Source organism: Saccostrea echinata, unplaced genomic scaffold, assembly GCF_033153115.1.
Source record: "Saccostrea echinata isolate AGI-Se365-2 ecotype Australia unplaced genomic scaffold, CSIRO_AGI_Sech_v1 ptg000028l, whole genome shotgun sequence".
Taxonomy (NCBI): domain Eukaryota; kingdom Metazoa; phylum Mollusca; class Bivalvia; order Ostreida; family Ostreidae; genus Saccostrea; species Saccostrea echinata.
Genome location: NW_026889777.1, coordinates 7,210,932 through 7,283,020, shown reverse-complemented (window position 1 = coordinate 7,283,020; position 72,089 = coordinate 7,210,932). Strand labels below are relative to the sequence as shown.

General features: G+C 32.0%; 2 protein-coding genes across 2 annotated transcripts; both read right to left on the bottom strand.

Moving 5' to 3' along the window:
• Positions 1-4,528: 4,528 nt before the first annotated feature.
• LOC133193966 (integrin alpha-2-like) lies at positions 4,529-27,679 on the bottom strand. The gene is made up of 17 exons (XM_061329877.1): positions 27,498-27,679; positions 26,911-27,038; positions 25,872-25,963; positions 24,455-24,706; positions 24,264-24,300; positions 20,740-20,820; positions 20,140-20,225; positions 19,020-19,073; positions 18,611-18,781; positions 18,189-18,294; positions 16,937-17,128; positions 15,122-15,322; positions 13,462-13,652; positions 11,965-12,117; positions 8,004-8,452; positions 7,316-7,481; positions 4,529-4,687 (listed from the first exon to the last, which is right to left on the bottom strand). The coding sequence occupies exons 1-17, from the start codon at positions 27,647-27,649 to the stop codon at positions 4,529-4,531; spliced, it is 2,670 nt and encodes an 889-aa protein (XP_061185861.1). The 5' UTR covers positions 27,650-27,679.
• Positions 27,680-38,589: 10,910 nt separating this feature from the next.
• On the bottom strand, positions 38,590-70,638 carry LOC133193965 (integrin alpha-8-like). The gene is made up of 23 exons (XM_061329876.1): positions 70,487-70,638; positions 70,162-70,283; positions 68,915-69,006; positions 56,752-57,003; positions 55,537-55,573; positions 53,689-53,769; positions 51,546-51,631; positions 50,921-50,974; positions 50,540-50,710; positions 49,529-49,634; positions 47,687-47,878; positions 46,824-47,021; positions 44,993-45,180; positions 44,586-44,738; positions 43,898-44,358; positions 43,229-43,394; positions 42,721-42,867; positions 42,295-42,417; positions 41,982-42,083; positions 41,219-41,344; positions 40,715-40,919; positions 40,556-40,601; positions 38,590-39,035 (listed from the first exon to the last, which is right to left on the bottom strand). Exons 1-23 carry the CDS (start codon positions 70,636-70,638, stop codon positions 38,801-38,803), a joined length of 3,495 nt encoding a protein of 1,164 aa, XP_061185860.1. The 3' UTR covers positions 38,590-38,800.
• Between the last annotated feature and the right edge of the window lie 1,451 nt (positions 70,639-72,089).

Sequence of the window (72,089 nt, the reverse complement as noted above, 5' to 3'; positions counted from 1 at the left end):
ACAATTTTTATTAACGCGCTATAGGAAATAGGAAAAAATTAAAAATTTAAAAAAAGATAAGCAAAATAGCAATGCTACTGATATTGAACATCCCCTATATTCAAATTTTCAAAACAACTAAACCAGGTAGTAATACTTAGAGGTATATATATACAGTACTCGCATCGTTATTCTTTACAGGATACACGATACGATAGGATACACGCACGATACGATAGGATAAACGCACGATACGATAGGATACACGCACGATAGGACAGGATAAATGCAAAACACGATAAACGCAAATCACAATAAACGCAAAACACGATAAACGCAAAATACGATAAGCGCAAAACACGATAGACCTGATAAACGATCTTCACGATAGGATAAACGCAAAACCTGATAGGATTGTTTCAAAATGCGAAAAGTTTTTTGACAAGACGAAAAGTTTTCTTTTTGATATACTATAGTATGATAATTTTAATTACTTACAAAGCCGCAAATCGAAATGATAAAACATTTTAAATTAATCATGATAAAACATTTGAAGTAATTATGCTTTGTAAAAGATATGGTGTTTTTTGTCAATAAAATTGATCGTCATCAAATTCAAACTGTAATTATTTTTAAGATTAATACCACTCTATGATGGAAATTAGGCGATTTTTTGTGTAATTATACAAATGTCGAAATTCCTTCGAATCGTTAAATTTGAATTTTGAGTCCGTAGACAAGCGAAGTTTTAAACCCAAGTGCAATAAATTCACGAAACGCTATAAATATATTCATTATTTTAACAAATAAAACCTTATGAAAATCATAACAAACATTGATTATTTTTACGGAAAAACATGTAAAAAAAAAAATGAAATATTTGGATTCAATATCTTTTGCTAGAAGTCTGCAAAGTATCCAAAATCGCCTTTAATAGTTTGTATTTAATAATTCAAATCTTACACACACAAAATACTAGTCATAATTTAGGGGGGGGGGGTTGTAAAATTATTGTTATAAGTATTTTAAGGTTAATGCTTTCTCCTCCAAGTTTTTACGAATTTGATTTATATTTTATATAAATTAATTAATTTTTTTACGTTTTAAAATTGCTGAAATTGCTAGTTGCATTGAGACAGACCGTGCACTGGACTTTGAATAATTAATCTCTCCTATATATGTCACACATATCCCGTGCACATAGAAATTATTTACGTATTCCAAGTACATTCCAAGTACATACATTGTATATGTATATATGAGGAAGGGGACCTGCGAAAAAAATCGAATTTGATAAAATTAATAAACGTCACTAGATCTTTCATCATCTATTATCCGAAAAAAATATCGCATTTCCATTCTTTTGTATTTATTTTGGTATTTTTATAGGCCTGTAAGATTAAGCTAGAAGACTTTGTAATAATTGTTACAAAACCTATCTTATATAGGACGACATCGGCAAAATTAGACAATTAAAACTTTGTAAATTATGAAAGTCTTAACCCCATTTGAGGCACAGTGTCAGCGGGGAAGGGGGGTCCATACCCCCCCCCCCCCCAAAAAAAAATCCAACTCAAAAAACCAAAAAAAAAAAAAAAAAACCTAAAAAAATAAAATTAAATTAAAAAAATATATATTGACTTCTTTGATATACTCACGTATTATATGCAATCGATAAACACGAATAAAATTAAATACAAGGTATTTACCAGTCTTGTGTATCACCGCAGAACCGGGCGATTTTTTTTTCATGCATCTTTGAGACGCCTTTACATGTAAGAACGACAGACAGCAAAGAAAACCCTAAGATGCAGAAGTACCGCAAGCGCATTTTTTTTATTTGATCACACCAATCATGTTTATGACTGTAAACCTATAAAAATTACATAAAAATATACAAATGAACTAAATCAACGGAGTTTGGAGGACAAACCTCGTATATATTTCATTTTATTCAATTATTCAATTTTTAATCTGTAACGGAAGTGTACATTTACCAATTTTCTTAGTATAAAATCTTTAATTGTTAATTAAGTGTTGTTCATAAAAATTATGAACAATATCCAGAAAATAAGTAGATGTATTTCATTGAAACCAGTTAGGGTTCAAGGTAAATACTTGACACCAGGTGAGAGCTAGAGTTCAGGTATGTCTATGTTGAATACACACGGGCAGGTCATGTAGGGAAAAGCGCGGGGGGGGGGATCTTGACTTGACAAGAAGACAGTGTACTGATTAGGCAGGTAGGTGTCAGTTCTCTTGTCACGGGAGCGCTTCCACCTGTCACTAAGTTATGGTATATATTACTTCATCTCCGCGCCGAAGTAGGTAAGATGAATAATAAAAATTTGTGTGGTTTTGTTTATTTATTTATTTATTGTTTACATCTTCTAAATGCAGTAGTCAAATATGAATGGCAAACATCTATATTATACTTATCAGAAAAAAAATAATAATACAAAGGAACAACAAAACTTGCGCGCATAGACAAAATTTATGCTTCCGTTATAGATAAAAAGGATAGCCTTAATAAAGAAACTGATATTTTTTTTATTCATAATTTATTGTTTGCACAAATACTTAATGTTTAATGTTTCTATAATTATCAAAACAAAGTTAATAAAGGTCTCGCTTTTGTGACTCTGACTGTGTAAAGGGATTATAATATTTCTATCTTTGACAAAAATATTTCTAACATATCGACAAATTAAAAAAAAAAAAAATAACGAATGACTCAAATAGTAGATCGATTATTTCATGTACAAAAATAGAATTTGACTTTCGATTTATGCTCTCTGCTTGGTGACGGTACTTGACGTTCATTTATTTATTTATTTATTTATTTATTTATTTATTTATTTTCTTTCTTTAAAAAATATACCAGAGTTAGAGTATTAATTTCTCTTTTTGTTCAACAGTTAGATTAATCCTAATTAAATTAACAAAACGAAAGATGAACTCGAGATATCTCGGGTGTTTCTTTTCAAGGTAAAGATAAAAAGCGAGGGTTTCCGAATGCACACGATAAACGCAAAACACGATACACGATTGAACCTGATAAACGATCTTCACGATAAACGCAAAACCTGATAAACGGAAAACACGATAGAAAACGCAAAACCTGATAAACGGAAAACACGATACGATAGGATACGATAGGATACACGCACGATACGACAGGATACACGCACGATACGATAGGATAAACGCACGATAGGACACGATAGAATTGTAAAGAATAACGATGCGGGTACTGTATATATATATATATATATATATATATATATATATATATATATATATATATATATATATATATATATATGCGATATTTTGTATTACACAAGTAGGGAAATTGTTAGGAAAAACTTACATTAATTGTATTATACAGGTTTTGTTCCACGTCATAATTAATACTAAGTAATATGAAACTGTCAGACATAAAAGCTCCTACATCGCATGTCAATCTGTTACACGCTCCAGCTTTACCACAATCCTGAAAACATAGTAAACAAGATTTGTTTGTGAAACACTGATGCCCCCGTAAAGCAGCTCAAAGGCAAGGTCAAAGTTTTCAAATGAAGGTCAAACTCCAAGAGCAGAGTTCAAAAATGTTGATATCCAAAGAAAGATCTTTTCGCAAGGAATTCACATGTGAAATATGATAGCCCAACTGCAAGTATCTACCATTCAGAATATGTGGACAATGTTCAAATTAATCAAAAAGGCCATACTCTTTAGTCAATGTCATGAGAACAAAAATAATGGTACAAACCGAAAGGTCCTGTTACAAGGAAAACATAAGTGAAATTTGAAAGCACAAGCAACAACCGGTCAACAGTAATAGGCAAGGTTTATTTTTTTCAAATGTAGGCCAAAATCCAAGGTCAAAGTCATGATGTCAAAAATGTTTGTACCCAGAAAGAAATCTTGTCACACGGAATACACATGAAAGCTCTGGCACCCACCGTACAAACGTCATGACTTAGGCTAAAGTTTTCAAAAGTAGGTCAATGTTGAAAGGTAAAAAAATATTGGACCCTAAGAAAGGACCTGACAATGAACATAGACTACGGTCAAGCAGTTTCAAAGTTTTGGGCAAGGTTAACGCTTGGTCAATTGCATGGTGCAAAAAAAGGAAACTACAAAATCAAGGCCAAAACGTCATATATGATGGCACCTAAAAAGGATCTTGTCACAAGAAATATTCATGTGACATATTAAAGCCCAAGCACCAACTATTCAAACGTTATGGGCAGGTTAAAGTTTTTGAGGAAAAACTAACAGATTAAGAGACAGACAGACGGACGGACGAAAACTATATTCTTCCGAATCTTCGATAAAAACATTATTAAGTTCTGGTTGAATTGAATTATAATTCCTTTGTTAATTTAAAAATCATCTTTTTTTAGTGCACAGTCGTCAAATTTACAAGACCTTAAGTAATTTTTTAAAATGGATGCAGGGTTTAAGAAATTTCTGTAGGTTGATTTTCAGGGGGGGGGGATGCATTTTTTTAGTCATAAAATTAAATGAACAGGTTTAAGAATTAAGTGCTCACAAAATTGTTGGCCGAATTAGAGTTTCCTGTTTCATCCACAAAAATGATAAACGCTCTGTAGGTTAGAGTTGTCTCACCCTCTGGTACTAAAACTTGATCCCGGCACTGTATCAGAGTGTAGTTAGTCGCAGAGGAAACATTCAAATGCTACAGATAGAAAGCAATGAATACATATAATGCATCAACATAACAAATCCAATCGCTATTTGCCATGTAATCTAAAAAACTCGACTACTTTATATCCGATAAGTTTAAAATAAATTTCAAAGTCACAGGAATTGAAAAGAATTTCCATTTAAACGTCAGTTCAGTAAAGTGACTGTTTCTTCACCAAGCGCCCGGAACTAGAAGTAGTGAAAGTCACGATCTTTCGGATGAGAGCTAAGAAACGAGGCCCCAAGTAACAATAGGCGTTTGCACCATAAAGAATCCTCACTGCTCAATGGCCGTGAGTACCGAGTATAGGTCTAAATTTGAAGCCCTCAATCTGTATATGGTAACGTCTCTATATGAGTTAAAAATTTTCGAATGGGACGTTAAACGACATACAGTCACCTTCTCCAATCATGAATAATCTATGCAGTTGACTTGTTTTTAACTGAAGAATGCCTGAGTTTTTCATCCTCTAAATGTGCTTTAGCCATATCAAAAGCCCTGGCTCTTTTGATTTTCGTTTTGTTTAAATGATACTCAACTATATTTATCGACTAGTCAAGCCAAGATTAGGGCAAAATCTATATAATTGATTATTTATTTTCATATACGAGGGTGGTTTAATAAATAATGCAACAAGCAGTATATCACAGTAAATGTAGATCTATTTATTTTTACTTTTTTCAGAGTCGAAATGTTCAATGAAAGAGCTCATAATCAAAGAAAACTCCATGATTTTTCCTATTGTCCTCGCAAAGAAATTCACTTTTAAAGTATGCATGGTCACTACCCTGAGCTGAAAACTGTTTAAAATGATCTATGCCAAGAAGATGATAATGAGAGGGTATGTAATAAATGTGCATCTTTACATAAATCTCCGAAGAACTCATATTAAAGATGTGGTTTTAATATGTGGAAAGAATTGTCTTTAACGCTGTATAGTTTTCAGATTGATTCAGAAATTCAAAAGTAGAAAAAGGAGAGTTAAAGTATAAATGTCAAGCTGGTCGATTGAAATTTGTAGGGACACCAAAAGTTATCGATGGTATGTGCAACATGATATCTGAAAATGTCAGATTTACAGCCGAAGACATTGCTAGAACACTAAGCATTTTATCGTCATAACATTTTATAGAATTCTGACATCGGAAATGAATATGATAATATTTCTATTAGACAGGTGCCTTATTTTCTTAAAATCGCACAAAAGAAAATGTGCCAACAGTCTATTTAAAACGAATATTTTAACAAAATAGAAAATTTGTTAAATTTGCATGATGGATTACGAAACATGGGTGCACTTTTTATAGCCAAAATGTAAGATCAATAATAAAATGTGGAAACAAAGAAAAAGCTGTTGTTCTTATTATTGTAAAGAGAAACAAAGGCTCCAAGCATATTTTATTAGTTTCCATTTTTTAAGAGGTCCAGTAAAACAAGAACATACACCCAAAGGAAGGACCATCAACGGTAACTTTTATGTTCAAATTGCACTGGGGAAAGCTAAACAGATTTCCTACAAAGGAAGTCTAAATACCGCCCCAGGGTAATTTTCATGCACCTGGCAACGCTGCTGCAAAGAAGCAAAGAGAAATAAATGAAATTTTGAAGGAAAGAAAGATTACAGAGCTTTACCATCCCCCATATTCGCTAGATCTCAGCCATTGTGAGATCTTTTTATTCCATAAATGCATGAAAACAGTCAAAGGAAGATTGTAAAATATTAGATATGCCATAGAAAGTGTTAATCATCAGTGTCTTTGAGGCATCCCTTAAGATGGGTATGCTGAGATATTTTGGTCATGGATACAAAGAATAAAGACATGTATAATGAATAACAGGGAATGCTTTAAGTGATGGAAAATGTTTAAAATATGTATTACGTACTTTTCTTACTTTCAGTTGACCTACTGCATTATTTATTGAACGACCCTCGTACACTTGACAATAAGGTTTCACTGTTAAATATGAGACTGTAAATTCTAACACTGCCTTTTTCAGCCAGCCACAAAAAATAAGTTATGGAGTCATTAGTTGGAAGGGATCCGAATTAATGCATAACATGATAAGAAATAATAAAACGAATGGCCGAGATTTTTGACCTTGTATACTCGAGACCTTTGACCTTGAACGTTCAACATGTTACTTCAAAGCTATTGTAAATGTCTTCCACCATAATAGTAAATATGTAAACTCGTGTGTTTGCGGATGAAAAAGGCAAAGAGACCTGTATATATACACATTTGTCGATCATTAAGGTTAACAAGCATATTATCTAGACGTCATTAAAAATGAGCAATATAATTGATATAGACAGAAAATAACTATCTAAAGCGAAATAAAATGCTCATCTTAATTTAAAACAGTCAAGAACATATGTTTTGATTTTTAAAAAAATGAAATCTTATCAATTTGATCCACTGCCGTGGATCATTACAAAATAATTGTTGTTTCATTATGACATGAGACGTAAATGTTTTCAGTATGTTATATGCGAAAATAAATATTAGACATTTTGTCATTCACAAGGCTATATACATATATAAATATACAAATATAGATGGACATTTATAGCACCCTATCATTTTAATGTACTTGTTTTAAATATGTCAAAAAACTCACAATTCTCGTTGGTTTAACTTGGCTTGACTGTGGGTACTCCAGGATGAAGGTCAGCGTGTCCAAAAGGTCACTGGGTCCAGTGTTCACTATCTGAACGCTGTGGTTTACTTCTATGATGGGATTCTTTGGGTCTGTTTTTGTTATATAAGTATCTGGATTTGCAGCCCTAAACAATTCAGGTTAATCCAATATGTACATGCACAAATTATATAATTTCTAATCTGTTGCATGTCCACTGAGCAGCTTATGCTAAATTATTCAAGCAATGTTTAGCAAGTATTTTTATTTATTTACTCGAAAGGAAACTACGAAAGCTCAGATGGCTCATTCGAGATTCAGCATTTGAATTACGTTTCAAATATAGTATTTCGAAACTCAAATCTAGAATGAGCATTCCAGACATTTTCTATTTGATTTTTTTAAACTATAACATATTAAAAAATATAAAAACTTAATGAATTTTGACTCTTCAATTTTAAGAACTACCACATCTTTAGTTTAAAAGACCCGAAAATACAGGAACGTATCCTAGAGTTTCTTTAACTTTCTTCTGTTCAGACTCTATTATATTTTGCTAGTATTTTCCTAATCTATACTTAATTGTATATAGAATGTTATGCCTAAACGTTCTTTTACAAATTGTAATTTAGTACATATTATTAAATAAAGCAAATGATTTCATACTTACACATTGTAAATAGCTACCACTTTCGTCAATAATCTGACCGTTTTATTAAATGTATTGTCCTGCATGCTGATATCATTACTGTCAGATTTAACCTCTACCTTCAGATTAAAAGTGTCGATAACAGGCAGTAACTTGCTACTGTCAAAACGGACTTTGAATTGAAACTGTTCACCTTTGTTAAACCGCTGTTTGTGAAATGAACACTTCAAAGAACCAGCAGTCGATGAACAAATTAGTCTTTCATCATCTATGAAGGATAATGTCATATTTTGATGGAAAGTAAAGAAGATTTCTGTATTATAAGATGAATCTCCATGATTGCTGACAGACACGTCTACAACATATTCTGATTTAGGTCCTGTAACCAGTGTGTCTGGTGAAGTGACCAGTAGCTGGACATCAGAGGCACAGATGTTGTCAGAACCACAGCCTTCCCTCGCCAGTTGATACTACAATCATTTATAATAAAGCTATGATGACAATATTGAAACTGTACCATTGTCTTTCATTCAACACCCCTTAAAGATTTAGGATATAAATGCCACAATATACTCCATTTGAGGGTTGAAAAAGTAAGGAGAATATTTTGAATGTGAAATTTCTAACTTAAACTTTAGAAATAATCAAGAGCATTCAATATGCAAATAAATTACTACAGTTGGTCATAACAAATACCAAGGTGTATTTAACATAAAGGGAATTTACTCTTTACTCGCTGATTAAAAATGATTGCTACTGCTTGCTGATCATATGCTGATTGTATTACTTAAAAGCTGAAATAAGTAATTTGAATGTAAAAAAAAAAAATGAAAATAATAGATTGTATTGTAAATCAGCATTGTTGTATTAGCATGAAAGTCGAAGATAGAAAACAGTAATCGTCTGTAGATAATGGAATCGTACACCCCTTAGAATCTGGTTATATGATTACAATAACAATGATGGTGGACAACTACTTTTAACAAAAGCCCGTTAGATATTGTTCTTGACAGTGGGAATAGTTTCCTAAATTTTCAAAACTGTTTAAAATTCATAAATTAATATTGTGTCCTGGGTACATTCAGGCAGCTTTTGCTTACACTAAGCCTAAGCTCTATCAAATAACAAGATGGTTGTGGCCGAACTTAAGAAAACAATTGTGTAAGCATTTCCTTTTGCACATTTCCAATTAAAGTAAAGGTTATGGGATGATTATGAGATATTTTGATACAAAATAGATTTCCTAAAAGAAATAATGATTCAAGGTATGTCACTCGTGACATAAGATATTTCAATGATTTTTTTGATAAGTATATTTTAGATAAGTACTCATATAGCATGTCTCAAAGTCGCAAAGAAAATTGGGGATCAGTGTGCATTTTACTGAGCAATGGTACAATTAACTTGACCTTTTTGCACTTTAATTGAAACTCTAGGGTATTCACTAGCCTTTATCATACCAGATGTTATCATGACAATAAATATAATATAATTATACGTAAAATAGTTTGAATATATTTTTCATTGAACAAAGCATGCAAATTAATGCGCAAAAATTATTGGGTTAACTTTTTGCACAAAAAAATTTCATATTTGGGATGATAAAAATCTGAATAAGCAAAAAAATATTTTCTTATGTCAAGCTTTTTATGACTTTAGTAGAGATCCGTTGGAAATATCATGTACTTTCAAATAATGAAAGAAAAAGTTGGGGCAAGTGATGTAAGTTTTGATATATTGGTCAAAATATGTGATTTTCAGGCAAAAAAAAACAGTGTCTACTTTATCTTGACTCCTTCAATATATATTCATTTCTTGGCAAAGTCTGTTGAGTGAATGTGTAAAATTTGCTCTAAAAATATTAACTGAAACCTATATTTAATGTTCCAAGCATACAGTAATTTCTCTGCGTAAAAATATGTAGGACTAAAGTTCCCAGATATTAAATTTAACAGATGTGTAGATTTGAAGAATTTTCTTCTAAATATCTCTCACACTTTTAACATTCAAGACATTAAGGACATCAATACCTATACTTGATTCCTAAGATTCATAATTTTTTCTCAAAAAGAAACATCGCCGGATCCAGGAAATGTTCTACAACATCCCTATCTTTACTCCTTACAAAACATTAACTGCTGTAAAGGATGAACTTCAGAGTACTATGTAACAGGATATTCTAGAAATGTGAATCAGGTGTAGATTCTCAAAAACTTCAAAAAAAGTTTTGATAAATTTAAATCACAACATTTTTCAAAAGTCAGTAACATCCAAACTTACGACTTTTCTACACTTTATATAACCATTCTCAACGATGAATTTAAACCTAGGTTTTTGATATCATAGATAACTGCTTCTTCAATAAAAACGAAACTTTTTCATACATGTATCTTGTCATTGGTCATCATCAAAATTACTTTGTTAAAATCTATTCTGATTCTACACACGAGTACTCTGCTGTTGATGTAAAAGGGATGCTGGACAGGAGTTCCTCATTTACAATATTAATGTAGTCTTTGGAGACTAGTTCTTCTAATAAACTGTTGGAATTTAGATGGCCATCAATTGTGCTCCTTTATAATGATGCGCATTGAAATGGTGAAATTTTTCTAATTTTTCGTTTGAATGGTACATTTAGATCTTTCTTATCTAACGTCAACTGTTACATAATGGCAAGCCCGTTTTTGTAGAAAGGAGAAAGCAATATCCGTCGCAATGGTTTAAGACACCCAATTCTTTGCGACTAGCATCAAGAGTTTTGTTGAAATGGGGATTTTATGAAGTTACAATGTTGGGAGAGAGAGTCAGATATTCTCCACATTTGTAAAAACCCATGTATTGCAACGAATGTAGACATAATTATGACTTTATCGTGTTAATTGAAGTTATCATAACACGCATCTACTCGATATATCACAGTGAGCTTGAAATAAAAGACACCACAGAGTCTGACACATCTGTTTCAAATTTGGATATTTACTAGAAAAAGACTTTAATGGTAATCTAACGACAAAGCTTTATGATAAATGCGAGAACTTTAATTTTTCAAATCGCCAACTTTCCTTCCTTGTGTAGCAATATACCCTTATCACTTATATATGGGGTTTTGTCTCCAGTTGATTCCATACGCAAGAGCATGCTCTACGTATGAACAATTTCTAAAATGAGACAAGCTATTGACAAACAAGTTGATGAAACAAGGATATCAACAGTCTCGTTTTTATGTAATCATTTCGCAAGTTTTATGGTCGATACAATGACCTTGTCAACAAATACAACTTATCATTAAGTCAAATACTGACTTACGTTTTTCATACTAATTGTTGGATCATACTTTACACACTGAATTGTCTTAGGATTTTTCCGTTTTTCCCGATCATGACAAGGGGCACACGGCGGGCAGACCGGTCACCAGGGAATGCTCACTCCTCCATAGCACCTCTGATCACACCTCTGATGTTTTTGGAGGTCTGTGTTTGCTCTGCTCCCGATTTGTTTACTTTGAGTTTGAATACTGTTCGTTAAGTTAAGAAATATCGACGACGTTTTATCGATGAACAATATTAATTTTCATTCCTAAGATGATTTTATATATTCTATGGTCGATACAATGACCTTGTCAGCAAATACAATCTATCATTACGTCGAATGATAACTGACATTTTTAGTACAAATTATTAGGCCATTATTTTCACAGTGTTGTTTATTGAATTTTCTGCTTGACCGATCAAGACAAGGAGCGCACGTCGTTGCGACCGATCATTAGGGGATGCTTGCTCCGTCGTGTCACCAGATTCCACCGCTGAAGTTTTAAGAGATCCGTACTTGCTGTGCTCTAAATCTGTATTATTTCAATGGACTTTTCAGCTTAATTGCTGTTCGTTATCTCCATATTTCATAGTAAAGACGAATGCCAGCATTTGTTCTAAATGCATCTTTTTGAAAATTTCAAAGTAGTTAAGGAAGGAAGTAAATACCTTACCGAATATTTACGAATCTTAGCAAATGGGTCATCGTTGGTGGGATCAAACTTGTTGACTACGGGACAGCTAACGGTACACTCTGTATTACCAGAAGTGGACACATTGAACTCCACATCAAAGTCCACAGGAACAAACAAGCCTCTCATGTTCGTCTATGTAAAATAACAATAAAGTATTACGGAATTCTCGTCTCATATAAGGAGGTATTCTGTTTTAAAAGGATATAATATACATAACATACCATTTTTATGCCCCGCCATGAATATGGCCGGGGCATATAGTGTTTGTCATGTCCGTCTTCCGTCCTTCCGTCCTTCTGTACTTCCGTCTGTCCTTCCGTCCCACTTTGCGTTTAGCTCTATTCAAAGCTCAGTTTCAAAGAAACTATCCAAGATATTTTTATCAAACTTCATATGCTGATAGATATTGATGAGAGCTATGCAACTGCATCAACATTTTTTGACCTTTACCTTGCCTTGCCTTTGACCTTGACCTCACTTTTCTTAAATTAGTGTTTATCTCAGTTTTAAAGATACCATTCAAGATAGTGTAATCAAACTTCATATGTTGATACATACTGATGTAAGTTATTCAACTGCGTCAACATTTTTTGACCTTGACCTTTCTTTTGACCTTGACCTCACTTTTCTTAAATTAGTGTTTAGCTCAGTTTTAATGAAACCATTCAAGATATTTTTAACAAACTTCATATGCTGATACATACTGATGAGAGCTATTCAACTGCATCAATATTTTTTTACCTTGACCTTTCCTTTGACCTTGACCTCACTTTTCTTGCTATTCAACTGCATCAACATTTTTGACCTTGACCTTTCCTTTGACCTTGACCTCACTTTTCTTAAATTAGTGTCAAACTTTATATGCTGATACATACTGATGAGAGCTATTCAACTGCATCAATATTTTTTGACTTTGACCTTGACCTCACTTTTCTTAAATTAGTGTTTAGCTCAGTTTTAAAACCATTCATAATGTTTTTATCAAACTTCATATGCTAATACATACTGATGTAACCTTTTCAACTGCACAAAAATTTTTGACCTTGACCTTTCATTTGACCTTGACCTCACTTTTCTTAATTTTGTTTCAAACTTCATATGCTGATACATACTAATGTAAGCTATTCAACTGCATCAATATTTTTTCACCTTGACTTTTCCTTTGACCTTGACCTCACTTTTCTCAATTTGTGTTAAAATGTTGCATTACTAATACACCCTAGGCGGGGCATTCATGTCCTATGGACATATTTCTAGTTTGTAACATAATACTTATCTTTGAAACTGGTATTGTAATAAAATACAATCCTTCTATGATAAAAAAACCATTTCTTTTCAGTTGTCTTTTTTTTTTTTTACATTTTATTTACCTAACAAGTATAACAACAAAATTGTTCTCTATAAATAAACAGGTAATATTAGAAACGCTAATCCCATGACCATGAATAATGAAGAATACAAGAAAAACATTCTTACCCAGTCATCCCTAACCATTACTTCTAGAGGAGAAGTAGTACAGGTCAGCTCTGATGGGGCTTTGAATACTTTAAAGTTTCTGGCAACTTTGTTAACACAACTCGTGTCTGACTGTTTAAAGCAAATGCGTTCTACTTGGGAGATTCTGCTCTTGAGGAAAGCAGGATCAGCTGTAATTTCATACGTCACCACTAGAACGAAATAACATGTCAAACAATGTAGCAGAGATAAGGACCCTTAAATAAAACACTAATTAACAATATGGAACCATATAAAGTTTAATTAATATCTGAACTCTTCTTTAAACTAAATACATATCGATCGGTTAAGATGAAGTGCAAGTTTACCTTATATCCATGTCATACAAGTTCAATTATATACTCAGATTCTAAATCAAATAGTGAAATAAGAAGAGAACAGTGATAATGCTCGGAAGACCATTTAAACAATACAGAAGGTGAACAACCCAACACAAACATCTAAAAAAGGACTGAGATCAGTTGCCATTGTGTAGTGAGCATTCCCTTTGGATCTGCTACACCCACAATGTGTTGCTGGACTTACTCGAAGTAGCGAAAAAATCTGTAGAGAATTCAGCCCGAAGTAAATGTCCTAGCAATTTCTGTTTAAAACGCTAGTCAACATTAGACTTGATGTCAAATTGCACAGCCTGTATACTTAGGGCATTTATGACAATTTAATTCAATAAAAATAAAACTCTTCTTAAATTTTTTTATTCATATTGTGTGTTAGGTCATCAGCAAGATTACTTCGTTATAAATCATTCTTAGTAAAAGAAACAGCTGCAGGTACTATGAAGTTCATATTAAAAGGAGCTGGCGTTCCTCTTTGACAATATTGTGGTTTTTGGAGACAAGGTCTTCCAACAGTCTGTTGAAATTTCGATGGGGACATATTGTACTCCTTTAATAGCTGATCTATTTTTATATTCCTTTGAAAAATAATTTATTCAAAACCTTTTTTTATCAGAAGACAGCTTGCTGTAGCGTTCAACTAAACATTAAGATATATCGACGATATTAAGCAATAATAATCCAAAATCACCTTCAAATAGAGTTTTTGTGTTACAACTGATTCTATACACGAGAGCATACTCAGAATACGATCAGTTTTTTAACTGGGAAAAACTACTGACAGATAAATTGATGTTACAAGGATTTTAATAACTCCGTTTAAAGTCAGCTTTTGACAAAATTTCATCAAAATTGTTGTTATGACTTTGTTGTAATTATACAAATACAGTCTATCGTTGAGTCGTATCTTGGTTGACATGTTTCATACCATTTGTTAGGTTACAGTTTCTATACTTATTTGAAAAGAGGGTACTCTTTTCACCTGATTAAAACACAGGTCTTACAGTCGGTCTGATTAGTCGACAGGGGATGCTTACCACCTGTAGGCATTTGATCTTGCCTCTGGAGTTTCCAGGGGCCGATTTTTTTTTTGCCCTGTTTAAAATTTGCTCTGTTTCCTGAATAAATGCGATTGATCAAAGTTCGGTATCTTGACCTTTTACAATAAAGTCTATTTGTGTGTGTGTGTGTGGGGGGGGGGGGGTTATAGTTTTTATTTTGTTTAACAAGAAATTTGGTGAATAATGTATCTTCATGATTACATGTATCTACTTTTCTCAACTTACACACGTCTGATGGAATGTTCTCTCCTTCATAATCAAAACAGACATTGAGTGTGAAACCCGTGGTGTTTTGTGCAATGATTCTAGCACCGCCCCCTTCTGAAGATGTCGTGAGGTTGGTCTTAATGTCCACTATCATTGTAATTGGAGGATTTGTAAAAAGAACAAAAGCCATGTCCGAAAAGGATGCACCAATGGCGAGATCTGCAAAAAATTTAAGCTATATAAATGAAATTAACTGTTCAACAATATTCAGTTCTATATATACCAAAGTTATTTTCTTGACAGACTTATATTGAATTTTCCTGTTTTGAGCTAAAGAAAGTATGTTTGAAGTTCCCTGTTTTGAGCTTTATTAAATTAAATTTCAAAACATTTTTATCATTTTATACAAGAAACATACATGTACATTAAACGAATGAATTCCATACTTAATACCTAAACAGACATAAACACTAGCAAACATTTGTTAAGGAAGATGTGAATGAAATCAAACGTACTGAAGTTGAAGTTTTTAAATATTTTAAATTTAATAACGCAAGATTTAGTTTGCTTTTTTTTTTATTTTTGTGTAAATTAATAAGGAATATCATACACATATTAAATCAAATGTATTAGAAAACAGCATAAACGTACTTTACGTCATACATGTTTATTATTTTCTTCATTTTGGGAATTTCAAAAAGCATGAAATATGCAGTCACCATTATTGTACACTTATAATGAAAAGGCACACATGGTGGATGTGACCGATCCGCGGGGATTGCTCACTTCCTCTATGGCACCCCATCCAACATCTGCCCATAATCTGATTTACTTAATTTGACATAAAAGCTTAATTCCTGTTCGCTTTATTCACATTTCAAATGTACTTTATACAAGTCATCATACACAGTTTTTTGTGGGATAGCCAAGGAAAAATTGAACAAAAATTATTCAAAGTTCATACAAGCATTGAAAAATTATGCTTTTGCTTTTAACCCTCTTTCATATGACAATTCCAACATTTATTGCAAAAAAACGATTTTTATTACAATATGAAAAATTATAAAAACTTGTTTTCGGTCCACTCCGCCCCACTCTTAGAATTTGGCCTAAACCTTGATTATCCCGTTTGATTTTTGTTAAAAGTCACATTAAACTTTACAAATTGAGAACAAGGAAATACAGGCCTTTAGAAGTGCAATTGAAAAGTACGCACCCCCTGTTGACAAGCCACACCAGCCGTGTTCCGTTTGACTTGATCATTATTGGAGTAAAGAGAAGAGAATTCAGAATAAAAATAATGACATTAGCCTAGAGTTTTCAATTAAATATGTTAATCATCATTCGATCTAACGACAGGTTGTAATTATTATCAAGATCATTGTATGATCATAGAATTACTAAATCTACTTTAAACGAGATGATCTATACCCTTGTAATCTTACTGTATTTGTTTGTAGCCTGTCCGAGTTTGGAAATTGTATGTAAGCAGAATATGCTCTTGTATATTAAAGCAACTTGGAGATATCATCACCTTTTCCAAGTGATAAAAGCTTACTGTTTTATAAATGAAGAGAATTTGACAATAATTATAAAATTGAACTTAAATGGCAGTTTTCTCACAATTTAACTGTATATCAAAGTATCAATATAAAGCCCATAATTTTAAATAGTTATAAAGATACTTTTTCTAATATTATATATTTGCAAAAATCCTTAGCAATCATTGTAATTTTAGCCATGTAAGCTGTGATTACATAGCTACAGAAGCAAGCCTTATAAATCGTATGACCTATGATACATTAGATCATGAGACATTTTTCAATACCATACCTGAAAGTTTATCATTATTAAAATCTGCCGGATGCTGAGTGAATGAGCTGCCAAAGGATGAAAGTGTTTTACCAGATGGGGCCACACTTGCAGCAGTAATTGTCTGTGTCAAAAAAAATCCCCTCTTGTACCCCATATACACGTACACTGCTCCCTGTCCATCACTCTCAAAGGGGGCCCCAATAACTACATCTACAGACAAAATTGATACAATGGTAAAAAATGAAGTTATTTGCAAAGTAAATGCAAGCATATTGTGAAGTAAGGGAAAGAAATCAGACATTCTTAAAAACAATTCTTTCTAAAATCAGATCAGACTTTGAACTTGCTGAGATATATGAACTAACCCTTTTGATACGAAATAAGTTTCTGTTTCTGATAATCTAAATTTTTTTTTTTAATGAAAATTCTCAAACATCGTTCAATGGTTATACAACTTTTATCAGTTTTTAAAATTTTTTATACACTTATTATTACTTCCCTGGCAAGCAGAATCCCTTCTTGAATATAGCCAATGAATGATTTATGGCTTAAACTGATTAATAAGCATCATGTATTTTAGATTAATTTTTTTCAAAAAATGATACTTAATTGTAAGTAGCGGAAAAATCAAATAATAATAATAATAATAATAATAATAATAAAGTACAAATATAGTTAACTAGTTTTCTAATTACAAACAAATAAGCTTTATTACTGTTAATCACTTTTTTATTCGCAAGAACTTTATTTTCGCGTAATAACGTGAGGCTTTCTGCTCGCAAAAAGTCATCTCTAGCGTATATTATATAAAATTATATAAAATAGGAGACAAAATTGAAAATTTTGTCTCGCTTATCAATACCAAGCGAATAAAGGTTCCGCGAAAATTTGGTGATCTACAGTAAATACGTGTATATGACTTTTTCTGCCATTTTTTAGATTTTTTTTTCTTCGTCTAATCTAACGAAATTCATCCTTGCATAAATATTTTATTGCAAATATTGCATTCAACTAAATTCTCTGAAAGAGAAATATTAAAATGAATTTAAGCTCTCACATATTATTCATGAAACATTAAATCAAAAATTAGAAAGCAATATACTGATTGACTTATATATATGCATCTTTTTCATAATTGTGTGATAAGAAAATAAATTTAAAAAATCAATGTTTTAATTTTTTTAATAGTTCTTGACACAAAAAGGGAAAAATATACATAAATATTTTAATCAATAGTGCTGCTAAGACTTTATTTTAACTAATGTTTTACCATTAAATCCATCGTTATTTATATCGTTCAGGTTAGCCATGGCAAAACCAAATCTGGACCCTATAGTTCTAGATCCTTCTAATATCTGCATTACCTGTAAACTTTCCTTAAATTCAAAAACATATGTAAGTGAAATATTAATGCACACTGTTGTATGTGCAGCTAAAACTTAAATAAACAGAAAAGAATGCAAAATTCCACATATATTGGAGCCAAAAGATTCAAGTTATATAATGCACCCCAGAACAAATCATAGACAAAAACTCAAATTAGCACAAGAAACATAATTATGCGCTAGAAAGTATCCTTGTTGAATAGTTCAAAATTCTTTTTTCAAATGAAGTAATATTTTAAAAAGAACTCAAGAAAAATAAAATGGAGAACATTTTGTTTTAAATTTATTTTGGTGACTGTACACTTACATTTGTCTGACTTTTAACGTACACATACACTCTCCCCATCTCCTCTGTAGTCTGGTAGTTATTAGAATACGTCTGTATATCACTGTACATTGGGGCTCCAACAAGTAGATAGTCAGTAGCATCGCCCTTCCCAGGAATAACACATAAAACAGATCCAAAATAGCTCCCAGGCTGCAAAAACCGTTCAATTCCCCAATTACAAATGCATTCAACAAATTAAAATGTGGAAGAAAACTAAACATCTACATCAATAAAATTTTAAAAGGAAGGATTCTGCGTTTTTATTTATTTATTTCTACATATTCCTTTTTAATTACATTTTATAAATATAAAAGTATCATTTAAATAATATTTGTAGTATATAGCAGATTTCCTATGCATAGAGTCAGCTGCTTAACTGTAACTGTACCTCCAGTCCAATTAACCTTTCTTTGGTGTTGTAATTTGAATCCATTATAAGTACCTGAAAGAAAGCATCCAAATTTTCTCCCTTTTTATAATATTTTGTGTAACTTATATGACAAACAAAGACACAACAATTTTAAAAGGAAACATGAAGATAACAAACAGTATTAATAATGTTCAAAAGTCAATTGAAACAATAAAAAAAATTGGAGCAAAGCTAAAACATCAGAGGTGGGATCGGGTGCCATGGAGGAGTAAGCATCCCCTTTTAAACGGTCACACTCCCACCCACCCCCGTGTGCTCCCTGTCATGATCTGGCAAGCGGAAAAATTCATTGAGAATTTAGTTTGAAAATAATGACCTAAAAATTTGTATGAAAAACTCAGTCAACGGTCGATTTAATGATAAATTGTAATTGCTGACAAGGTCATAATCAATGTTCATAGAAGGCTAAATGTAGACTCTAATTGAGACTGTTGATATTCTTGCTTAAGCAACTTATTTGTCAATAGTTTGTCTTGTTTAGAAATTATTCGTACGTAGTGCATAATCTTGCTACAAAAATAAGGGAAGTTGACGATATAAAGGTTGGTCATCACGTTTATCAGAAAGATTTGTTGTTGCGTTACCATTAACGTCGTTTTCCAGTAAACTATCTAAATATGAAACCAGATGTGTTATACTCTGTAGTTTCTTTTATTTTGTGTTCAAAGCCAGATAAGGAATCAACGTAGGAATGAAAATGATATCAAAACAACGTAGGAATGAAAATGAATATTGTTCATTGATAAACTGATAAAATCGGTTCATATCTAAACGTTGAATTGAAGGCCACAGCAAGATATTTCTTTTGCGGTAGAAGTTTTCAGATAAATTCTGCTTCATACGAATACAAAAAATAGTTCTGCTATTGACGAAGCGGAATGAGTATCTATAGCAATTCCGACAGATTGTTGGAAGAATGTATCTCCAAAATATAGGAATAACACCACGACCATAAATCATAATTTCATTCATTGAAAGATCTTTACTTAAGTTTTAAAATCTCTTAGCTCTCCTCGCCCTCAAGATACCCTTTTTCACAATAAAATTTAAACAAAGTAGTATTTAAATAAAAGTATACCTTGCCAGAGCCACCATCCCTTGGACCACCCATAGCAACGTAAGATATTTTGTCACTATAAAACCTACCGACACTCACAGCATAACCTAAAAAAAAAAGGTGAGACTGAAAGTATTGGAAGAACTATGCGACTGCTGCAAATTACATGATTTTTAAATAAAAGCATTTATAGTTAGCATTTATAGTTATTTTCCGGGTCATTTTGCTATAATTCATATTCATATTAACCTTCCTTTTCAGTACAAATTCAAACTCGTAATTTTACTATTAAGTAAATGCAGAAATTAAAAGTAAAACAAAACAATAAATTGAACTCTGATCTTTAAGAAAACCAAACTTCAAATCTCAGCATTCTCCTAGAAGTAATTCAGATACTTTTTACAATACTTTTCACGAATTTTAAAAATATGCGCTTAGTTTTCACTACTTTTGCTTGCATATTTTGTGTGCTGCGATTCAAGGATACGAATTTCAAAAAGAAAGACATCATTTTCTCTTTTACAAAACTGTAAATGGGCGAATTGAAAAAAAGGAGCAAAATTATTTGAAGTCGAAAATGACATGTGTACAGAAGTATATGATTATAAATTTAAATCCTACCATACAACTGTCCCTGTTTGGCGCCCGTGGTGTTTTCACTCTTAACTGAGTAGGAAGTACTTTTCAAAATGATTACTCCACCTGATTAAAATATTGCATAAATGTTTGCTTGAGAGAAGTTATAATGAGCATCTTATCATTTGAAATTATGCGCAGTTGAAAGTAACGTCATTAATTGGGCTTTGGAATATCTATTCTATTTTTTTATTATTAAGCATATTTTTATAGATTTCGTATAACGTGCACAATTTTTTATTATACAAAAGGCATCAAAATAAATCTACCAATTACTAACAAAAGTATAAATACCTTAAATTATACAAACAACATATTTTCTGGTGTCTATGCTTTTATTTCTTAGTTATTATGGTTATAATTTATGAGTGATGTAGATCTAATGTCCAACATAACTTCTAAAGAATAAAATCCAAAAAAAATTCTCTTCTTGGTTTTCACATTTTTTTTACCCAAATGTTTGTTCTTTTACAGTAATTCACAACTGTTGAATGAAAAAACTTTACTGACATAAAAATTTCCTTTGCTAATATTTTCGATAATTATTTTAATTGACCCAAAAAAAATTCACTTCCCTTTTTTGTGCTTTAAATCGTCAACAAGTATAACATATTTATTATCATTATCAATGTTCATTGAAGTAAACATTAAGGAAATGCATGGCTAAAAGACCAGGATTTTATAGTCTGAAGATTGTCTGTCACTCTTCCGCGTGAGATGCTGTGCGAATTTTTTATTTTCCTAGTGAAGGTAGTCTAGAGATACAAAAGTTGAGTTACAAAAACTAGTAGATAAAAATGCTGAGAACGTTGGCGTGGTGAAGACAATGCTTTACATAAGAAAGGACAATGCCCCAAACTCCCAAATAAATAAATATTCTGGAGTGCAAATTTGCAAAAAACAAGGTACAGTTTCAACACAAATCTGGCCCTGTATTTTTCTAAAATATGAAAGTGATGAAAGACATTAAAATCCCTGCTATCTGAAATATTGAAACTATATGCACTAAGATCAAACAAATCATTTTTCTCATTTGACTTCCTAAATACTACTGTGACGTCATAAACATTTTCCCGTATTTTTCTTAAAACGTTGTAGAAAACATCAACTTTCAGTGAAATTTTCTTTCAGATGATATAGACCACATGCATCGCCCACAAATATTTTGAGAAGTGGGATTTTTCAAAGAATTTTAAACAACATTTTCAAATATTGACGTGGGCGACGGCCGTAGACACTATTTTTTCAAGGAAAATACCCCATGGAATTAGTCATTTTGAGTCTTTTTCTGCTTAAAACTTTAAAAAAAAAATACAAAATTAATGAAGTCGTATTTCCAGAATGGTCGTCCTTCATGCTATATTCTTTCATGAATTATCACACTCATATACTCAACTCATATTTGTGCCAATTTCAACACTTTTGAAAACATTAAATTTTTAGGGCACAATAAAGCCAAAACCGTACCTTCTTCTTTTTGCAAGTAATGGTCGGGATAGGAGTTCTAGTTACTTAGGAATAGGTTTGCACCAAAAGCTCTGTTCACTCGCCCAAAAAATGTAAGACTCAGCATCCGAATCAATTCTGGTAGAAGATTACTTATTTCGATGAATCCTCCATGCAAGGTTGGTCAGCATAGGGCCGACAGTAACCTGGAAATGATCGAACTTCTTTAAAATATAATGCATGTAGGGCTTATAGTTACTTAGGTATGGACCAAAAACCTGTTCCATCATCTGGAAAATGTCGGTCTGATACGGCATATAAAGCAAATTTGATAGTGTGCATTCCTACGTGCATCATCTGTGCAATTTTAGTTCTGGTAGAGATTAAGGATGCACTGGAATGGATTTGTTTCACATACTGGTCACTCATCAGGAAAATGTTGGGCAAATCCACCATTCGAAACAAGTCTGGTAGTCTGCATAGATATACATGTATATGTAAATTATTCAGGCAATTTACTCATCGAAAGGCTTAGCTTATAGTTACCTGGGCATGGGCCCGCAAAAAAACCAATATTCTGGTCAATCATCAGAATGTGTAGATTAAGGTAATTAGACCTTTTTCAAGTTGTTAACCTGCTCCAGAAACCTTAATTTCGATCTTCATTCTTTGGACTTTGAAGAAAATCTGCTCTAAGACCTCATAACTTGTTAAGATACAACAACGACATCGCCTCGAAGATTTGATATTAGCTACTCGATCTATATTCGTTAAGATGAGCAAAAAAAGGATTAAATTATTCTTTTTTTCTAAATACTATGTGTGTTTTTTTTTTTTAGGTAACGGATCAAATTTCCAACAACATAACTTTAGTATGATATGAGTTGTAAAGGATTTAAATGTACAAATTGTAAACAATGTTTACAGCAAATCAGTTTGTACGATTGTTTACCTGCTTTTAGCAAGGAATTGCAATGACTGGCTTGCACGTAACACTAGTTGACATAAGTGACTGTTACATAATATATATCTATATTTACAATTGACTGTTTATTTAAGAAACGCACCGAGTTAAAATCATATGTTTTTTCATGATATTTGTATCATAATTGAAGAGATAAAGAATATAAGCATAACAAAGGTTTGACAGACTCTCCTGTCCTGCAAGCAAGCAAAGAGTGCAAAGAAAAACAAATGGTCATGTCTATATGTCGTTCATGTTCTCGTTCAAGTCAAGGTCAATCGAATTTTATTTATAAACAACATTGAATTGAAACATTTAATGGAAAGGAATTGGTTCTTTTTATCTTTTTTGAAGATTATATAAAATTCCGCAGTCTCCTGATATTCAACTCCTTTGGATTTGAGACTTTTGTAGTTTGTTTTATTTTACTGCATACGTGTACTGTATTATATAGAGGAAGGATTAAAGCAGTAATTTCGTCCTGGGTCAGATATAAACAATTTTTTTTCTTTCATAAAGGAAGATTTTAAAGTTTCTGAAATCTGTTTTCTTATAAAATGAAATATGGAGATAACGACGAGTAATCAAGCCCAAAAGTCCTCTGAAACAACACAATTCGAGAGCAACAGCACTTATAAATTTGATTATTAAAAAATTAAACAAAATTTGCGTTGGGCCATACAAAAATTATCTTTTTACCGATTTTCCCATTTTTCGCCACCGTGTCTCTTTTTAAAATTATTTTTAGAAACCTTTCATAAATAAGTCATTCTATCTCATGACGCCTTTGGTTTTGCTTATTGTTTATTTCTGAGTCATAATACTCTTTGTTAAACGTCATATGCATGGACATTGTGAAAGAAAATCTCTGAAATATCTCGAAAAAATATTTGCGTATTACTTTGAATTGATCCTGAAACATAGTGGCCTGATGCGTTTATCTTGGTGATGTAACATAGTTAAGATGAATATGAAACCCTACCAAGACATGTATTGTCAAAAAAAGAAGTTTTCGAGAAAAAAAAAATGTTGTTGCTCTAGATCTGTATTTCTTTACAAAACCAAGCACTTATTATATCCTATTTAATATTGTACACACCTGCAAGCTCATTTAAACCCGGTGAACCAATCCAAATCTGAAATAGAATTAGTATATCTTATAGTTTTTCACCGCGATATTTTGCAAGCTTAAGGCCAATTGTAATTTTCCAATGCTATAAAGATTTCTTGTTAGAAGTAACATGATATATATGAAGAATTTATTGATACTATTTTTATTTGAAGTCTTACTTCACTGCCATTGTACGTTATAGAAAGTCCTGAAGCCGATACTCCGTATTTGATGGTCTGGTTGAACATAGCCTCGTCATACTCCGTAAATTGATCTGAGGGATCAGAATTATACAACCCGTTCAATATTGCTGGATTTATGAGCCCAGAATCGTCCCCTTCTAATACTCCAAATGGTACTTCATAACACAATCCATTCATTGCAGTAACATTACCATCAGGACCATTTCTTCTCCAACGTGGTGCACAGAACTGAAAATATTTATAAAAGCGTTCTATATATGCTGCTAAATGGTCATTTATAATGGATATCTCCATGACTAATCCAAACAGATTTGTAACTGGCCAAGGTAAAAAATATATTGGTCTGATTGTATCCTTCGAGGGCAATTTGGAGTGGAGCCTTCTAAAGGCTTGTTCAAATCGATATATTTTAGTGTATGATAATTCATAAACAAAACGTTTCCATATATATATATATATATATATATATATATATATATATATATATATATATATATATATATATATATATATATATATATATATATATATATATATATATCTTTTTTTGGGAGGAGGGGGGGGGGGGGGTGAAGGACTAAGCAGAATATATTTCGATACGTATAGATTCTGGGATTGTCCACTTTTTTCTTACTTATCTTCTATTTTATATTTTTTCGTTTGTTTGTAGGTTTTATATACAATCCCTCTTTTAAAAGCTACATTGCTTTAAAGGTAACGTCATAAGAATTTCCCTGTTATGTTTATTTTGCTGTCTAAATCATTCTCTTTTATAAGAGAGGATAAGGCAAATTTTCCTCTCTTCGTTCACTACTATAGTGATACGACATAATTTGCAATCCAAAAGGGTGTGTTTTGTCAAGCAAACATATATTGAATTTTTTTCCTGCAAAATTAATTTTTAAGATATACGAGAAATATTACCAGAAAAATAATTTCTTTCCAATGGAATCCAGAAGACTTTCCACTCATGTTTCATAGATTTAAACAATATGGGCTGCATTTGTAAGAATTTTATTTTGCTGTTAAAATGTGCTCTTATGAAAAAATCTTCATGTGACTTAAAAGTTTACGATCAATTAGACTAAAATAAAACAAGAAAGTGTTTCAGAAGAAAGATTTTTGTACAATGGAGTGTATAGTATTTTATCAGAATTAATATTGTACAGGACAATAATGTAGTTTTTCTTCAAACAAAACTTATAAACAGTTCTTCCATCGCAAATATGAACAACAGAAGTTTAGAAACGTTCTTTTTTCTGTCATTGAAATACATGATTACAATATTAGTATTACAACAAAAGTTTCGACATCAAAGTTGCAGCTCAGATTGCTTTAAACATTTGCAGAGATCGACTGCTACATGCAAACATTGCACATTAATTAGATTTACCGTGACTGCCTCGGCAAATTGTCCCACGTCAACAGAAGCTCCCAGCCACATCTCTGACCGCTGTTCTGTAAACTCATCTCCTAGTACTACACCTGGGTGACAAAGAATTATTTCATAAGAAAGGTGTGTGTGTGGTCAATATAATTTGTTGTCCCCGTTATCTTCCCAGTGTGTTAGTCTGTTTTCTTTTGAAGTTTATCATACAATAATCATAAAATACGTTTACTGGGCTATAGTATGCAAAATAATGTACAATAATTACAATTTCAGGTAAATGTTCTATAAAGCACTTCAAACGGGTCAAACTACACCTTATTTCTCGCCATGTGAAATAAGCAAATCTTTAGTAAGACACTTTCTCTGTTTGACTATATGTAGTTAAGATGGTGATGCTTACAGCTGCAATAAGTGGTTAGATAATACAAATAAAACACATAGTTTTAAATATATTTCCATTTCTTTTTGCATTTTTTAAGTAACTTATTTCAAGCCCACAATGTGTCAGTGTGAATGTGATGGGACTTTTTAACAATACACCTAGACGTAGGCGTAGTCTTGAATATCGATCATACATGCAGTTGACTAAATATACATGGTATTTCCTTTGATTCATTTTGCCTTACGTGAATAAACATTCGTTTTCGTCATATTTGCACTAACTTTTATGTGGTTCCCTTGTAATTTTTGAATGGATAATCTGAAGAAGCTGAGGCAAGTCCATGCTCGGATTTTTTAAATGCAGAATAAAAGCTAGTGTTTGTGGCCAGTACAGGCTCTTAAAACCGCCATGGTGTCATTTAGAAGATAGGAATTCCTTCTGCCAGGAAATCATATTACCACAACGATTTATTTCTTGAGTTTAGTTAGATTCTTGAAAATGTAGTATTTTAATAATGTGGCGTAGAGTGTATAATCAGATTTGAAAGGTTCCAAATTCTGCTTTAATTTGTCTTTTGTTCAGGAATAACGTGTATATAAAACGATTTTTCAATAGGATTATTTTGGTAAGATGCTAAGTTTTATTCGTCATAATATTTACCTGGGAGTTGTCCACTTGAAAGCTGTTTGCAGTCAGTCAAATTCCTAAGAGGAGGGGTACAGTAGTACAAAGTCCCTGTGATCAAATTTTGGGCTTTATCTGTTGCCTTTGGCGCTCCAACCAACAACCTGTACAAAATAAAAATTAAAAATTCATCATACAACAAAATTCCTAACTCACATCTCTTTCATTTTCATTTATATATATTCAAAATTGACAAATTACATACTGAGTAAAGATCTTAAGATTATAGCTGAAACATTGTTTGTAAAAGAATTTCTATAGATATAAGGTAAAAATGAACGATAAAAGAATTTTAAAGAGAAGGTACTCAACTGGCAGTTTTATAATGTGTCCTAGATCAAATCATTTGCTGTGAGCAGTCTTAATTATGCTGTTTTAAACTTTTGGAAACACAGGTTACACAAAGAATATACCCCCTGCCCCTAGATATGACAGACTGACGGACACAGTGGAGTGGTTTCTAGACTGCACAATCACAATCAATCCTGGCGTCAATCGGATGTAACGTTTAAGTATTAAATGATATTTGAATATGAATGAATCTCGGCGTCGTTGTAACTTACCATACATTATTACGCCGGGTGGCGAAGTTTAGGGAATATCCAAACATAGATCCAGGTTCTCCAGTCAAAATATTGACCCCCTTGATACCGATATTAAATCCAGAGATTACAGGCAAGATAAGGAGTAGGAAGTATGTCGCTCTGCTAACCATTTTCCATTTAAAATCTCTGCAGTTAAATTTTGGTTTGACCGACGTAGATAACACAAACCGAAAGTAAAAAAAAATAATTAATTGAGTATTGATTTTTCTGATAAAAATGTCAGTCGAAGGATATACCTGTAAAAACTTGATAAACTCTATGGCACTCCTTCCATATTTGCTACTTTGATGTATTTGATAAAATTAACAAAGAGTAACAAACTACGCTTTAAAACCGTGTCGCACTTTTTAGCTCACCTGAGCTGAAAGCTCAAGTGAGTTTTTCTGATCACATTTTGTCTGTAGTCCGTCTGTCCGTCCGTCTGTCTGTAAACTTTTCACATTTTCGACTTCTTCTCCAGAACCACTGGGCCAATTTCAACCAAACTTGCCACAAAGCATCCTTGGGTAAAAGGGATTCAAGTTTGTTTCAAATGAAGGGCCAGGCCCTCTTTCAAGGGGAGATAATAAAGAATTAGTGAAAAATTAATAACATCTTTTAAAACTCTTCTTCTCAAGAATCACAGGGCCAGGAAAGATGAAACTCATTTGGAAGCATCCTCAGGTAGTGTAGATTCAAGTTTGTTCAAATCATGACCCCCGGGGGTAGGGCGGGGCCACAATGGAGGATCAAAGTTTTACATAGAAATATATTGAAAAACCTTTAAAATCTTCTTCTCAAGAACAGCAAAGCCATGATGAGTCATATTTATATGGAAGCATTCTCAGATAGTGTAGATTCAAATTTGTTCAAATCGTGACCCCCGGGGGTAGGGTGGGGCCACAATGGAGAATCAAAGTTTTACATAGAAATATATTGAAAAACCTTTAAAAATCTTCTTCTCAAGAACAGCAAAGCCATGATGAGTCATATTTATATGAAAGCATCCTCAGATAGTGTAGATTCAAGTTTGTTCAAATCATGACCCCCGGGGGTAGGGCGGGGCCACAATGGAGGATCAAAGTTTTACATAGAAATATATTGAAAAACCTTTAAAATCTTCTTCTCAAGAACAGCAAAGCCATGATGAGTCATATTTATATGGAATCATCCTCAAGTAGTGTAGATTCAAGTTTGTTCAAATCATGACCCCCAGGGGTAGGGTGGGGCCACAATGGGGGATCAAAGTTTTACATAGAAATATATAGGAAAAACATTTAAAATCTTCTTCTCAAGAACAGCAAAGCCATGATGAGTCATATTTATATGGAAGCATCCTCAGGTAGTGTAGATTCAAGATTGTTCAAATCATGACCCCCGGGGGTAGGGCGGGACCACAATGGAGGATCAAAGTTTAACTTAGAAATATAAAGGAAAAATCTTTAAAAACCTTTTTCTCAAGAACAGCAGGCCAGGATGAGTCATACCTGAGCATCCTCAGATAGTGTAGATTCAAGTTTGTTCAAATCATGACCCCCGGGGGTAGGGTGGGGCCACAATAGAGGATCAAAGTTTTACATAGAAATATATTGAAAAACCTTTAAAAATCTTCTTCTCAAGAACAGCAAAGCCATGATGAGTCATATTTATATGGAAGCATCCTGTGCTTTTGCCTAGCCAATGTGCTCAGGTGAGCGATGTGGCCCATGGGCCTCTTGTTTTAAATTTAGGGCCACGTTGTCTTACATAATACAGAGTTATTTAAAATACATTCCGTGCCCACACATCACCTAATTGTGTTAGGCATAAGAGTTCTACCTGGATGGTTTAGTTTGAGTTAAATTGATTTTCTATTTATATTATGCAAACACTACTCTCTTACTTCCTCTCTCTATAAGTCTGAATTTCTAGGTAAGGACCTTTATGTCTTTCGAATGAACTATAAAAGCTCATTAAATTGATAAAAGAACAATTCATATGAGTAAAGGCTATATATACAGCAGTTCAAACAAATAAATCCATGTCCAATGTATATGCTGCATGTACCTTTTCGCTGTTTTTAATTTTTGAAAGAATGCATAAATTTCTTTGTACATCAAATTGAAGGGTCACATATTTTCCTCCATAACAGGAGTAAACTTGATATGATAAGACACAATCTAGAAGAAAGCAAAGGTGATTCTTCCTTATTTTGTTTTGTGCTTTAATGTCCTGTTCTTGTTTATATATACTGTTCGCCTCCTATACATGTTTCAACTAAGTTTGTGATTATTTTTTTTTCTAATGTAATGTTTATCGTCGACAAATTTTTATCTTGAGTTGTGCTCCTTTCCTATCGGCTCATTCAATTTTAGAAAAAAAAAACAACTCGGATTTTTTTACTTGATATTCTGTCTTATCAAAACCGAATATTTTTTTTTTCTTATTCAGGTTCTTTTGACAAAAATTTAAACCTCTTTTCTTTAGAGAAAGTGATTTCCACCTCAATTATTTTAGTATAAGTATCCTTGGTATGAAATATGAAAATAACGAACAGTAAGCAAGCTCAAAATCCATTGAAACAATATAAAATATAAGCAAAGAAGATACGTAGGCCTCTAAAAATATCAGAGATTGGACGGGGCACCATGGAGGAGTAAGCATCACTTGTCGACCTGTCTTGTGCTCTTTGTTATTATTCAATAAACGGAAAAATCTATAGATTATTCAATATGAAAACAATGACTAAAAATTTTCTAAAAAAGCGTCAGTCAACATGCAACTTAACGATAACAAGTTGATTGTATTGACTATAAAATTTGAAAAATGTTTACTTTAAATGAGACTACTGTTACTCTTGTTTCGGAATTCAGTAACTTAATTGTCATTAGCTTGCGAAATTGTTCGCACATGGAACGTCGAATCAACTTGGGTATTAAACCCCATCTGCAGGTAATAATGGTATATTGCTACATTAATAAGGGAAGATGAGGATAGAAATGTTGATGCAATCACGTTTAGTTTAGTGGTAGTTTGTCATCATTGTCATTCCCTACTTAGATATACAAATATAAAACGAATGTGTCCGACATTCGGTGTCTCCAGTTCAAAAGGATATATGGAATCAATGGTGGAATGGAAATTAATATTGTCAATTGACAAAACATTGTCCATATATCTTAACATCGAATTGAAGCCCACAGCAAGAGACCTCTATTCATGTAAAAGTTTTTCAATAAACTCTTCATATCAATACTAAAAAAACAGGTCTGCTTATAACAGATTGTTGAAAGACCTAGTCTCCAAAACTCCCTAAGCATTGTCAATCAGAAACCCAAGCACCTTTGTATATTACCTTAGGAGTACTTGTGTGTCTAATCTGATTATGTTTCAGCAAAATTCGTTTGTACATGACTAATAACAAGGTATGCAAATCAACACGTTAGTAACTTTTTTTTTTAAATTTTGATTAAGCGTCGTTTTGTGAGAACCACAAAAGTCAGAAAAACAGCATCTAGACCACTCATATTCCCCCCTCAGCCCCTTATTTATCTCAACGATGGATCTCATCATTTAAGATGTTTTCATACTCTGTTCTTCATATTAATTATCCAATGCCATGGACAACTTTTTTTAAAAATAAAATTATAGTGCTATTAAGAATCATCGAACTTGCTATATTTTTGAATCATCCATGTCCTAAATGGTTACACTGTTAACACTTCTCAATATAAGTAAAACTTTAAAGATATGTAGTCATAATATTATACAAATATTGACAGGGGATGAGGGCAACATTGATCATGTTAACCCCCAAGGGTTGATATATTGCCCAACGTGGAGCCGGGGCAATATTTTCGTTTCAAGTGCGCTAAAATAATTAATTTTGCCCGGAAACACAGTCAATGATTGTTCAGTTATATGAAAAACAAAGCAACCGACAAAATAGTATTTTGATTTCATTTATCAACATTCAATTATAACTGATTTTTATTACATGCACTATCTGCATGCTGTCTGTAGTGCTAGCGTATTTACGTCATAATTAATTACCTTTTTTAAATTAATTATTTTCTTTTTTGTGTGTAGTTATGTTATTGAAAGTCGCAACGGTAATGTTACATCACAATAAATCAATCTACTAATCAGAGTAAAAATCAATAATATGGTGGGGAAAACTCATTTTGCCTGTCAAGAGTATTAATTAAGTACAGTTCTGTGTAAAAATCATGCAAAGGGTGATATATGAGGGTTCTCAGAATTTGATGATTTTCCACACATAGTTTTCTTTTGCCCTATGAAACATGTATGCAAAAGGAAAAATGTTTTGATTCACGGTTACCATGGAAACATGGGTAGAGAAATTTCCCTAGCAACCAGCCAATTTTCAGCTTCGATGGACTAAAAAATCTCATATCTTTCAGGCTCAAATTAAATGTCAATACTAAAAGAATTTCTTTTTCATTGCTGTTATTCTCAAGATAATGATCTTAACAGTTTTCACAATCAAAAATATAGAAATAAGATTTAAAGATATATCTGTGATAGATGAGGGAATATATGCATGTTTTTCCTTTTTTGCTGACTCAGCATTTTCCTTGATTTTGGAATTATTCAATGCCTAATTACTCCAGTGATGGACCTCATACAGACATCCTGTGTATATAACATTAAAGCAGAGGATTTTGTCTTTCAGAATTTGAATTCAGAAGCGTATAATTTTTTGACATTCCTATCCGTTGCCTGGCAACAAAAATGGATGTTTTGATGAATAAAAAGAGAAAAAAATGTAAAATGCTAAAGTCATAAATCACATAATTTGTTATCTTTGAATAGATCATAGAATAATAATTTTAGCATCTTCACATACCCTTTGTTAAGGATTTTTCAAAGCATGCTGTAAAATTGTGATTAGGCAAATATTACGATGCAATTAACATCTTATAAAATTCTATTTTTCACTTGATTTTTCCATGGCAACGATTCTGAGCACATAGCAACCAATGTATCCTATGTAGAGTTAAGAGTCATTCTCTGTAGGAATTTCAATTGTTTTGATACTCAGAGTCAAGATTACAGGACATTGTTATGCAAAATCATTGCTTGTGCAAAATATACATAAATATATACATTCGCAATCAAGATTTAAAAATTCATACTAAGAATGTTACCATGGTAATAGGTATAAACATTTTTATTTATATCATTTCAGCTTTATTTCTTCATTTTCCTTCATAGCTAAATTTAAAAAAAAAAAGAAATATACAAGCACGGGTTTTCATGTTTTGAAAAAATATTAATGCATTTCTTTAATTAATATTTCATGAGTGAAATAAATTCTTTTTTTTTTATTAAAGTATTTTATAGAATGAATGTTCACATTTTGGCATAGTTAATTTTCCGTACATGTTTGCTATGCTTATACCAGAAAATTGAATCTGATGTGGGATTTCTGTGGGGCAAATCCTACTCTAGAGTCATTTTCCGGGGCGAAATCCTACTCTGGAGCAAGTTTTCCAGGGAGAAAGATTTTATTAAGGATTCTTCAAAGCATGTTGTAAAATTGTGAGTAGGCAAATTTTACAATGCAATAAGCATCTTATTAAAGTTTTTTTTAACTTGATTAACCCATGGCAACGATTCTGTGAACATAACAACCAATGTAATCTACGAAGAGTTATAATGACCTTGTTAGCAAATATAACCTATCATTGGGTCGCATTTGGATGACTTGTTTCATACCAATTGTTAGGTCTTTGTTTTTATACTGAATTGACTGCGGAAAGTTCCGTCATCCCAATAAATACATAGGGCTTACGGCAGGTGTGACCGGTCAACAGGGGATGCTTACTCCTCCTAGGCACCTAGTCCATCCTCTGGAATTTCCAGGGGTCCGTGTTTTATGCCCTCTTCACATATTTGTAATGTTTATAGATTTTATGAGGTCGATCACTGTTCGTTATCTTCACCTTTCACATTGAAACTTCTGTACAGGTGACCTTATTGAAGTAGTTCAATCAATGCGAAACTAGAAAATAAAATATGAAGAGACAAACAAAAGACGATCTGTGAATTTCTAAAGTCTGAGGGCTATATATATATCTATCTTTATCATGATTGTCAAACCTAATCTTGGTCATTGATATAAAAAAAAAACATAATAAACTTCAGCTATAATTATCTGCAGGCATAGCAGAAAAAAGATTTGAAATTTTTATTATTGAACTGAGCAGTGAATAAAAGGATTTTTTACATTCAAGGTACTAATACAAGTTTTTTCATAAAAGTGGGTCAGTCAGCAATAAACTTGAATTGATTTGTCAGTCATCAATATTATAAGACAAACTAGAAATCAGCTCTACAGCCAAACATTTAAAAAAAGTAAATTACTAGAAATTTTTCATTTGAGCATATTTTAATATGATCTACATAAATATATTAGGCAGCAGGCATTGCCTATAATTATAGCCTTGTCTATTGACAATTAGAAACTAAGTCTAATGTCTATAACTTTTGTATCAAGAGGCCCATTGGCTACACTACTTACCTTAGCACTTGGGCTTAAAAATTAGAACACAGTTCAGTATTGAAAACTTTAAATAAAATATTGGTCCAAATGTTTGACAAAACAAAGGCCTAACTATCTAAAGATGCTCCCATATCTATTTACCTAATCATAGCTTTATAAGATTTTCCCTATACATTTGATCTTCTATCGTGGTCCTCACCCTAAGCCCGGGGACATTTGATTTCGACAAACTTAAAATTTGCACTTAGGATGCTTTTGAACTAAAATGGCTAATCATGACTGTGCTGTTTTTAAACTTTTCTATATATAGTAAAACATGCTTATACCGAAGTACCAGGGATAGCCAATTTTAATACATTATAAGTTCATCTTATAGGTAGTATCCACCACATGTGTGGGATTAAACTAATTACGTTTAATGTCATACTTGTGGTGGATACTACCCATAAGATAAAGTTATGTTTTATCCTTGCGTATGCTTTATAAATAGCACTTCCAGTTTTGACCCAATCCCATGCTTCAAGCATAAAATTTTCGAAACTTTTATTTTTGAAAGTCCTTACGTTTTAACATAAATGATAATGAGAAAACATTTTGTTAAAAACAAGAAAGCTCTCGTTTTACCTCAACAAAATTTTATTCTTTTTTTAAACTGACTACTGTAAATATGAATGTTATCCCCACCCCCCACACCACCAACATTTTCTCACAGGAAACATATTAGGCCTATCAGTGAAGATGGCGTTGCATGATTCATTTCATCATTCAGGAAAGTCTAACCACTTTCATTAATACTTTCTTACATTATACTTTATAACTTACCATGATTCTACAAATAGCTGGTTTAGCACTGTCACCATACACAGAATGATTACAGAGCAGGGTTACATTTAATGATTCATCGGTCTTTACAACATGTACAACTTCAAAACCAAAAGTTTGTATAAAATGAATCTTCAACAAATTGTCACATATGTTTTCAAAGACGTAGCAAATATCATTCCAAGATTTCATATTTTGTATAGATTTACAAAAAACTCTCTTTCAGCATTTCAACGTTAACAGTGCGACGTCATCAATTGACGCATCGTCGATTTAAATAGAAATATATTAACATCATTTTACAGGGATTATCTTCTTTTTTTGTGAAAAAGAAAATCTTATGAGATAACTAAAATATCTATAATTGAGCGATTAGTAAAACATCTATAATTGTATTACGTGGTATTAGCTTTATACACGTCGTTTAAATTGTGTATATTCACTCGGAAAACATTGGGAATATACACCATTGCAACTCATTTGATAAAGTACAGTACCAAATATTTTCTTAGCCCACAGATCACTTAGCTGTAAGCGTCATTTCATATGTAAACTCCTTATCTATAAGCATGTTTTTCTGTATTCCTTTGTATAACTTTGATCATTGTTGTGGCTCCACGAACGATTTGAACGATAAAAAGATGCTTGAGCCATCTGCTGCTCTGCTGAGCAAAATGGACCAAAGAAACTCGAAACCTGATTTGTAAGTCAACAATATCAAGAGACATACCAAAAATCAGCTCATTATCTACCAGTCTTGTAAAGTAGGATTTCCCCTCTACAATCCCCCCCCCCGGAAAACTGGCTCAAGACTAGGATTCCCCCCCCCCCAGACAATAGACTCTAGAGTAGAATTTCCCCCACGGAAAAATGACTCTATAGTAGGATTTTTCCCCCCCATGGAAATCCCACATCAGATTTCCGGTACAAGCATAGTAAAAAGTTCAGAAAATGTACTACGCCAAAATGTGAACATTTATTTTATAAAATACTTTAATTAAAAAAAAAGATTTTATTTCTTTCATGAAATAATAATTAACGAAGTGCATTAATATTTCTTTTTCAAAACTTGAAAACCCGTGCTTGTATATTTCTTTTTTTTTAAATTTAGAAATATCAATGAGCTCTGAATGAAAATGGAGAAATAAAACTGAAATAATATAAACAAGAAGAGGCCCATGCGCCACATTGCTCATCTGAGCACTGTGGCTAGGGAAAAAAAACAAAAATCAGTTCAGTATTGAAAAGCTTTAATGCATAAGTGGTCCCAATCTACCCCTTAAAGGGGGGGGGGGGGCTATGATTTGAACAAAAATGAATCTGCACTAACTAAAGATACTTTCATATTTCTTTGCCTAATTGTGACTTTTTTCACCACCAGTTTGAACTTTCATTATGGTCCCGCCCTACCCCCGAGGGTCATGATTTGAACAACTCTGAATCTACAGTATCTGGGGATGCTTCTATAAAAATATGACTAATCATAGCTTTGCTCTTCTTGAGAACAATATTTTTTTTAAAAAAATGTCCTATGTATTCCTATGCTTAACGTTAATCATCAATTGTGACCCTATATATCCACAGGGGATATTTATATATACCAGGGGGTCATGATCTTTATCAAATATGAATCTACACTACCTTAGGATACTTCCGAATAGTTAATAACCAATCATGGCTTTGCTGTTCTTGAGAAGATTTTTCCTATATATATTTCTATGCAAACCTTTGATCGTCCATTGTGGCCCCACCCTACCCTCGTGGTTCATGATTTTAACAACCTTGAATCTACACCGCCTAAGGATGCTTCAATATAAATATGACTAATTATGGCTTTGCTGTTCTTAAGAAGATTTTTTAATTTTTTTCACTATATAATCCTGTGTAAAACTTTGATCGTCGATTGTGGCCCCACCCTACCCCTGGGGGTCTTGATTTTAACAAACTTGAATCTACACCACCTGAGGATGCCAGTTATGAGGATGATTAATTATGGCTTTGTTGTAATTGAAAAGATGTTTAAAGATTTTTTCTATATATTCCTATGTAAAACTTTGATCGTCCATTGTGGCCCAACCTTACTAATTTTAACAAACTTGAATCTACACTAGCTGAGGATGACTCCACCTGAGTTTCATCTTTCCTGGTCCAGTGGATCTTGAGAGAAGATTTTTAAAAGATGCCATCAATTTTTTACTAATTTGTAATTATCTCCCCTTGGAAGAGAGCGTGGCCCTTCATTTGAACAAATTAAATCCCCTTTATCTAAGAATACTCTCTGGTAAGTTTGGTTGAAATTAGACCAGTAGTTCTGGAGAAAAAGATGAAATTGTGAAAAGTTCACAACGACAGCGATGACGACGACGACAGAGAACGGACAAATTTCGATCAGAAAAGCTCACTTGAATCTTCGGCTCAGGTGAGCTAAAAATGTTTTTACCCGTTACCATGGTAACATTCTTAGTATGAATTTTTACATCTTAATTGCAAATGTAAATATTTATGTATATTTTGTACCAGCAATGATTTTGCATAACAATGTCCTGTAATCTTGACTCTGAGTATCAAAACAATTGAAATTCCTACAGAGAATGACTCTTAACTCTACATAGGATACATTGGTTGCTATGTGCTCAGAATCGTTGCCATGGAAAAATGAAGTGAAAAAAAGAATTTCATAAGATGTTAATTGCATTGTAATATTTGCCTAATCACAATTTTACAGCATGCTTTGAAAAATCCTTAACAAAGGGTATGTGAAGATGCTAAAATTATTGTTCTATGATCTGTTGCTAAGGGGAAATTGCTGTTACCATGGAGATTACAAATTGTAAAACATTCCATAGTTTGCAGAGAGGTCTCAAAAAGTTCAATTTATTGTAAAATATGTTTTGAGTATTCAAAGATAACAAATTATGTGATTTATGACTTTAGCATTTTACATTTTTTTCTCTTTTTATTCATCAAAACATCCATTTTTGTTGCTAGGCAACGGATAGGAATGTCAAAAAATTATACGCTTCTGAATTCAAATTCTGAAAGACAAAATCCTCTGCTTTAATGTTATATACACAGGATGTCTGTATGAGGTCCATCACTGGAGTAATTAGGCATTGAATAATTCCAAAATCAAGGAAAATGCTGAGTCAGCAAAAAAGGAAAAACATGCATATATTCCCTCATCTATCACAGATAAATCTTTAAATCTTATTTCTATATTTTTGATTGTGAAAACTGTAAAGATCAATATCTTGAGAATAACAGCAATGAAAAAGGAATTCTTTTAGTATTTACATATATTTTGAGCCTGAAAGATATGAGATTTTTTAGTCCATCGAAGCTGAAAATTGGCTGGTTGCTAGGGAAATTTCTCTACCCATGTTTCCATGGTAACCGTGAATCAAAACATTTTTCCTTTTGCATACATGTTTCATAGGGCAAAAGAAAACTATGTGTGGAAAATCATCAAATTCTGAGAACCCTCATATATCACCTAAATGCCTATTTTGCATGATTTTTACACAGAACTGTACTTAAATGACTGTCAATAATTTTCGGAGGAGCTAATATCAATCATGTCGACTTTATCTCTATAAAATTATTGTTTTCTAAATATAACAAATATGTTCCATTTGTTTCTTTTTTATGATGTCAAATACATGTACTAAAATTGTAAGAAATAAGGATGGATAAAATTGTTCATTGTGTTTAACAACTTTCACAAAAAGAGAACAAGAGAGATAAATACAATATGTTTAATTTTTACCAGCATGATGTCTTAAAAGTTTCAGGATCCCTCGAAATCGATTGAAATTGATTAAAATTTAACTGGCTCTTGATGTTTATAATACCACATGGAACAAGACATTTAATTTTAGCGTGATTATTCTATAAACTATATCACAATGAATTCTAAGAATATGAAGTTTTGGTTTTATTTCTACACGATCATTTATCCATGTCCTTCCGAGTGACCTTCAACACTACCCGCCGTCTGAGTGTAATGGATACCCTCACCATTGCTCGTCTTTTGATCACCAGGGACACCCTCGCCATTATTCGACTTTTGAACATTAGGAACGTTTTCGCCATTGCTCGTCGTTTGGGTATCAGTGTCAAACTCAACATTGCTTGTACTTGGTGGTGCAGGGAGAAGTAGTTCTTTTTCATTAATGACTACCGATTTGCTGTAAGACAGGAAGGATTATTTTATCAGCTGCTTGATAAATATATCAACATTGTATATGTGCATTTAGTTTTCAGCTGCCTCTCCAGTTAGGTAAGAGGGATCACATCAATAAATAAACGCTTCAGTTTTTTAAGTCCTCATTCAAAAATTAAAAAAAACAAAACCAAAAAAAAAAAATAAAATAAACAAAATGAATAAACAAAATGAAAGGTCTGTACGGATTATTTTCAGTAAAATGAACAATATCTGAAAGCATTTAGTAAACAACCATCATTTCATTTATTTATCTATTCATTTATTTTATTTTATTTTATTATTTTTATTTTTTGAAAAAGGACTTAAAAATGAAATAAAACTTTATATTTAGAAGTATTTTTACACCATTAGTACACAAAGAGTTGAAAGTGTAATTTATTTCATTCATTAAAATAATTATTAATTTATGCACAAAATGAAATAATGGATTTTCTTTCAATTGAAAAAAAAATCCTTTTATTTAACAGGAACAATTTAAAAGAGATGTTTTCAACAATAGTGTGTGTACATGTATTGAATGAAATCTAAAGAAAACGAACGGCAATCACACTCAAAGTCAAATAAAACAATATAAATTGTGAGCAGAGCAAGCACGGACATCTGAAAACAGAGATGGGATCAGGTGCAATGAATGATGCACTACTAAATACATGCATGTACTTATTATGGATATCTTAAATCATTAATATCTAAATTGATATTGAAAACAGTATTGTTTATCGAGAATACATGTAGGAAAACATGTGATGTTTACATACTTCAAATTAAAACACGTGCAACATACTAAAAGTAACACCATATTGAGCAACTTATTTTTGTTAAAAACCTGTTTAAGATTCCATTTATAACAGTATTTTTATATCCTTATCAAAAAATATTTAATTTATAGTAATTCAGATTTTTATTGCAATTACTTAGTTCCGTTGAAGAAATGTTTATGTAATTTAATAATGCCGTGTAAACAAGAGTTATCTATTGACATTTATGATAAGAACAAACCAGGCTCATGTTTCCGCAAAAGAGATTACAAATGCAGAAAAAAGATACAGGGATCTGTATCTGAAAATAATTTTATAAATACTGTTGATAGTAAATATTTACATTTCCAAATGGTTTCTCTTTTATAACTCGTTTAAGTAAGTGTGTTAATTTCTCGATAAACTGAATTCAAATTTCGCCAAGTCAAATGTCAAGTACCTGACATGGATATAGTTTTCTGGGGCTGTCATTGCGTCAGGCGTCAGTGGTTAGGGATTATGAAAATTGTTTAGTGACCGTCTTTGTTGAAAACATATTTTAGATAATTAGTGTCTAGCTAGCATATGGGTTCTTATTATTCTAATCTAATCACACATCCAACACATATTTTTAAATCTGAAACCGAGACGCATTCTATTTAATCTGAAGTGCGACATTATAAAACGATTTCAACAAATTGCCAATAAAAACATAAATATAAGGAATATAGATATACATTCAGACCTTGTTTCTAATTCGTTTTCCTTTGCAGTCGATGGTGGTTCCAGGCCTGTCATTTCAATAAAACTTGAATATCAATAAATATGACATGACAACTCATCACAAAATGTACAGAAACTGCATTTTTCAAAAAACTATTAAAGCAACTCCATTCATTTTTACCTTTATCCTCGAGCGAGCCCAGCTTATCTTCCTCTGTTTCATCTTTATTTTTATTGGTGTTTACAAAAGTTGACAATACAGGCTTTTCTTCGACTTCATCATCCGTTCCCACTAAATTATCTACCCTGTCATTTTCTTTGATCTTCTTCTCACGTGCTCTCTGGTCCTCAATTTGTACTTTATATTTTCTAACAAAAAATCCTCTCTGCAAAATGATCATATAATTATCTTTATTAATCTTTCAAGATCATTTTGAACAGATATTCCACCCCTTTGTAAACTATTGCGCAGGATTAGTCCCTCTCATAAGCATCTCTCTCTCTCTCTCTCTCTCTCTCTCTCTCTCTCTCTGAACATTTGCAATTTTTCAAATCAGGTTATACTCTCTTGGGGACATACGTATATGACGACACAAAAAATGAACGATTTTTTCGACTCCTTTTTTTGATAATTGTTTGGGAAACATGCAATGGTCAACATGATCCTAAAATGTTTACAACATACCTTTTTCAGAACAAGAACGACAACTACTAGGATAACTAAAGAAATAACGATAGGTAGAACTATGGCCCAAACTGGAACTTCCTTTTTCATCGGTGAACTGGGAAGAAATTTCGTCACCACCTTTACCTAAAATGTAACTCTAGGATATTTTCTGTGAGTCAAATTGAGGATATCTTTTGACGCTGATGTATATATCAGAATTATTAAGATTTCAAATTATCATGATCACAATTTTCATTATATATATTTTATGTAAAACATACATGCATTTAAGAATATAAATATCTTAAATCTCAAAAATAATTTCAAAAATATCCAAGTACTCTTAAGTTTTAAGTAGAGCAACAAATCAAAGCATGTTTTAAAATACGAATATTTTTGGTATATGCCGATTTTAATGAAATAATTTGGATTTTATAAAGAGCAGTGTTAGACGATAAACAGTGTACACTACTTTTTTTCAGAACTTTAAATACTTGAATATTTAAGATCATTTTTAAGACTATGACAACATGTAAGTTTATTTATATAATACACTGCGTAAATTAAATCAAAAGTGCCACACAAAATATGCTTTGAAGTAATGATATTTTCCAAACACGTTACTTATAAAATGTCAATTACTTTACATTTACAATTGCTATATAATGAAGATAAGAGAGTTTTCTCTGATAGAATGACGAAAGATTGATGAAAACCAAAATATAGTGAAACGTTGCTATATTTAAATTTTCAACAGTTTTTCTTAATATTTCAGACATACCAAACCGTCTCCTTGACCTTTTAAATTTAGTCCTGGATTCTCTGTGTATGGAGTAAATGTTGTTTCTATTGGAACAAATGGTATATCACCACTTGCTCCATCCTTTAAAAAAGTTTTTAAAAAACAAATTTATTTTCTATACTGACCAAGGTAAGTTTTTAAGATTCAGTTAAATGTTTTGACAAAACGTAATTGTACCAAATTATTCAGACGATCTCATTTTTTTTAACTAAAGAATTCGTAACATTTTGTACTTTACTAGTAGCATTAGAACATACATATGGTGATATAGCACATGGCTCCATATACTCACATTAATAATTGCATACAGGTTCTGGATGACATCATAGGAAATGACCACCGATATAAAACTGTCATACATAAACGTTCCAATATCACACTCCAGTTTGCTGCACATTTCACTCTTCTCACAATCCTGATGTAAAATCATAATAACACCTTCATCTCTGGAATTTACTCGATATTTGTTTTTAAATATTACGTTTACCAAAATAAAAATACAGGAAAAAGTATAAACAAGAAGTGAAATAAATGTACAGTAAAAAACGCTTATAGCGAAGTGCAAGGAATGCACAATTTTGATTTCTTATATTCATCTAGTTTATAATGTTTTCATTTCCAAAACTAGAGGGAATGAAACCACTTAGCTTTTAGAGTAAATTAATTATAAGTGTGTTTGCTGTAACCGTGTTTTTCTATATCTTGAATATTTTCTTACAAAATTGCTGGCTGACTCTGAGTGCCTTGTTTTGTTAATGGGAATAGTAAAAGCTCTGTAGGTCAAATTTGTCTCGCCTTCTGGTTCTAGGACAACATTCTGGCATCGTACCAAAGTGTTGTTATTTGCGGAGGAAACATTCAAAAGCTAAATAAAATAATTATAGAAAACTAAAGATGTTTGCCTGTTCAACATAAATAACAATTCAGCACAGTTTTCCCCATCAATTTAGTGTAATTACAATTATTATAGCGCGTTTGAGCAAAGTTTCTCCAGGTGTTTCTTTAATCATATAATAGCAAGTAGTTGAATTAGCGAACAAGAAGCTTCACCAAAGGTGCTTAAATATGATCACCGCTAAATGAACTTTAAAGTTGTAATATTTTATATTCCTTATCTTAGTCTCAATTCTTATCTTGTCAGATCCCTAAAACTGAATATATCAGCCTTTCTCAAAAAGTCAAATGGAATTAGTTTAAAAGTCATTATTTTGTATTTGACAACTTACGATTTTCGTTGGTTTAACTTGGCTTGACTGTGGATATTCAAGGGTAAATTTTAATATGTCCAGCAGATCACTAGGTCCAGTATTAACGATCTGTATGCTGTGATATACTTCTACAATGGGACTTTCTGGGGCTGTCTTTGTAATATAAACTTCAGGAACAGATGCTCTAAAACAGCCATGTAAAGGTTAACTAGGGAAGAACATACGAAAACAGAAGATTTTCTAAAATTCCAGATTATTCGTGAATCACAACTTCTATACTAATTTAAAAAATTGCTGATGTAAATAGCCAATATTGGTTTGTTTTTAAATACAGATGAATTTTCGTTTGGGACCAAAAAAAACTTCAGTCTAAAATTCAAAATGTTTAATTATGCATAATGGTTGATGTATTTGAAAGAAAACTGTCATCTGTCTCTGTTAATTTTTTCCTCTATTTTTGCTCAAATGTTTTGGGTTTTGAAAGGATGTGTTCGCTATTGTGGAGAGGGTCTCTTGCTTTACAACAAATTGTTTATGTTTCCAAGCAAAATACACGATCAGTTCTACGTTAAATCATCTATTGAATGAATTTATGAATTAAATTCCATGACATGTTTCTACTTACATGTCGATGAAGCCAGTTTCAGATAGAAAAATAAGTATTTGAAAAAAACATTACATACTTACATGTTGTAAGTGACTGCCACCACTGTCAGTACTTTGATTGTTTTATTATACATCTTGCTCTCCATACTGTTATCATTCCTGCTAGACTTTACTTCCACCTTCATCTCAAACTCGTCAATCACAGGCAGCAGTCTCCTGCTGTCAAGTGTGATCCTGAAACTGAACATTTCATTTGTCTTTAACTGTTGCCTACCCAGAAAGCACTGCACCGAACCAACAGCAGGAGAACAGGTCACAGGGAAATCTTCGCTGAAGTTTCCTGTGTTGGCCAATGTCAAATTAGAATGAAATGTGACGTTGATCGCTGTATCATAAGAGGTTTCGCCTTCATTGTTAATAGTGATGTCTATGACGTATTCTGCTTGTGGTCCAGTTATGATGCTCTCCGGTGATGAGACAGAAATCTTTATATCTGGTTGACAAATGTTGTCTTCCCCACATCCAATCCTCTCCAATTCATACTAAACACATGATATATTTCACTTACCGTATTGTTTTAAGTTAAATATTAATTGGTGGAAAAATCTATTTAGAAGGCACATTTCTCAGCAGATTCTTTAGGAAAATGCTTGACAAAAAATCAATTATTCTAACTCTGATACTGATTAATTCAGACTAATTTTCAAGAAACCAAACTTTACATTCCGTAAAGCAGTTTTGAAAGACCTGAGACATGTAGATCACTAACCGAATATTTACGTGTCTTGGAAAATGGGTCGTCGTTAGTCGGATCAAACTTGTTGACTATAGGACAGCTAACGGTACACTCTCTATTGCTAGTAGTGGACACATTGAACTCCACATCAAAGTCCACAGGAACAAACAAACCTCTCATGTTTGTCTATGTAAGAATTGAGAGCTTATATATTTTTTTTAAAATGATAAATTCCACTTTTTTGTAATTTTGATAATAAATATCAATGTCGTTTATTTCTAGTCCAAAATAAAATTAATTGTATACATGTATGAACTACATTAATGTTTTTCATGGATGAAATATTAAGCTTGTTGCAAAAAACTTCTAACTTTATGAAAATAAAGTGATGATTCATTTTCTGGATACTTCTTAATACAACATTAAGAAAAGACTTTTACCCAATCATCTTGAACAACAACGTAAAGGGGAGGATCCGGACACTTGAATTCAGAAGAAGCTTTGAAGATTGTGATGCTCCGGGACATTGTATTGGAACATGTTTCTGGCTGATTAAAACAAACACGTCCCTGACTGGAGGCACTTGTATGAAGAAAGGTTGTGTCAACAGTTACTTTATAGGTCACCACTAAAAAAAAAAAGTTATGTCGACAGTTACTTCATAGGTCACCGCTAAAAAAAGAGTGGTCAACAGTTACTTCATAGGTCGCCGCTGAAAAAAGAAAGGTTGTGTCGACACTTACTTCATAGGTCACAGCTAAAAAAAAAAAGAATGGTTGTGTCGATAGCTACTTCATAGGTCACCGCTAAAAAAAGAGGTTGTGTCGACAGCTACTTCATAGGTCACAGCTAAAAAAAAAGGTTGTGTCAACAGTTACTTCATAAGTCACCGCTAAAAAGAAAGGTTGTGTCGACAGTTACTTCAAGGTCACAGCTAAAAAAAAAGAATGGTTGTGTCGATAGCTACTTCATAGGTCATCGCTAAAAAAGAAAGGTCGTGTCAACAGTTACTTCATAGGTCAACGCTAAAAAAAAGAAAGGTTGTGTCGACAGTAACTTCACAGGTCACCGCTAAAAAAGAAAGGTTGTGTCGACATTTACTTCATATGTCACCGCTAAAAAGAAAGGTGGTCAACAGTTACTTCATAGGTCGCTGCTAAAATAAGAAAGGTTGTGTCGACACTTACTTCATAGGTCACAGCTAAAAAAAAAAAAAGAACAGTTGTGTCGATAGCTACTTCATAGGTCATCGCTAAAGAAAGAAAGGTCATGTCAACAGTCACTTCATAGGTCACCGCTAAAAACAGAAAGGTTGTGTCAACATTCACTTCATAAGTCACCGCTAAAAAAAGAAAGGTTATATCGACAGCTACTTCATAGGTCACAACTATAAAAAAAAAAGGTTGTGTCGACAGTTACTTCATAGGTCACCGCTAAACAAAGAAAGGTTGTGTCGACAGTTACTTCTTAGGTCACAGCTAATAAAAGAATGGTTGTGTCGATAGCTACTTCATTGGTCACCACTAAAAAGAAAAGTTGTGTCGACAGTTACGTCATAGGTCACCGCTAAAAAAAGAAAGGTTGTGTCGACAGTTACGTCGACAGATACTTCATAGGTCACACTAAAAAGGAAAGGTTATATCGACAATTACTTCATTTGTCACCACTTAAAAGAAAAGTTGTGTTTACAGTTACTTAATAGATTACAGAAAAAAGGAAGGGTGTGTGTACAATTACTTTATTACTGCGAAATAGAAACAGATACTTCAGAAGTCATCGCTAAAAAAGGTTCTGTAAACAGTCTCTTCTTAAATCACCACCAAAAAAGGGAAGATTAAGTCGTAGTCACCACTAGAAAAGAAAGGTTTTGTCAACAGTTATTTCATAGGTCACAGATTAAAAGGTAGGTCATGTCAACAGTTATTTCATAGGTCACCACTAAAATAGAAAGGTTTTGTCAACAATTACTTCATATGTCACTGCCAAAAATTGTCATATTAGAAAAATCCCTTTTTTCTGATATTTTGCTGTTAGTGTGTTGTATGTACATGTATGTGTATGTTTACAGTTGACCTGAAGTAAACAAGAGATACAAACTGATATTCCTGTTACTAAATTTTGGTAATTCATTTATAATCTCCTTGTTTTGCATCATTTTTAAATAAGATCATAAACATCGAGAACATCACTGATTCCTGTAAATGAAATTGGGCTTTCATAAATTCATTTAATTATATCATAACAATAACGTGTCTGTTTAACATGACTTACAAACATCAGTCGGAATATTATCGCCCTCGTATTCAAAACAGACATTAAATGTGAACTCTGTTGTATTGTGTCCAATAATAAACTTCGATCCTCCTGGGGATGACACAAGATTAGTCCTGGTATCAACTCTCATTGTAATTGGACGATTTGTGTAGAGGACAAAGACCATAGCTGACCCGTATGCACCAATCGCTATGTCTAAAAATGACAACTAAGTTAGAGAACAAGTTTGATATTCACTCTTCTCTACACATAAGAAAAATGATTTTAATTGGTAAATTAGTGAATTTTATGATATCCACCTGTCCTGTGTTTCTGAACAATGTGATAAAAGGCACTTCAAAGGTCATTAGGTTTATGTTACCAAAGCATTATTATAAGATATGGCAAGAATCTGCTGATGAAATTATCAGCAACAGCACCAGAATAATGAGAAAACAAAATACTAAACAACATCACAAGCTCAATGCTAAGAAAGAGCATAACCCACAAGCAAATCAGTCTTTTAAGTCTGAAAGAAGTTTTTAAATAATATGCATGTAATTAAGTAAATCAGATAATGGTCATTTGAATTGTCGAAATATTGTAAACATGCTTCTGCGATTAATGAAAAAAAAAAGCAAAAAGGTAGTAAATTGAAAGGTAGAAATATTTACTTCTAGTATACCCCAAGTACATGTATGTTCAATTCTGTTAGTTTTAAAATATCAATTATATTAGCACTTATGTGAGTTTTTTCGTCTATGTTTATTCAGAAACTCTATTTCAAATGCACATAAGAACAAAACCAATCATATTTTTTACAACCCAAATGCTTAAATTACACATATATTTCCCATTATAGTGTTAATATTCATACATACCTCGATGTTTATCGTTGTTGAAATCTACAGAATGTTGGGAAAAGGAACTTCCAAATGTTGAAAGTGTTGTACCAGACGGGGCAACACTTGCGGCAGTAATTGTCTGTGTCAAGTAAAATCCTCTCTTGTACCCCATATACACATACACTGCTCCCTGTCCATCACTCTCAAAGGGGGCCCCAATAACTACATCTACAGACAAAAAAGATACGATGGTCAAGAGCAAAGTTATTTTGGCTACAGCCCAACAAGCGTTTTGTGACCTAATAAGTGAGAGAATTCAGAGATTTTTTAAATCGATTCCTTTTAAAATCACGTAAGACATTGAACTCCTTCAGTTATAGACAAGCGTTATATTTCCCCCCATCAAATTATAAGGGAAGGAATGTCCACTGCAAAGTGTTAGAGTATATGGTTGAACTATATTTTTTGATACGAAATAAAATTATAGTTTGTAGTTTCTGTTTCTGATAATTTAAAGTTTTTTTTCATGAAAATTGTCAAACATCGTTCAGATGGTTATACAAACAATAAAACATATGTTTATCAAATACGTGTAAATTTTTTTCAGCAAAGAAAACCATGTTTTTATTACATCTAATTTATTATGGCACACTAAAAATGTAAAGATTAATGTAGCATCATCAGGTATAGACAGGACTTATTCTAAGTCATGTGGTCAAGCCATATAATATCCTATGACCTTAGCAAAACTTCATACAAAAATGAAGTTATTTTTCTTCTTTTGTTTATTTGTCATAGGCCTAAAACAAATAGACTTAATCCTAGTTAATATTCATGCTTTTAACTATTAAGCTATTGTTTCTTACTAGGGATTGAACATCTTAATTAAAAATGATTTTAATAAAAATTTCTCTTTCTTTCCCTTGTGCCTTTTAAAGAACAATGTTTAAGTAATATTTATTTGTATAGAAAATAAGTCTGAGAAAAAAAAAAAACAGCATTAACAACTTCTGGATATTGGGAAGAGATATTTTCAAGCAAATGCTACTATTGCAGCTACTCAGTATTTTAGAATTTAAAAACATTGTTTTTCAGAATGAAATTTTGTTATCTTTTCTTCCACTTCTTTTCTTAACATATCCCTATTACACGAATAAAGGACATTTACAACTAATCAAGTTAGATCCAGATATCCGGGTTTTTGAAAGCCATCTGTTATTCTAAGTATGAAATAAGTGTTGAATTTCTGTTGTACCATGGTCTTTTATCAATGTTATGACGGATCGTTAATACTACATTTTAAGGACTTTCTCTCATTTATGTGAAGAGTTTATACACTGATACAAATTTAACCAATAAAATGTCTTTCTTCCTTTTACTACAAGTGGTAAAATATTTTCAATCATGATTATTACAGAAAAAATAAAATAGCGGTATTAATTTTCTCCTTAATGTTTTAACTGGTACATGTATCTCCTGCATAAAAGCTCCAGGGTAACACAGTCGATAGAGAACTTGCTCCGTGGCTGAAGAATCGTGGACTTAAGCGGGACAGACCTATGTCGATAAAAATAGGTAGCAACTGTTCCTTTGCCAAGTGCTAGGCATTTTTGAGTGAAAGTTGCGAGTCTTTCGGACGAGACCTTAAAAAATAAGGCCCCTATTCTCGTACGGTAGGTGTTCGCAAGATGTAGATCATTCACAGCTCAACGGCCCTGATTATGAATAAAAGATTAAATCTAAAGCTCTTCACCGGCATATGGTGACGTCTCCATATGAGTAAAAATTCTCGCATGGGACGTGAAACAATATGCGATCAATCAGTCAATCAATCAACCCCTGCATAAAAACAAAATGATGATTTTAAAATGTTGTTACCGTTGTAATTATCGTTGTTGAGATCATCAACGTTAGCCATTGCAGAGCCAAACTTGCTACTCCTAGAACTGGATCCATCTAAACTTTGCTTCTTTTCTAGTGTGTTCTATAAATTCAATAAATGGAGAGTATTATTCACTTTTCTCTTAAAATGCCTTCAGATGTTACTAATTACATAAAAGTCATTATATTCTTTTAAATATTAGTATTAGTATATTAGTAATATATAGTATTCTTTGACACTAGCTTAAGGTGAAATGTCCCTCTGCTCCAAATTTCACCATTTTTGTAATTCCCAACATTGATTTTCATCAACATGAATAGCATTAGATTCAAATGGTAAATAGCTTGAAGTATGAAGCGTTGCTTACTTTTTCAGAAATGGATATTATATCTAATCATGATATGAAGATGATTTGATATGGTGAATAGAAAGATCAGTAATTTTTTATCTCACCATAAAATTAAAAATATGAGGTATAGATGAAAATAATTTTTACTATCATGCCTATTAATTCACATTAGAAAACATAATGAAGCGTTGCTTTTTAAATCAGAATATTACATATTGTTAGAATATTGTTATCTGTGTATGTAAAATAAAAATGCATCCATCTACAAGAGTTATATTTCCATCTAAGGAGTCATCGTTCTTCAAAATATTTTAGGGAAAAAAGTAATTAATGAAAAATATTGGCAAAGAAAATAAAAATCAATATTTGTACCATAGTTCAAACCTGAATGAGTTGACTATATAATAGTCCTCATTATTAAACTCTAGTAAGACAATTCATTACATTGCTTGGAAGAATTTCCTTGGAAAGTTATCTCTCTTATCAGAGGGATATTACACATTAAGCTTGTAGTATTCCAATAAAAGCAAGGTCTGATAAGTTCACTACAACATATAACTCAGAATGAAAAATTTGTTCAGGAAATCCACACAAAATATTTTTATTTCAAATTGGATTTTGCATCATTAGCATTTTAAATTACCTTTCCTCGACTTACATTTGACTGATTTTTCCAGTAGACGTACACCTGACCCTGGTTTTCATTGATATTGTAGTTATTAGAATAGGTTTGCATATCACTATACAATGGGGCTCCAACAAGGAGACGGTCTGTAGCAGCACCTATTCCAGGTACAACACACAAGACAGATCCAAAATAGCTACCAGGCTGAAAATAGAAAATAATGCATGCCTTGGTTTATTTTTTTTTTAAATTGAATAACAATTAGTCTTCTTGCATTTTTCATTTTTACTTATGTAGAATACTATGCTTTAAAAACACACAAATTTGCTTGATGATTTAAGTAAATTAGTATTTTTGTCAATATAGTCTATTTATTATTTTTGAAATATAATCTTGTAAAGTATTTTTCAATACCTCTATTCCAACTAAGGTCTCCTTGACAACATGCTCTGAATCTGTGATAAGTACCTTAAGTAAAGTGAAAAACTTTCTAACTCAAACCGTTTTACTATACTCTGATGTGTTTGCACAAGAATTAATGTATATTTTTCTGTTTAAAATGCAGAATACTAGTACTTTTTCAACGATTCACAATTACTTAGATAATATAATGGCTTTTAATCCGCTTATAAAAACAAAGAAATTATTTAAATGATAACATTGTACCTGCCCATCAAAACAAAGGTCTGAGGCTCTTTTAAATTTGAAATGATGTCTTTTGTTTACATTGTGTTATAGTAATACATGTCAATCTCAGGAAAGTCAGAGATTATTTCGGCGATTTCAAAACATTGATACTATCTAAATCTATCTCACTCATACTAAAGGGTATTCTTGTGTTTTTCATAAGCAAAGTTTGGTGCTAATGAAACAGGTGACAAAAAATGAACAGAAATCAAGTTACAAATCATACAAACAATACAATCCAAAACAAGGCAAGAACAAGGACCCCCGAAAACAGCAGAGGTAGGATCATGTGCCTAAAAAAGAGTATTCAGTTATAAAATTATCATCTCCAATAAAATTAATATACTCAAACCTTTCCTGATCCTCCGTCCCTGGGACCACCAATGGCAAAATAGTATTGTCCATCTCCATAAAACCTGCCAATACTTATATCATAACCTGAAAAAAATAACCCCTATTCTTTACCATGCCAACAGTTATAAAATGAAAAAAAAAGTGAAGATATCAAACAGTGATCGATCTTTAAAAAAATCAACCAACAATACAAATCTTGATCAGAGCATAAAATACGGACCCCGGAGAATCAAGAGATGGGATCTGGTGCCTTGCAGGAGTAAGCATCCCCTGTTAACGGGTCACAATTGCCGTGAACCCCATGAATGGATCAGATAGACAGAGCACTCCGTAGTCAAATTTAGTTTAAAAACAAAGGTCTTACAATTCGTATGAAACACATCAGACAAGATACGACCCAGTTTAGGTAAAAATTTCTTACATGGTCATTATAACCACCAAAAAATTTAAGAAAGGCTAACTTTAAACACGGTTGTTGAAATTCCTGTAACACCAACTTATCAGTAAGAAGTCTGCCTTGGTTTAATAAATTATCGTACTCAAAGCATGCTCTCGGGTATCGAATAAGTTGGGAGACCCTATATGCAGATGATAGCGGAATATTACTACATAATTGATAAAAATGAGAATGTAAATGCTTAAAGCATCTCCTTTTTCATACATTTCAGTAATTAATTGGCAAATATCGTCTTTAATCAGTAAAACATCGAAATATGAAACACATGTGGAAGACTGTTTGGTGTCTTTTATTTCAGGTTTACTTAGATATATCTAGATCGAGACGACATATGAATGGAAGTAACTAATATATCTGAAAGTCGATTTTAAAGTGACAGCAAGTGCTTTCTTCTTCTCATGTAAGTTTTTGAGAAAAAAATCTGTTTCATAAGTATATAAAAACAAGTCGGTTAATAATCAAAGAACACAATTAGTTTCCATCAGAATTCAAACAATTTGTTGAAAAATCTGGTCTACGAAGACTACATAAATGTTGTCAATGCAAAACTCCAGCATCCTTTAACAACTTCAGAGTATCTGTAAGTGGAATCAGGGTGATTTTTAAAAGTAATTTTTTGATGGTCATTCAGAAAATACGAAATTATCCGAGTTCCATTTATATTGAAGAAGCAATTGTCTAACATATCAAAAAGGCCTAGTTTTGAATTTATTGTAAGGAATGGTTGTATAAAGTGTAGAAAAGTCGAACGTGCTGATATTATTAACTTTTGGGGAAAAAATGGTGATTTGTAATTCTCTTGAAGTTTTTGGAATGTTTTGAGAATCCAGATCTGATTAACACTACTTCTAAAATATGCTGTAGCACAGTACGTCTGAAGTTTCTCCTTTACAAAAGTTAATATTTTTTGTAAGGAATAGAAGAATTGGCTAGGAAGAGCATTTGATAGATACGGCAATTAGCTTTCTTTGTAAGGATAATTATAAAGTTTTGGAATCCAATATAGGTAGCGTAGATCGAACTCATCTTCATTGACTAGAATGTTAAAAGTATTAAACACTTGAAATGTGATTTTGAGAAAAATCATCCTTAGAAAGTGAGCTGTAAGTGTGAGTTGGATTTCCAGAGGTAGAATGAAAACGAAGTTCTTCTTAAACACAGTTAAACTTATACAGGGTTAATTTCGCCCTATCACACGTGCAAGCAATTTTGCACTGTTTCAAATTCGCCCTGTCACAGTTCTGTTTAAGAAAGTATACTGTGTTCTTTGAATTCGCCCTGTTTTAAATTCGCCCACCTGTGAGAAGAGCGAAAGGGGCGAAATTAAAACGGGGCGAAAATTTCCCTGTATACAGTAATAATGGGCCTTGCAAACAAAGACAATTTTCTACAAGTTTTTTCTGCTTGAACCATAACATATTGTTTATGTAGTCTTTCTAATTATTTCATCACCTCCTATTTAGTGAAAATGGAAGGAAAGATGGTTGGTGTATTGCCTTTATATTCTTTAATAGAATCTTAACTATATTTCTAAAACACTTAAATCCATTCTGACAAAGTGTTCAGGTCTTCCCTTCTATATTGACCTGTGGAATAACTAAGAATTATAAGAATTACAAGTTCTTTACTCAGTTCCAGGAGTCTTTCATGTGAGAAAAAATGAATTACTATTATGTTTACCTACCGTACATTTGTCCTTGCTTGGATGCTGTAGTGTTCATAGCCTTTACGGAATAGCCAGAACCTTTCACACGGAGTATTCCACCTATTGCAAAGAATTTCTTTACTAAAAGAGTTATCATATATATCTCTAGAAAACCCGTTCTATAAAATGATATTTAATATGCAGTATATATGAATATGTTGACGGTAAGACTGTTTGGACGAGCGCAGATATATATTACATGATACCTATTCATTTTTAACTTACCGGTAGATCTGTAGCCCTTTTCTTAAACAAATCTTAAGATTTTGCCTAAGAATTTAACTTAAGAATCTCTTAAGCAAACTCTTTAGTGCTTTTCACCAATGCTTTCGTAGCAGATTTAACTTAAAATTTTAATTACGACAGACATCTTCCCTAGCAACGATCTCAGTATGCTTTAAATTTCTTAGAAAGTGGATGAGAATAAAAATGAAGCAAAGTTTTCAACACTTGTAAGTGAAATAAACACAATGCACAACATAAATCGAGTGCAAATGATTGTGAAGGGATGAAGTTTGAAATCTGACGTCACAATCACAAGTCTGACGTAAAAGCAAGTCATACGATAATCTTAAGAGAAGCTGCCATCGTAAATATTCTGCAGTATAATTCATTTAATTTTTCGACAATAATTGTGAAATAATAATATAAAATGATATCATAGGATGCCTAAAAGTTCAATTTAAAGATGTATTTTGGATTTACATATTTACTATAAAATCGGTTCTAAAATACTTCCGAGAGGGATAGGGCTCTCGTAAAGTTACGAGAGATTTTACACGTAAGAATCTAGCTCTTAAAATAATTTATGAAAAGGAAAAATTCGTAAGATTGCTCTTACCATTGAAATTTGTCGTAAGATTTTCCTGGGAAAAGGTCTACTGATTCTTCATTTGGAATGTCTAGACAGTGACGTCACATGACGTCTGATGTTAGGTGCATTTTCATAACGAATTTGAAAAGTGCAAATTTTTAACAGCAACAACAACAAAAAAGTTTAATCTATTATCTTTCTCCAAAATCTATTAAATATGTTAAATCAGGGTGAATTTATTTTTGGTGAATATTAGTTGTCTAAAAAAAAAAAGCGGTCGTTTGCAGTAAGATGCAATTTACAAAGCATTGTGAGTTAAGAAGTTACTGCTGAACACTCAGTCCGAATTTTTCTTCCCCAAGGCGTTGCTTTGCCCCTCGTTGCGTTCGCTATATTCTTTCAATTTTTATTATTCTTTTGTTTCGTTTTATTTATTAATCAATAGTGAAATGTCTTTTTTCTTTTAACCTAACAAGAAAATTCAAAACTGTACACAGTGACATGTTTTAAGATCATTATTATTACCATTTAGATGTTTTACTCTGTGTATAAACGGTATATGGAAAATGTTTGATCTTAAAATTTAAAAATTCTCAAAAGGAGTTGACATATTTGTGTTTCATATTAATAAATCGCATAATATTTACAATTTTTTTTTAATCTGAGAGGAAAGTTTCAATGTTACTCTGGATGCCATAATAACAAAACTAGTTTTATTTTATATTTTTGGGGAAAAGCAAACAACAAAAACCATAGCAGAGTAGACTCGTGAAAAGAGATAATAAATTATACAGAGGAAAGTTAAACACGATGGTATAAACGTAAAGCAGAATCCTCGAAAAACAAAGAACCTTGAGTTTATTGTCAGGCACTACAATTTAATGAATCTGTTGTAAAGGAACAGTTGTTGGCATAAAGCTGGAAATTGCAGACTCAATGTTAAAGAATAACTATCTTGTTGGGATGTTATAAATTCAATACAAAAACAACCACACAGTCGTATATACGATTACCTGCAAGATCATTCAAACCTGGTGACCCCACTAAAACCTAAAATGAAAAAAATTAATTTCATTACCTTTATCACATGGAATAGTGTTTACTACGAACATTTGATAAACATATACTTCAAATTTTATGAATAACTTCTTTAGTATTTCCTGATCGACAAAATCTCGCAGGTGTGTTAAGGAAGCACTAAGATAATCTGACTTGACTAAATCAGTGATACAATATGACGTCATAGTAGGCGAGATGACGTCAATTTTAGAACACAAGTTTTCCTAATATTGCTATTTAGAGATATAATTTGACTCCTGAAAATGAATAGAAATTTGCAAATATTAACAAAAATTAAATGTTTTTATTTTGTTTTGCTGTATCTGTCACTTGAATTATAATCTCCGACCAATGACGTCATAACTGTTCAACAAGGAACTTGAGAATCGATCATGTTGTGTAACGAGAATTTGGCCAAAACGGCATGTTAAAAGATATGTAAAAGGAGGTTTAGAAGCAAATACCGTGAATATTGTGTGTTATTTATGTGAAGTTAAAGTATGTTAAACAGGTATGTTGATTTATTTTCATCGATTATATCTTCTATTGAAGACAGTCAGCTATTTACGTATCCCGGTTGGCCTTTCCTCTGTCATTCGTGACAACAATAATGCAAAAGAACAACACTAAGCTGGATACTTAAAAACATAAGATTTGTACATATCGAAAGCTTGTGTTCTATAATACTTGGAACGTGCTGCTAGAATCGTGAATTAAAATGGTTTGTAGAAATATCTCGGGTTATATGCATAAAATGCAAAATATCGGGTAAGGTTTCGTACATATATGTGGAATAATTATTTTCCTGATCGGACAGTGGGATTCTAGCAGCACTTTTTAGGCATAAGAGATGTTTTTCAACTATGCTATTTACTCAAAGAAATTATTTAACCCCGGGGTAGTGTTGTTCTGTGAAGTTTTTCATTAAGGAATATTTTGCTATTAATAGCGGTCACGTGATGACTTCGAGGTAGTGCACTACTTGGCCTCGGACACTCCGTGTCTTTATGTAATAGTTAGTAATAGTTTATGTTTTATCGGAGACTTTGATGAATTATTAATCTTAATTTTCTTCAGAAAGTCTAAATTTCCCGAGAAATGATTTGTATGCTTCCTTAACATACCGCGCTCTTCCTTATGATCAGTAAACATGATATAATTCTACTTACATCTCCTTCATAGTATTTAATGGAAAGTCCTGATGATGACACTCCATATCTTATGGTCAGGTTAGCTGCAGAGCCTTCAGCCACTGGGAACTGATCGTCGGCATCGGAATTGTACAGTCCACTTAAAATCTCGGGATCGAGGAAGCCGGAATTACCTTCTTCTAGGAACCCAAATGTCACTTCATAACACAACCCATTCATTGCACGAGTATTGTTATCGAAACTGTTCTTCATCCATCGTGGTCCACAGAACTAACAACGAGGAGAAATGTAGATGTGTCAGTAATTTACTGTTTAAGATAACCGAAGTGTGACTGTGTTAGTTTTTTCGGAGAAACATTAAACACTCTGTGAAAGCCCTTTTTGTGATTTTATACTCCTGCAAAGCAGACCATGGTTTGAACAAACTGTATTCGATACAGCATGTAATGATTGCTTTTTATTTGACAATTTTTACCACTTTAGGTTTTAAGACGAAAAATTAAAAAGATCTTATCCATTTCTTTGTTTTCATTTCTACACCTTTCTGATTCCATCACTGCCCTAAGAGGACAAAAATTTATAAACATCTGACAATACAAATCGTAATAATACAGGATTGTGATTTAAAAAAAAATTGTACACTTGTATTCCTGAAGTTGCTTTATTATTATTATACCTATACTATTGAAAACTTTAAACCCCTCATTTGCCATATAATTGCTTAAGATTCCGTTATTCCAAATAATCAAATGAATCTTAGTGCAATATAAATGTGTAGACTGGTTTAGGTTTCGCCTACTTTTATTAAGTTATTAAAGAAAAAACCCTGAAATATAACAATTACACACAACATATAAACGCACAAAACAAAGACAATGAAAACGAACATTTAAACAGACAATAAAAACGGACTAGACTTTATACATACTCATAACTTTAATTCTTACCAGGACAAGCACATTTACAAATATTCTTTATCTGTATTAAACGTCCATCAAGTTGAATGGCTAGGCTAGGAGAATGGGAGTCGGAATAGGTATAAAAAGACATTAATGCATAAAAAACAATTACTTTTGCCTAAAAACGTACTGAAATAAAATACAAGCAGCTAAAAAATTAATCAACAGACTCAATCGCAAAATCAACAATTCCGTTGAAACGAACGATCGCCAAAAATCATTAACTGAATTGATGCTAGATGAACGCATATTTAAAGTGCTAGAAGAATTAGTGAAATAAAACATGTAAAACAAATCCATTGGTCAGTTTGTGTATATATTTCAAAAGACGGGGTGGAGTTTCTGTCCATAAGCACCTTACCTTAAAAAGAACGTCACAATCATTCAATTTTAGCTGTCTCTAATGCTATTTTCAAAGAATCAAATGACAGGGGGAGGTGGGCTATTTCAGGATAGAAACATTCTAAGGTTTCAATTTAAAAAGGTACATTTGTATGTATGGAATCTCGATAAATAGAAATCTAAACAGATTTGTTCTTCCACCAATCCTATGTTTTTGCTACAGCGGATGATATGAGGTGTCCCCGTAGTACACGTACCAGGTGTGTCTTAGCTTCAGATTTTCTTTTGCCTTTTCCTCCACAGTACATAAAAAAGATACAAAATTTTGAGGACTGCCAACATGAAATCGCTCCTTCTCAGTTGCTTGAAAACCTTGAAGCTTACGAAGTTTATTTCAAAAATCCTTTATACAAAGAGGTATCATAAAAAAGCCAGCTGTATTTATTGTCAAATTAAAATGAGGCGTATGAATTTCCTATATGCACTACATTTCAGCCTGTTGACGTATACCTTTTCAATTTGGCCTGGGCCCATCTTTATTGCGAGCAATCTAGCGTCAATCCAGTTAATGACTGTTTTTCATCGGCGATTTTCCGTTTTGCAATGGAGCCTGTTGATTTTGCAATTGAATCTGTTGATTTTATTTTAAGTTGTTTGTTTGTATTTTGATATGTTTTCGCAAATTCATTTTTCGTTTTGCATAAACGTATTTTTTACCCTTTCCACCGCCATCTAGGAGCGCGGGTCTTTAGTAGAAAAAAGGGGGAATAAGGAGAATAAAACATATGGGTGAATTAAAAAAAATGACCAAATGCATATTTATCAACCCACACTAAAAATACAGGCAATGAAAATAGATTTCTATGTCTCAGCATATGTCTTTAGATAGTGTCTAAATACCTGCCAAATATCTCGTTGATATCTCAAATAACAAAAAAGTTATGCCCAAAAATGATGCTAAAATTGTCAGGAGTGCAACACCATTTTGTGACATTTTGAAATTTCAATATTTTTTGGAGATCTGTGAAATAAAAAATAATGCTTCATGTTGAAAATAAAGACTTTCCTGATAATATTCAAAGTATTGAGCTTTAAATGTGGACTGTCATAACTTTTGTTTAATCAAGTTGTGGTCATGGCTGATATTTAAAAAAATGTTATACCATGTCAGGAGTGCAACATAAAAAATGTAGTGTTGCCAAAAAAACATCACAATTGTAAAATTCTGAAAGAAAATTAAGACAAAAGAGAATTTTCGAAGTGTAAAACAATAACTGATATACATTTTAAAACTTAAAAATGTTATATAAATCACAAGCAGCATTAATGAGAGTCAAGTATATGTGCATACCCAAAAATGTCAGGAGTGCAACATTTGATGTTTTGCTCCCAAGCATAAAAAAACTATTATCATTATATGATTTTCGAATTTTTATTTTGGAAAATAAAGACACAAAGAACATTTTTATCAAATAGATTTATCAATTACAGGATCTGTCTGTGCTTAAGATCCAGGGGGTCGTAACATAAAGGGTACTTAAGTCTAAGACCATGCTTAAGTAGGACTTAAGTATAGTTTTAAACTTAAGACCGTAACTAGAAACGTGCTAAGATTTGACAATCTTAGCAAAACTTAGGCGGTCGGTACAGGTGACTTAAGTATGTCTTAACTTTCTTAAACATATAATTAGAACTATTTAAGGTTAGTTTACTATGTCTAAACATTCCTCTATTCACATTTTGCATTAAAAAATAATTTTCTCTATTTGATATACTGGTATAAGACTTTTTAGTTTTCTTGCGGGGGGGGGGGGGGAGGCGGGTATTCATCTCTTATTCCAATATCACTCTCTAATGACATATATGTAAATGCAAAATATTATTTTTGTGATACGTTTGAAATATTACTGGGACCTAGGTTATAAACACTAATCATTATAAGTAAGTTGTGTACAGTAAACATGGATTTGTTTGTTCACTGTGAAAAAAAGGAGATGAAATGATTTTAAAAATTGTAGGTGAATTAAAGGGTGATGACTAGAAAACGTATAAAGATTTTCCGTAAATTAGATTGAATGTAGAGCGCAACAAGCGAGGATTCATACAGGATTCACTACCGTTAACGTATGTACAGTACCCGCATCGTTATTCTTTACAGGATACACGATACGATAGGATACACGCACGATACGATAGGATAAACGCACGATACGATAGGATACACGCACGATAGGACAGGATACACGCACGATAGGATAAACGCAAAACACGATAAACGCAAAACACGATAAACGGAAAATACGATAAACGCAAAACACGATAGACCTGATAAACGATCTTCACGATAGAATAAACGCAAAACCTGATAGGATTGTTTCAAAATGCGAAACTTTTTTTGACAGGACGAAAAGTTTTCTTTTTGATATACTATAGTATGATAATTTTAATTGCTTACAAAGCCGCAAATCGAAATGATAAAACATTTTAAATTTATCATGATAAAACATTTGAAGTAATTATGCTTTGTAAAAGATATGGTTTTTTTGTCAATAAAATTGATCGTCATTATATTCAAACTGTAATTATTTTAAGAATAATTCCACTCTATGATGGAAATTAGGCGATTTTTTGTGTAATTATACAAATGTCGAAATTCCTTCGAATCGTTAAATTTAAATTTTGAGCCCGTAGACAAGCGAAGTTTTACACCCAAGTGCAATAAATTCAAGAAACGCTATAAATATATTCATTATTTTAGCAAATAAAACCTTATGAAATTCATAAGAAACATTGATTATTTTTACGGAAAAACATGTAAAAAAAAAATTCAATATCTTTTGCTAGAAGTCTGCGAAGTATCCAAAATCGCCTTTAATAGTTTGAATTTAATAATTCAAATCTTACCAAAAAAATACTAGTCATAATTTAGGGGGGGGGGGGAGATTGAAAAATTATTGTTATAATTATTTTAAGGTTAATGCTTTCTCCTCCAAGTTTTTACGAATTTGATTTATATTTTATATAAATTAATTAATTTTTTTTTTTTTTTTTACGTTTTTAAATTGCTGAAATTGCTAGTTGCATTGAGACAGACCGTGCACTGGACTGTGAATAATTAATCTCTCCTATATATAAATATATATGTCACACATATCCCGTGCACATAGAAATTATTTACATATTCCAAGTACATTCCAAGTACATACATTTTATATGTATAAATGAGGAAGGAGACATGCGAAAAAAATCGAATTTAATAAAATTAATGAACGTCACTAGATCTGTCATCATCTATTATCCGAAAAAATATCGCATTTCCATTCTTTTGTATTTATTTTGGTATTTTTATAGGCCTGTAAGATTAAGCTAGATTAAGAAGGGAGCATGCAGTCGTATAAATAAAAAAAAATGTAACAGTGTACCAGCATGTGTAGTATACAGTAGTAATATAATGCTTATATAATATTGCCTATCGATATAATAATGTCTTTAGCCATTTTTGTTTGCTTTTCAAAACATTTCGTTTTAGACCCCACCCCCTCCCCCCGGCCGCCCCCAAAGAAATGATATTGCTTTCTTAGCGTGCTTGTATTATAAGCATTTACAATAACAGAATTTGTATCTACTATAGATACGTGTAAACTAAGTTTACAATGTATATGAATATATTTATTGGGTACTTAAACTTTGTATTAAATAACATTGAATGGTTACGTACACTTGTTTACAACATATTAGAACACACACACAAAAATAAATAATAAATCAATTTCCACAATTTGACAAGTGGATTTTCGGATTGAGTAATTGTCAATTATTGCCATTAGACTTTGTAATATTTGTTACAAAACTTATCTTATATAGGACGACATCGGCAAAATTAGACAAAACTTTGTAAATTATGAAAGTCTTAACCCCATTTGAGGCACAGTCAGCGGGGAAGGGGGAGTCCATAACCCCCCCCCCCCCCCAAAAAAAAATCCGATTCAAAAAGCCCCCCCCCCAAAAAAAAAAAAATAAAAATAAAAATATATATTGACTTCTTCAATATAGTCACGTATTATATGCAATCGATAAACACGAATAAAATTAAATACAAGGTATATACCAATCTTGTGTATCACAGCAGAACCGGGCGATTTCTTTTTCATGTTTCTTTGAGACGCCTTTACATGTAACAACGACAGAAAACACAGAAAACCCTAAGATCCAGAAGTACCGCAAGCGCATTTTTTTTTTATTTGATCACACCAATCATGTTTATGACTGCAAACCTATAAAAATTACTTAAAAATATACAAATGAACCAAATCAACGGAGTTTGGAGGACAAACCTCGCCTATATTTTATTTGATTCAATTATTCAGTTCTTAATCTGTAACGGAAGTGTACATTTACCAATTTTCTTAGTATAAAATCTTTAATTGTTAATTAAGTGTTGTTCATAAAAATTATGAACAATAACCAGAAAATAAGTAGATGCATTTCATTGAAACCCAGTAGGGTTCAAGGTAAATACTTGACACCAGGTGAGAGCTAGAGTTCAGGTATGTCTACGTTGAATACACATGGGCCGGTCATGTAGGGGAAGGGGGGGGGGGGGTCTTGACTTGACAAGAAGACAGTGTACTGATTAGGCAGGTAGGTGTCAGTTCTCTTGTCACGGGAGCGCTTCCACCTGTCACTAAGTTACGGTATATATTTCTTCATCTCCGCGCCGAAGTAGGTAAGATGTATAATAAAAATTTGTGTGGTTTTGTTTATTTACTTATTACATCTTCTAAATGCAGTAGTTAAATATGAATGGCAAACATCTATATTATAATATATACTTATCAGAGAAAAATCATAATACAAAGGAACAACAAAACTTGCGCGCATAGAAAAAAAATTATGTTTCCGTTATTGATAAAAAGGATAGCCTTAATAAAGATACTGATATTTTTTTTATTCATAATTTATTTTTTGCACACATACCTAATGTTTTATGTTTCTATAATTATCAAAACAAATTAAAGTTAACAAAGGTCTCGCTTTTGTGACTCTGACTGTGTAAAGGGATTATAATATTTCTATCTTTGACAAAAATATTTCTCACATATCGACAAATTTAAAAAAAAAAAAACAAACGAATGACTCACATAGTAGATCGATTATTTCATGTACAAAAAATAGAATTTGACTCTCGATTTATGCTCTCTGCTTGGTGACGGTACTTGATGTTTATTTATTTATTTATTTTCTTTAAAAAATATACCAGAGTTAGAGTATTAATTTCTCTTTTTGTTCAACAGTTAGATTAATCCTAAATAAATTAACAAAACGAAAGATGAACTCGAGATATCTCGGGTGTTTCTTTTCAAGGTAAAGATAAAAAGCGAGGGTTTCCGAAAGCACACGATAAACGCAAAACACGATACACGATAGAACCTGATAAACGATCTTCACGATAAACGCAAAACCTGATAAACAGAAAACACGATAGAAAACGCAAAACCTGATAAACGGAAAACACGATACGATAGGATACACGCACGATACGACAGGATACACGCACGATACGATAGGATAAACGCAGGATAGAACACGATAGAATTGTAAAGAATAACGATGCGGGTACTGTACGAGAGAGAGAGAGGGAGAGATAGAGAGTTATTGATTCATGTAAGTTGGAGATATACAAAAAATTGTTTTCTGAAAACAATTTTTTTACATCCTTCATTAAATTGTAAATGCGTATATCAAAAAAGTCTGCAGTCTCCGCTTGCTGATATGGGAGGAAAAAATCAAAATCTCCCTTTTTTTTAATAAATTTATTATTAAGAGTTTCAATTTCAAGTACATTGACGTTCGGTTATCGTGTCATGTCTGCGAGAATGACAATTTGAAAGCAAGTGAACAATTGTCAAACGAAAGAATAACAACAAACGGTAAGCTGAAAACATCGCAGTCTCGAGTGATAAACAATATTCACGCATTTACAATGAACCCTTAGTTGCCACTTTGTAACCGTGAAATATTTGTTTTCATATATTCAGAATTATTTAAACAGAAATAACTAATTAAATACGAAATCTAACCTAGCTAAAACCGATAGGTAAGGACGTCAACTTTAATATAAATGTGATTAAAAACGTAACTTAATCATTTTTACAAATACATATATAAGTAAATTGAAAAACTTTGACGATTCATATAAAATATTTTGTCAAACATATGTTTGACTTAGCTAAGACCTAGCTAAGTCCGTTTTATGTTACGGTTTAAGACGTACTTAAGTAGTACTTAGGCAGGTATTAAGATTGCACCTTAAACATACTTATGACCCTACTTAAGTCAAAAACTTAGCATGCTTTATGTTACGACTCCCATATTTCTATGGTCAGGAGTGCAACACATTTTTTTAAAGATTCAAGTTGTGTGAAGAAAACACTTCTATTCATGCTTAGAAGTATTCATTAATTAATAATGATTTTTTTGTATAATTTAATACTAAATTATTGACAGTTTTATTATTAAAATCCTTCCTTTTTCAATTTTATCAATTCAGATGTGTTTTTATCTTTTTTGTGATTTTTTTAATGAACGTTAAAAATAAACACATTAAAACATTGTCATAAAATTCAAGTAATTCCTCCTCAACTTCACTGAAACAACAGAACAAGTTCTTATGTAATTTTCACTTCACAATTCTACTTTTAAGGCCCCAATGCATTTGGTCAGGAGTGCAACAAATATGTTAGAATTATAAATCATCCAATAAGAATGAAAATAAAGAAAAAATGATGAGTAGAATTTTTTCTGGTGGGTTACTGTGTTTGTCCTCTAAAGGAAAATGTGCTTTAAAATATATTTTATCTTCTAAATATACATTTAAGCTAGTTTTTTTTGGCATAAAATAGGGTATAAATTCCAGGTAAAATGTGAATTTTAAATACTTTCATCTGTTTTAATTATGAAGTATAGGCCTATAAGTATTGCACAATTTCATTACCACTTGATGTTGCCAACACTTCATGATTTTTTGTGTTCTATGGTTTTAATTTTAAACTTTACTGCAGTCAGGAGTGCAACAAAACTGCTTCATAATTACCGATGCTTTTTAACTATCTTTACTGAAAAATAAGTTGAAAAAAAATGCTTGATACTATTTGATGTTCAAAACACTATGTCTATCAACAAATTACAGAAATTTTACAGTCAATTCAGGGAATAGTTTTCATCATTTCACATATATTTTAAATACAATTTATATATATTACACTTTGCAAATAATCATGTTTTAAGGTCTTCAAAATATGAAAAACCTGCTGTAAACGATGAAAAATATGAACACGACATATTGATTTACAAAGTAAGAATGGGTTATTGTGTGTTATAATTTTTAAAACAATGTAAAATAAAATACATATCATATGTCAGGAGTGCAACACAATAATGTAACATAAGGTCACTTCAAAATCTAGTATTTTTTGTAAGAGAATTCGTATATAACAATTATTTTTTGGCTTAGATTTAAAGAATTGACTTGAACGGACAAAAAAGTGAATTTTGGGTAATTTTATTGCTTCATATTTTTTTCATACTAAAACTTTTCAAACCAGAATTGAAAAAATAATGTAAAATAACAATCAAAAAGCCAATTTTGTGTCACATATACAAGAGAAGAAAGTCATTCAAGGTCTAGATCTAATCATTTATACCCCTTTTACCATTTTGAAGCATAAAAAACTATTATTTCTTGTGATTATGTATTTTAGAAAGACTTTTAAGGTGTAATGATATTTTCTTTTTTCAAAAGAAATTTTGCTAATAAAAATTCTGAAACTTTTTAATCCAATTGTCTATTCTATTGCCACTTCAGGATTTTAAACTAGAATGCATTTGCAATATGATGATATAAGTGAAAAATATGTTATAAGTAGTTGAATTTTGCCAAAAAAATTCAGTTTGGTGGTCATTTTTTTTTAAATTCACCCATATAGGTATGTGAGCGTGTGTCCAGTGTCTAAAAATAATATACCACATTCACAAAAACTCTTTGGATTTACTTCGGCCTCACGTCAATAAAAAATTAGGTCTTCATCACATTCGAACTGAACTTCATTCTGTTTCCTTAAAAACTTTTAATGGACTAGATGAAGAAGCTAAAGTAAGTTCATATGTAGATTCTTCAACTGCAGAATACAAGCTAGTTTTTGTGATTATGGATATTGCCCAGCACAGACTCTTTAATCTACTGCGTGTGTGTTGGATGATAATTCTGACCCAACCCGTCGATTCTTTTAGCTTAAATTTGCAAGCATAGGAATAGATGCTGTGAACATTAGTAATATCTTAATCATAGAAAAGTTTGGTCTTGCATTCCACCACATTTCAAGTTGAAATCTACACATTGCATTTTCTACAGATCTTCACAAACTGTTGTGTCCAATCTTTCCAGTTATAAACAAACCCTACAGTGCCTAGATATTGAACATCTAAAACAAAATCCTTCTAAGTGTCCTTGCTCTTCTTCGTCTTTCAACTAGAGTCCCTATTGACACGTCATTACTGGTGATGTTAATATAATTGAAAATGAAGACCTTAAAGCAATAATTGTTAAAGGTCCTAATAAGGGGAGTCCCGATCTTTAAATTGGCGACAGAACTGTATTTCCATTATGAATTCTGTCTAAGATTATGACAAACGTTTGGGCTAAATATGAAAAGGAAGACCTGAACACTTTCTTAGAACGAATTAAATATTTTAGAAATATATTAAAGATTCGTATTAGAAAATTAAAAGGAAAAATGCGAACCATCTACCCTTCCGTTTTTACTAAACTGGAAGTGATGAAAGAGTTAGAGCTACTACACAAAAAATATGTTACGGTTCCGGTAGACAGGGTTAGTAACAGTATCGTTTTTGTAAGGCTCATTATTATAATTGTATTCTGGAAGAACTTGGTTTTAATTCTACGCCTGGAAATCCTACATATACTCACAGTTCACTTTCCAAAGAAGACATTTTTCAAAATCATATTTCAGTGTTTAATACTTTTAATATACCAGTCAACCAAGGTGAGTTCAATCTATCCTACTTGTACTGGATTCCTAAACTTCATACAAATTTTTACAAACAAAGATATACCGGGTATTGCTGGGTCCAGGAAATGCTCTATCAAGCCCTTATCTTCACTCCCTACAAAAATATTTACTGCTGTAAAGGAGAAACTTCAGATGTACTGTGCTACAACTTATTCTAGAAGTGGGGTAAATCAGATATGGATCCTCAAAAACTCGAAAGAACTTTTAGAAACTTTAAAATCACCAAATTTTTCAAAAGCCTATAGCATCAAAACTTACGATTTTTCTACATTTTATACAACAATTCCTCGCGATAAATTAAAATCTAGCTAGACTTTGATATCATAGACAACTGCTTCTCAAATAAAAACGGAACTCAGAAATTTTCACATCTTGACATCAGCAAAATTACTTCAATAAAACCCACTCTAATTGTACACACAAGTACTCTGAAGTTGATATTAAAAGGATGCTGGAGTTCCTCATTGACATTGACGGAGACCAAGAATTCCAGCAAACTGTTGGAATTTCGATGGTCACGAATTAGCTGACTTGTTATTATATTCTTATGAAACATAATTTATTCATAAGCTTCTACACGAGAGGAAGAAAACACTAGCTGTGGCCTGCAATTCGACATTCAGATATATCGATGATCAATTTATCAATTAAAAATAGTTATTTTCATTCGTATGTCGACTCGATATATTCCAGTGAACTTGAAATAAAAGACACTACAGAGTCTGCCACATATGTTTCATGATTAGATTTTTTGCTTACTATAGACAATAAAGACCAAATGAAAAACTAAATTGTATGACAAATGAGATGACTTTAGCTTTTCCATTGTAAACTTTCCCTTTTTTATGTAGTAATATTCCACTATTACCTGCTTATGGTGTTCATGTCTCCCACCTTTTTCGCTACTCAAGAGCTTGCTCTGAGTACGATAAATTTTTAAAGCAAGACCGGCTACTCACTGATAAGTTGATGCTAAAGGAATTTCAACAACCTCGTTTAGTGTCAGTATTTCGTAAATTTTATGGTCGTTATAATGACCTTGTTAGCAAATATATTCTATCATAGGGACGTATTTGGCTGACTTGTTTCATACTAATTGTTAGGCCTTTGTTTTTGTACTGAATTCACTACGGACAGTTTTGTATACCTGATCAAAACATAGGGTTCATGGCGGGTGTGAGCGGTCAACAGGGGATGCTTATTCCTCCTAGGCACCTGATCCCACCACTGGAATTGTCAGGGGTCCATGTTTTATACCCTCTTCACATATTTGTATTGTTTATTGATTTTTTTTTATTGATCACTGTTCGTTACTTTCCTTTTTACCTTTTACATCATACCCCATGTTCACATGCAAGAAAGTAGCGCAAGTTACATTTTTATTCTCTCTTTGGATAAATCTGGTAATATGAAGATAACGAACAGTGATCAATCTCATAAATCCCTTAAACAATACAAATACTGATAAGGACAGAAACATGGACCCCTGGAAACATCAGAGATACATCCTCTGTCGACCGGTTATACCCGTGAGCCCTATATATTGATCAGTTAAATGGAGTAGATCGTTGTCAAAACTAGAAGAAAAAAGGGTCTCCGACTGGAATGTATCATAATTATGGTGTCGACAATTTAGGGTCTTGTAGGTTTCATATTTTGAACATTGCTACATGTATGTTGCCCCTCTAGTGACCTTATCATAACATGTTAAAATAAAATTGGCTCTGTTAAATTTGCAAAGTAAAAATATACATGTAAAATGTACATTCGTTCATTATTATCATGACTTACAGTTACTGCGTTTGCATCAGTTCCAACAACCACAGAAGCTCCTAGCCACATATCAGATCGGTCTTCAGTAAACCCAACCCCGGGACTTAGAACTGGATAGAAATAAAGACAATATAAAATGTCAACAAATTAAAAAAAAAAAAAGAGAAATCGCAGTGATTTTCTGTAATTTTTAAATTGTTGTTGAAAGACATAAATTTCATTGGACACATACTAGTAGATTATTTATCTGCATATGCATGTAATTTTTCTCGTGATTTGGGAAGCAAAATTGTTCCAATTTAGACATTTTTAAACAGTGGTTTTGATAACTGTTTGATTTTACTTTGCGTTTGGTTTTATATGAAAATATGGCGAAAAGGCCTAATTTGTATTCTTTTAGATAACACTGACAAGTTTAGATTGTAAATGTTTCAAGGTCATACTTTTAAGATTTCATATATTCCTCTCAGCTTAGAAAAAAAATTTCATATACAGCATTAATTTTGGAACTACATGTAATTATGCAAGTGTTTTTTTTTTTTTTTTTCAAGTTTCAAGAACATTTTTAGAGAAAACAGATTGTAGGTAGCAGGAGAAAACATTCAGATAACAGAAGTTATTTCTTTTTAATGCAGTACCATTACTTTTGATGGTGTGATTCTTAAGATGACATTTGTAAGCAAGTGTTTTGAAGAAATATTTTGTTTCTTTAGTGTGTTTATCAATTTTATATCAACTGACCATTTATTTTAATTTTCTTTTCTGAACATATAAGACAATTTTACCCATCCTGTTGATATTTAGTGAAATCTCAATACTTTAAAGTGATTTTATTGCTTGATAGATTTTCAATGCCAAAAAAATGACATTTTTGGGGTGCAGAAAGGTCAAATAATTGTCTATGCGAAGTTATTTGAATCTCTTTCATTGTCGCAAATTTTAATTGGTCTATTCTAGACGAAATAAAGCTGTATTTAGTCCCATGATTTATTTGGATAAAAAAAATTTTGAAGAAAAAAACCTTTTAAAAATTATCTATGTGTTCTACGTAACCACGGTAACTACAGTGCAAAAAGGTTATACTAAATAACTCCTTAGCGCCAAAAGAAGCGCACTAACCCCCTATTTTGATTTAATTTTTAATTTACCTATGTGCGTAGATTCTAAAAATATACTTGAAAAAAAATATTAATACTTTTGATAGCAAGATCCAACCTCCTTAAAATGAAATAAAGTTATATCACTGAGTATCATATAGTGCATACCTTGCTCTGCTGGAACCGTCCTGCAGTCGGAAAGATCGTTAAATCCCCGAAGGCAAAAGTACAGCGCCCCTGTCTTCATATTGATGCCATAGTCGTCTTCTTTTGGTGATCCAATTAACAGCCTGTCCAAAAGTATCAACATACAAAATTCCTTCAAAAAATTATATAACATCGGCAAAACTGCCTTTAAAAAAACGCGACATTCACAGACACCGTTAATACAGGGTTTTTTTTTTTTTTTAACAAAATACATGTTATCTAATATGTCCGAAAAAATAACATCAACTAGAACAACCAATACTGTATGATGTATTTGTTAACTTACCATACATTATTCCCCCTTGTGGCGAAATCTATTGAGTACCCAAACATGGAGCCTGGTTTCCCAGTTAAAATCTTAGCCCCTTTGATTCCAACATTAAATGCTGAAATCACGGGGATTAATGCAAACAACAGACATGTTTCGTTTAACAACATGATGATTTAACTTAATATAAAAGGGTAAAGCCTTTTTCATGTGGCAAATGGTTAACTAAAGTAGTTCTTTCCTGAAGTGACGAGCAATAATCTTAAATTGTGGTTAGTTTTCTTACATAAAATTGATATCAGTACTCTGTAGTGGGTATTTTATCATGTTCATCGGAAATGTGCGTTTAATATTATATTATCTTGTGAAGGAAGTAATCATCCTTATTCAGTTCAAGTCAGTGGACTTTCATAATAAGAGCAAGAGTTAAATAAAAGCATTGTTTTAACAGATATTATATATATATATATATATATATATATATATATATATATATATATATATATATATATATATATATATATATATATATATATATATATATATATATATATAAAGCACTAAAAATGACAAACGACACGAACAATAGAAATTGTCAAATTTTCGGGACGCCCTGTCCCTTCCTCAGGACAAAGAAAAAAAAAAGTTAAGAAGTCATAAAAACAAAGGAAATAGAAAAACAAAAACGGCTAGCACTACTACTAAACTACCAAACACTATTTATTTACAATGTTACATGTTGAATTTTATAATCAGTTGTAAAGAAATAAATCCGGACCGCTATGAAATACGTCCGGTCTCTCGGGTGTACTCTGGTGAAGTCTTTGTTTTTATGACTTTTCATATATATATATATATATATATATATATATATATATATATATATATATATATATATATATATATATATATATATATATATATATTATATAAAATCCAATAAAATGTCTCAGTGGTCAGAATAAAACACTTAAAGGCCTTTCATTCTATCTTCAGTCAGAAGCTTTACAAAATGTAATTATGTATAAAAAAAAAAAAAAAAAAAAAAAAAAAAAAACGGTGAGCAGTGCACGTCGGGGAATCGGTTTTCGGACAAGAAGGTCCTTTAAGGATCTTGACATAACACCAAGACATTTGTCAATCCATCTATTTTGGAAAAGATGGCATATTTTATATACTAGTACCAATAAGGAAAATGATCAATTCACAAATAAGAATAATAAATTTTGTCTAGTGTATATATATGAGAGAGGGAGAGAGAGAGGAACGTACATTGATATTTTCTAGCTTACGTATTTGCACCATTAAAGAAAGAAAGAAAAACAATGAAATAATAAAAACCTGTGACGGATTTCTATATTTATTCATAGTTATTTAAATATTCATATCATTCAAACTGAGTTTGTTCTTTCTTCAACATATATAAACCTGCATATTTCATATTAAAAACTCAATTGAAAATAATACTGTAAGATCAAAATGTAAGTGACAAAGAGATTCTGATAATTTCCAATCATTGCTACCAGAAATACTGTATAGTATCATTCACGCTATTCATTGAATCATCGATATCTCTTCATTAGCATTAATAGAGGACCTCAATGTTTTGTAGTTGGATATG

Bases quoted from the DNA above. Each gene is read 5' to 3' on its own strand.
- LOC133193965 (XM_061329876.1), bottom strand. From the start codon at position 70,638: ATGTTGTTAAACGAAACATGTCTGTTGTTTGCATTAATCCCCGTGATT. The intron at 53,770-55,536 runs GTAATCGTATAT...TCTTTGCAATAG, and splicing joins AGGTTTGAATGATCTTGCAG to GTGGAATACTCCGTGTGAAA. The intron at 40,920-41,218 runs GTATGTTGTAAA...ATCATTTTGCAG, and splicing joins TCGTTCTTGTTCTGAAAAAG to AGAGGATTTTTTGTTAGAAA.
- LOC133193966 (XM_061329877.1), bottom strand. From the start codon at position 27,649: ATGGTTAGCAGAGCGACATACTTCCTACTCCTTATCTTGCCTGTAATC. The intron at 15,323-16,936 runs GTATGGTATTGA...AATTTTTTGCAG, and splicing joins TAATAATGATAAACTTTCAG to ATCTCGCCATTGGTGCATCC. The intron at 12,118-13,461 runs GTAAGAATGTTT...TATTTTACATAG, and splicing joins TAATGGTTAGGGATGACTGG to ACGAACATGAGAGGCTTGTT.